The sequence below is a fragment of the Tyto alba genome, unplaced genomic scaffold (genome assembly GCF_018691265.1).
Source record: "Tyto alba isolate M040663 unplaced genomic scaffold, T.alba_DEE_v4.0 Super-Scaffold_6, whole genome shotgun sequence".
Lineage (NCBI taxonomy): Eukaryota > Metazoa > Chordata > Aves > Strigiformes > Tytonidae > Tyto > Tyto alba.
The window spans coordinates 40,063,771-40,135,859 of record NW_024881327.1 but is presented as its reverse complement, the minus strand read 5'-3'; the positions used below and the strand labels follow the sequence as shown (position 1 = coordinate 40,135,859).

The 72,089-nt window shown below is 40.4% G+C and overlaps 1 protein-coding gene across 1 annotated transcript; it reads right to left on the bottom strand.

Annotated features, from left to right (window-relative positions):
* Positions 1–14,168: 14,168 nt before the first annotated feature.
* Positions 14,169–51,452, bottom strand: BOD1L1 (biorientation of chromosomes in cell division 1 like 1). The gene is given in 27 exon segments (XM_042807725.1): positions 14,169–14,347; positions 15,508–15,651; positions 17,411–17,564; positions 18,011–18,095; positions 18,210–18,244; positions 21,639–21,684; positions 23,595–23,629; positions 23,710–23,785; positions 25,113–25,186; positions 26,155–26,239; positions 26,901–26,980; positions 28,020–28,107; positions 29,045–29,091; positions 31,679–31,748; positions 33,247–33,314; positions 35,379–36,417; positions 36,419–36,571; positions 36,573–41,516; positions 42,415–42,487; positions 43,121–43,265; positions 43,606–43,729; positions 44,827–44,996; positions 46,374–46,523; positions 47,012–47,632; positions 48,905–49,095; positions 50,369–50,493; positions 50,869–51,452. Coding segments are annotated over 27 exon segments (9,138 nt in total). The 5' UTR covers positions 51,076–51,452; the 3' UTR covers positions 14,169–14,238.
* Between the last annotated feature and the right edge of the window lie 20,637 nt (positions 51,453–72,089).

Below are 72,089 nucleotides of genomic sequence, written 5' to 3'. Positions count from 1 at the left end.
CAGAGTTAAATGCAAAAAAGGAGGAATAAGGATGGCTAATGAAAATGGGATCATAATTGCTCTAATCGTTATTTTCACAACTTCTCTTATCAACTTTACTTTTAGTGGATAGTAAGAGTAAATGTAAAGGCCCCTTAGCTTGTGTCTAGCCTGTTTAGGTGTCAGGACATCTATGTACTTTTGCCATCCACAGAAGTTCTTGGTCACGGCAAGAAGATTAAGAGAGAAAAATGGAGCTGAAGGAAGGACTTTTGAAGAAATAATAGGAGGAGAAGGGCAGAAGGAGAGGTCAGATCTGCCTGATCCAAGAGTATGCAACAAACTGGTAAGGGAAAGGAAAAGCAAAGAGGGAGAGGAAAGGAAGGGATAGGAAAGGAAGGGGGAACTGAGACCTGGGGGGGACCCTGTGACAGAACTAGAGAGTGTGCGATGGGAACACATGGACGCTGAGCAAACACAGAAGGACAGGTGAGATGAGAAATGAGGGTGGAGGGAATTAGATTGGCAAAGTGCTAGTAATAGGGGGCTGGAAAATGAAAGGAATGGGAAGCTCTGGGCAACGTACCTGTAGCTGGAATGGATAGCATCTATTAAATCTCCAAACCTAACTTGTTGTACTTGAGAAAATATGTTAAACGCATTGCTCCTCAAGAAGTTTGATGTGCCTGTAAACATAGACTCTGTTATATGGAATTTATATTGTATCTATAAACGTAACACTAGATGGGTTTAGGCCTATGCATGGTATGCCATATAGCATATTCATGAATACAGAGTAGGAAATATGTATTCCTGACAGAACTGGTGGCATCCTGCCTGCGCTGATCTGTTCAGTGCAGCAGCTCAGGAGAAGCTGGTGGACGAGCAGGTCAGCATGTCCAGGCAGCAGTGGCCCCAGGACCGTCATCTGCCAGCCCCTCCTTGCTCCTCTGTCGTGCCCTTATAGGCCTGGCCCGAAGTCCCCCCAGGCTGTGGGTCCAGCTGTGGGTGGGTGCCTGTGAGTGCAGGGTGCACGCTGGGCTACCTGGCAGGCACCAGTTGCCATCTAGTGGCTATTTTAGGACTATCTGTGCGTGGAAAACATATATTTTTTTTTTTTTTCCCAACCAACCTGCAACCCAGCAATTTCTTTTCTAGAGAAGATTCGCACCATTTGACCCCCAAAACCTCCTGAGCGACTTGCACAGAAACAAAAGATTTGATGCACGTAACAGAGAAGGAGCTTCCCTTTCTGCAGCCTGCACCGAGTCCGGCCTTGCTTTGCAATCAGGCAAGTTATTTCCCTGCTTTCTACGTGTGGATTTTGACGGAGGAGAAGGCTAAGAAAGTCTCAAAACCAGCCGAGTGAGACCTCAGCCATGCTGGGAAAAGGCTGGCTCCCTTACTGGCAAAACGGCAATGCTTCCAAGGGGTTCAGCAGCACCAGGATTTTCACCTCTCACTTGTAACGATTATGGCCTCTAACAGATTATTGGAATATGCTGAAAGTTTTTCTCATTATGTTTTAGTATATTCACCCTTGCCAGATCCCAACCAGACCAAGACACGATATCCTAGCTGTTGGGCAAACATAGAGAAAATATTGGTCCAATGGATATGTTGCACTTTGGCTCCACACCATCTCTCTCCCCTGGTCAATGAAAATTGAAAAGCTGGTGCAGATGGACTATTTCAAGCCTGATGCCCTTGAGCTAAAACAAAAGTAATTGGACCTTTTCCCCTTTTTTAAAAGCTGCCAGTCACTTTCCCATTCTTTCTTTTGTGTTTTTTTTTTTTTTTTTTCTTTTTTTCTTCTTTTCTCAGAAGAAAAGAGGTGATAAAAGCTGAGAAAATTTGAGAAAGGTGTGAAAAGAGGGAGAGGATTGAAGGAATGAGATCTGGGAAGGATGCCCTGTATTCAGTGGTGTCTTTGAACAATTCAATTATCTCAAGAAATCTAATGGACAAGTCCCAGGAGAAGAGTTAGGTGAATTTAGAAAAGTGAAACAATAAAAAAACCCCAACATTTTATTTTCTTGAAAGGAAGACAGCTATGAAGGAATAGAATAATTTTCTTCCTCTGTCTTAATGTGCCTCAGTACAACACATCCCCACATCCAGTACTGTGGTAGCGTTTGCTTGCCTTTGTGTTCACTTATGATGGATTCCATTTTGGATTATTGCCACTGTGGTATATAATCATAGTAGCAAATATTATCCAATTGTACATTAAGTACTTAGCACTTACACTCTGATCCTACTGCTGTTTTCAGAAGCAATACTTCCTCAATTCTGAAAAGACAATAAAATTGTACTAACATCTATTATGAAGTTATAACGGTAACTGGACAGTGTTTTGTTCGTGCAAGAAAAATGAAGCTAGCAATATGTCTGTAACAGTAAAGCTTTGTGAATGTGTTATATGGCACAGCTGCCTTTCTCCTTTCTTGGCTACACTTGAAGAGGCTCCTTGGTCTTTTAGCTCCAGGCTAAGGCAAACTATTGTATACCTGCAAAGCTTGACTACAGGGCAAAAATCCCAAGCCTTCGTATGAAAAATATAGTCAGCAAAAACATAAAATCATAGATCTCTTAACAGTGGAAAAAATAACCTCTTTTTTTTTTTTTTTTTTTTTTTTTTAAATTTTTAATGCAGAACACTGTCCTTGTTTCATATGTTTATTTCAAAACAGAATAAAACTTTGCTTTATTCTTTCTAAATTGATACTTTTATGCTGTTCCTCCTTTTCTTTTTCTTCTCTTTTTTTTTTTTTTTTTTTGGTGGGGAAAGAGGGAAAGAAAATATATGAGACACTGAAAGCTGAGAACAAAAACATTTTCAATTTTTGAAAACCGAAAAGTAACAAAAATAGATTAAGCAAAATGATAGTCTTCAAGAGGGTAGCACCCTGCTGTAAGGAGATACGGTCTTATAGGAAATAAAAAGCATAAATTGCAACTGAGAATTTCAGGTGAGAAAAAAAGTTTTAAATCTAATCAGCAGCAAGGGTTAGGTGACATGGGGGAGTGCCACAGCTGGAGATCTGTAGGGTCTGGTTAGACATCTCACATGTTTGGAATCGCCTGGACCAAGCTGCCTGCTGGATCAGCCAGCCTTTGCCTCCGCCCCCAACAGCGGCTCGCAGGCAGCTAACTCCCAGAGGTGCCAGTGCTGGACCCTTGTGGAGAAGTGAACCCAGTGGTGATGCCCGCCAGCCCCGTCGTTGAGTGCCAGCACACCAGCCACCGCGGGGAGTGGGGAGGGGGGCACCCTCCCAGCACCTCCCCCGGGCTCAGCAGCCCGCCAGGCACATCCCTGTGGCTTCTCCCATCGGCCTCCACACGCAGTGTCACCTCCACGTGCAGTGTCCAACACGCGCAGTGTCACCTCCACGCGCAGTGTCACCTCCACGTGCAGTGTCACCAACACGTGCAGTGTCACCTCCACGTGCAGTGTCACCTCCACACGCAGTGTCACCAACACGCGCAGTGTCACCTCCACGCACAGTGTCACCAACACGCGCAGTGTCACCTCCACACGCAGTGTCAGCAACAAGCGCAGTGTCACCTCCATGCGCAGTGTCACCAACACGCGCAGTGTCACCTCCACACGCAGTGTCACCAACACGCGCAGTGTCACCAACACGCGCAGTGTCACCTCCACACGCAGTGACACCTCCACGTGCAGTGTCACCTCCATGCGCAGTGTCACCTCCACACGCAGTGTCACCAACACGTGCAGTGACACCTCCACGTGCAGTGTCACCTCCACGTGCAGTGTCACCTCCACTCGCAGTGTCACCAACACGCGCAGTGTCACCTCCACTCGCAGTGTCACCAACACGCGCAGTGACAACTACACGCGCAGTGTCACCAACACGCGCAGTGTCACCTCCACACGCAGTGTCACCAACACGCGCAGTGTCACCAACACGCGCAGTGTCACCTCCACACGCAGTGTCACCAACAAGCGCAGTGTCACCAACACGCGCAGTGTCACCTCCACTCACAGTGTCACCAACACGCGCAGTGACAACTACACTCGCAGTGTCACCAACACGCGCAGTGTCACCAACACGCGCAGTGACACCAACACTCGCAGTGTCACCTCCACACGCAGTGTCACCAACACACGCAGTGTCACCAACACGCGCAGTGTCACCTCCACTCACAGTGTCACCAACACGTGCAGTGACAACTACACTCGCAGTGTCACCAACACGCGCAGTGTCACCAACACGCGCAGTGTCACCTCCACACGCAGTGACACCTCCACGCGCAGTGTCACCTCCACGTGCAGTGTCACCAACATGTGCAGTGTCACCTCCACGTGCAGTATCACCAACACGTGCAGTGTCACCAACACGCGCAGTGTCACCTCCACGTGCAGTGTCACCTCCACACGCAGTGTCACCAACACGCGCAGTGTCACCTCCACGCACAGTGTCACCAACACGCGCAGTGTCACCTCCACACGCAGTGTCACCAACACGCGCAGTGTCACCTCCACTCACAGTGTCACCAACACGTGCAGTGACAACTACACTCGCAGTGTCACCAACATGCGCAGTGTCACCTCCACACGCAGTGTCACCAACACGCGCAGTGTCACCAACACGCGCAGTGACACCAACACGCGCAGTGTCACCTCCACACGCAGTGACACCTCCACGCGCAGTGTCACTTCCACGTGCAGTGTCACCAACATGTGCAGTGTCACCTCCACGTGCAGTGTCACCTCCACGTGCAGTGTCACCAACACGTGCAGTATCACCAACACGTGCAGTGTCACCAACACGCGCAGTGACACCAACATGCGCAGTGTCACCAACACGCGCAGTGTCACCTCCACGTGCAGTGTCACCTCCATGCGCAGTGTCACCAACACGCGCAGTGTCACCTCCACACGCAGTGTCACCAACACGCGCAGTGTCACCAACACGCGCAGTGTCACCTCCACACGCAGTGACACCTCCACGTGCAGTGTCACCTCCACGCGCAGTGTCACCAACACACGCAGTGTCACCAACACGCGCAGTGTCACCTCCACACGCAGTGTCACCTCCACGCGCAGTGTCACCAACACGGGCAGTGTCACCTCCACACGCAGTGTCACCAACACGCGCAGTGACAACTACACTCGCAGTGACACCAACACGCGCAGTGTCACCTCCACTCACAGTGTCACCAACACGCGCAGTGACAACTACACTCGCAGTGTCACCAACACGCGCAGTGTCACCTCCACTCACAGTGTCACCAACACGCACAGTGTCACCAACACGCGCAGTGTCACCTCCACACGCAGTGTCAGCAACAAGCGCAGTGTCACCTCCATGCGCAGTGTCACCAACATGCGCAGTGTCACCTCCACACGCAGTGTCACCAACACGTGCAGTGTCACCTCCATGCGCAGTGTCACCTCCACACGCAGTGTCACCAACACGTGCAGTGACACCTCCACGTGCAGTGTCACCAACACGTGCAGTGTCACCTCCACTCGCAGTGTCACCTCCACGCGCAGTGTCACCTCCACTCGCAGTGTCACCAACACGCGCAGTGTCACCTCCACGCGCAGTGTCACCAACACGCGCAGTGTCACCTCCACGCGCAGTGTCACCTCCACGCGCAGTGTCACCTCCACACGCAGTGTCACCAACACGTGCAGTGACACCTCCACGTGCAGTGTCACCAACACGTGCAGTGTCACCTCCACGCGCAGTGTCACCAACACGGGCAGTGTCACCTCCACACGCAGTGTCACCAACAAGCACAGTGACACCAACACACGCAGTGTCACCTCCACTCACAGTGTCACCAACACGCGCAGTGACAACTACACTCGCAGTGTCACCAACACGCGCAGTGTCACCAACACGCGCAGTGACACCAACACGCGCAGTGTCACCTCCACACGCAGTGACACCTCCACGCGCAGTGTCACCTCCACGTGCAGTGTCACCAACATGTGCAGTGTCACCTCCACGTGCAGTGTCACCTCCACGGGCAGTGTCACCTCCATGCGCAGTGTCACCAACACACGCAGTGTCACCAACACGCGCAGTGACACCCAGCCCCACTCTGATCCAGGACAGGAGCTCACCGGGAGCGTGCCCAGGAGTGCGGGACTCCTGGTTTACTTTGGTTAAAGATTCCCCAAAAGTGTATTTCCTGTGCTTGAGGGTTGAATAGAGTTCTAAGTTCAAAATTAGTTAAAAGAAGTTTTATCATCAGTTTAATTTTTTTTTTTTTTAAGTGGCTTTATATTGCCTATTTACTTAGCCTGAAAAATCCTGGCTGAATAGAGTTAAATAAGCACTATATTACCGAGCAATTCTTAGCTCTTGTTTATATAAAAAGAGCAGAGTGAGCCTATCATTGTCAGAAAGGAAAGTCACATTCCAGATCTCTGCTTGCTTTGGGCACTAAAGCAGGAATGACTATTTAATTTTAACATTTTAAAATTTATATACTGGAACCGGTGCTAGAATATCATGAATGTGATCACTGAGCATTTTTTCTCTTATGTACTCCTCTTTATCCATTCATCTTAATGTATGCTGACTTATATAAATGGTTGTATAGCATGTGTGATGTTACAATGAAATCTAGAAAAGGAAGGGACACCATTTGAAGGTTAAGTTGCCCATCTGATAATAAGACTGATAGCTTTGATATTCCTCTGTTATTCTTGATTACATCCTTGAGTACATGCACAGAGGCACAGCCAGTGCCTGTGCTGTCTGGCTGTGTGATCAGCAAAGGAACTGTGTTTAAAAATACAGCCCAATTTTGGTCCATTCATGTGGTTTGCTAGTGAGGGAGGGTCCAAATTACGCTGAAATAGGTGGTAGAGTTGTTTATACTTTAGCTCTATTCCCACTGGCTGATTAAGCCGGGTAAGAGCTGCACTTTGTGTGTGGCTGAGCTGGAGCCATGTATAGACATTGTCCTTCCCTGAGGAAAAGCCCCAAACGGAGCTTGCTGTGGCTGCAGCAGGTATGTAATCTCCAAACTGAATTTACGACTGACAGAAAGGTTTCTATTTCCCCAGTACAAACCGTATTTATTTTCAATGTATTTGGTAACATTAGAGATCAGGGCTCTTTGAGAGCTTTTTTACATTACAGAGCACCTTAGCTTGCTGATAAGAGATGTTGATGGTGAAGCCATAGATGCACAACCACAATGCACCTGCATCTTACATTCACTGCTAACTCTCAGCAGAGCTACGTTAGTGGCTGTGAATGCTCAATAAATAAAAGCTAAGCTAAGCTAACAGCAAGCACAGGGGTGACATTGTAGCCACCAGTCCCAGCAGAGTACATCTAATAATTTTTCAGTACTTGGTTTTCACCTCTACTTTCTACTCTATGTCTGCTCTACTTATCATATCCTACATAGCATATTTTTTTACACTGTACTAATAAAGATCTAGATCTCACTGCTAGCAGGGTTCAGTAAAATAACCCAGTCTGTCCTCCTGCACAGTTTAGGTTACTGGTTTCCTCTCTCATCATTTCTACATCACATCCACACTGACACTGCAAGTTTCACAAGTGGTGGTTGTGAGATGTTGAAAAAAGTAGTACCTCAAACATCTCGTAACATCTCCCCCCGCTGCTCCCACCTTGACTTTCAAGTGCCAGTATATCTCACTGTCAACCCAAAACAAATACACAAAATAAACAATAAAACCTCGATGTGGGTGATGCTGTTTGTTTGTTTTGTTTTGTTTTGTTTTGTTTTGTTTTGTTTTGTTTTGTTTTGTTTTGTTGTTTTGTTCTGTGAAGTTTTTTTTTTTAATAATCTTCACTTCAGCTGTTTCCAATGTGGGAAAACTGAGGTGCCTTGACCTACATTGTATCTCTAGAAAGCAGCAAAGGAAGAATTTCCACAATGCTGAGAGCACAGAGGAACAAGTGCTCTGTGATTTTAAGAGGATTTACATTAATAATAATTAATATTGTGATATCATCCTTGGAGGCAGATACCCACTGGGTGCCACACCACCTCAGCAGGAATCCTGCACAGCGCCCGGGGAAGCAGCCAGGCTAACCAGGTGCCTGGTGAGGTGTCCGAGCTGGACAAACAACCCTTCAAAGTCTGTTTTAACACCTAACTTGAAGGTGGAAGGGGACATCTTGTCCTGTTCAGAATCCACAGACATGAAGCCTACCTTGGAATTAAAAGCCTAAGCATTTATTTTTGACAAACACTGAATGAGACCGTGGTACACACAAGCCCCTAACATCTCTGTCTGCAGAGTAGAACACACCTGGAATGTGGACGGTGAGACCCGGTCCCTAGCTCCTGCTTCAGCAAGCAGGACATGTCACAGGATGTGAAATATCTTAATGGGTGAGAATGTAGTACCCACCTCCTGACAGCCTACAGCCTTGCGTTCCTGAAACGTGTGGGTTCAGGTCCCCCCATGCTCTAACCAGAAGCCTTCTTTCTTTGTGTCTTTGGAAGAAAGGCCAACAAAGGTGAAACCTAAGCAGAGGGTAGATACTGTGTTCCAGCACTACATGCTTGTCCTTGAGGAGCTAGTTCTAGGTGTTTCCCACAGGCCAGTGCTGCAGCTTCCAGGACAGCTTGCTCAGCTTTGTGGATTGCACCTGAGGATCTAAATCTCCTAAAACAGGAGGCTTTGATGCTTCATTTGGATTCATAACTTCTTCAGGGAGCCAGCTGGCTTAGATTCAGATGTTTCGACATTAGATCCAGTCTAATCTTTGAGTACAACCCCAACCTTTACATCAGTTTTACAAATGGGGCTTCAGTTCCTAAAGAACCCTGAAAAATCTTGTCCCATGTCAGAATTTCAAGCATCCCGCTAGGGAAGAACCCATCGCACCCTGCAAGTCATTTCAGTGCTAAACTACCTGCACTGCTGGGAAGTGACACAGCACATTACTGCCAGTCTAAATTTATCTGGCTTCAGCTTTCAAAAACTGCATGATCTTTCCTTAGTACGTGGTAGACAGCAAGGATCCCGGACTGGTTGGATACTCCACGCTTCTTGCAAGAAGCCTCCTTGTTTTGTCATTAGGAAAAGGCAAAACCCACGAATTAGCTCACTGTCTGTTTATACACCAATTACTTGATACAGAAGTACCACAGATGCATGTGAGAGCTAACAGTGTACCTGGATGATGGACTGAAGTGAACCTAAATTCACGGTACAATGGCAGGGTGATTCCACATCCCCTTTCTGCCACATCTTTGTGTGGGCAGCAGCATTTGCACAGCCCCATCAACAGCTGGTTTAGTAAACTGGCCACATTAAAAACTAATCTGCAGTTTTGTTTTGAAGAGGAAATCTCAGGCTTCTCGGTCCAGCAGTCTGTGACTGTCCAACCCAACACTGCCGTGGAGGAAGGCACTGGCCAAGGGACAGAAGAAGAGGGAAGGTGAAAGGTGCCTTGCAGTCGCAGTCAGACCATGAAACCCCACCCTAGGCTAATTAGTTGCACAGTCGATGCCAAAAAATCTATTCCTGCCCTACTAAGTTACGGCCATTTCAAACCATATTTTTCTTCCCTGGTTGTTTGGCAAGAGTGTTATGTTCCTAGCTTTAAATATAGCTATCTAGGGACTCCTAGAGAAACATTTATTTTTATTATGTTTTTCTTTTGGACTTTATTCACAAAGCCAGCAAGGATAAGAGCTAAAAAGCTGAGATTTCAAAGAGGAAGGGGGTTTAAATCAGAAATAGCCTTTCAAGGAATTTTGGTGAAACATCAGAATTTGGAAACAAAGACTAGAATGCAGATGGAATTTCCTTGGTGTTTAAAGTTTCATGTTTTAGTAGAAAAAATCACCCTGCTTGAAATAGACCCAGGATTTTTGAGAAGCTGATGGAAGTAATGGAGTGTGACGTACATCGCTGAGACAAGGAATCTACTGGAAGAAGCAAGCACAATATCTTTAAGAAGTTGCCAAAACCTGCAGAAGGCTGACACAGGCAATTTCCTCTGAACTGAAACTACAAGCAAACGAAACAGATAGAAGGCTATTGAAGTCATAAAGATAAGAGTCTTCTGAGCTGGTATGTGAAATGACCGAGCAGGCAATGTTGAGAATACCTAAGTTATCAAGAGCTTGGCGTAAGCGTATGCTATATGAATGTGCAGTCACCTTTGTTAGGACGTTAACATTAAATCTTAAAACTGAAAACATTTCCCATGTTACTTTAATGGGAAGAGAACAAAAATCTACCAGTTCAATTCACTCTTTACAATATAAACAGGTACAGCTCCAAGGAAATCAAACGCTGCTTTGGAAGGACATGTAGAAGTCACTCAGTGTATCCCAGCTCCACTCCAGTGTATCTATTCCCTTCAGACCAGTGACTCGTGGCATCACAGAGGTCCCACTACCTCTTCCAAAAGCAAGGAGTGACAAGAGCCTGTGGTGGCAAACAGTGTTTTCCCAGTGCAGAACTTGATGCAGGTATCAGACTGACCACTTTTAGTGCTGACACCTAAGCCTATATCGGACTTGCATCACGGTGGATGTCACTTGATAGTCACCATGACCAGGAGCATTTGCTGCTCTTGGTTGCCAAGTTTTATGTGACAAATTTTTGCTGAGTTTCTGTATAGATGAAGCCAGCTCAGGACAGTATGCGGCCTCTGAGGGATCAGGGCCAGAGGTTGCTCTATACATGTGATGCTCTCAGAGCATAGGCTGAGAGGGAAGAAACAGTGGATGTGTGTATTTGGGATATACACTGTGTACTTAAAAAAAACAACCCACAACCAACTGAGTAGATGTGTTACTAGAGAGGCTGTTGGAATAGAAAACTGAGGCATTCAGAGATCTGCCAGCATCAGCAAAAACTTTGCCCCAGCTGCTGAGCGCACCTACTGACTTTGGATCAGATTCTAGAGGGAAATTTCACCAGTTGCAAGGGTCACAAGCTTGCCAGACCCCATCAAAAATTGAAAACTTCAAATGAACTTTTACTGATGACCCATTAGTTGGTTTAAAAAACACCACCACAAAAAAAACAACCAACCAAAATCCATTTTTGTGATTTAAAATCTATATCATAGATAACCCCATAGCATTTTAGGTTGAAGAAAGTAAAGAGACATAAATAACCTTTAAGTAGAACACACTAGAAGATATGAAGAGATACTGACAACTAGCCAACAGTCAGCTGGTTAACACCCAGCAGCTGAGGCATGGTAAGCAGAATTCAAGTTCTTGTTCTGTAAAACTCAGCAGGGGTGGACTTGAACTCCATCGTCCACCAGGACATCTCTGATTCACTCAGTATTTTAACATTCAGAGAAATGAGGCAGTTCCAGAAGGACCTGGAAAGAAAAAACATCCACTGTAACATTAAAAAAAGCCCCAACACGTGGCTTAGAAATTTATTTGGGTTGCAGGGTAACCATGTTCTCACACTAAAGGTGGCAACAAACTGCCTCGAGCATCACTCCATAAAACACTTTCAGGACATTGTCCCATCACGATGCAGAACAGTATTTTTTCCCCTGAACTCTCTAAATTTGCAGGGGGTAGGAAAGTGTAGTTTTATACATGTGTCATGGTTCAAGATGTACTGAACGCCTAACTCCTGAACAAGATGGATGTGCCTCCTGCTGCACCAAAGGGAAAAACTGGCTCCTCTGCCCCTCCTGCCCCTTTCCTTGTGCTCAGGAAGGGCTCTGGGAGACAGCGTATGAAAAACTTGGAAACTAAATATTCAGTGCCCATGTTATGCTTAAATACAGCAGACTACTACTGTACCTGTAAAGTATAATAGTGATTTAGACGACAGGCACTTGAAACAACTAAGCAAAGAAAAAAAAATTCCAAACATGGATTGACAGTGATATGGCCTGCCAGAACCATCTATTTTGTTGAAAAGGAGAAAGGTGCTATTCTTGTACCATCATGCAGTGAGTGAAATATGCTTAAGTTAAAATAGTTTGTGGAATTGGCACTCTCCCCCCACCGTCTTTAAGTAAAAATTGCTCTCTTGGTGAAAAATACTTCCTTTAATGCCTTCACATATTATGGAATAACTTAATGAATGACCAGATACATTCCGTAGACAAAAGGATTTTCCTAAATGTCATCTACTGCTAAAGGGAAAGACAGTAGAAGACCTCTCTAAGCAGGTTAACTCTGAGAGATTGTCCATGATCTTCAGGGTTCTATTTCTCTACTGAGATCATTAGACAACAGAGGATCCAGAAGATCTGAGACTTAGGAGTACCTCTGTCAATCATTATAATCCATCAGAAAAGATGCGCCTGTGAAATAAGCAAATATAAACTGTGTTGTGGCAGCAAAGAGAAGAATAGTGCCATGGGGGCTTCCTCAGGAGCCTCCTGAGCAATCTCACTACTGAGTTGAGTTCAGGTGTAAGGAAACAAAACTGGAACAGATGCAGGGAAGGACTCCAAACGTCAAAAGTCTAGAAAGCACTGACTGAAGAACAAACAGTTCAGCTTGTTAAGCCTTACTGAAGAGAGGCTGAAAAGCAATCTGTAATTTTGGTCTATGAATATTGCAAGGGGCAAAGTGGAAAAAAAAAAAAGAAAAAAGGAAAAGATTCAACTTATCCTACAACTGCAACTGTAGAAGTACATAAATGTTGGTGTTAGTAATATATAGGTGCATGTCAGCAGTATGTTAGGGAGGTATCTATTTGTACGGTACCAGAGTTAAGGTAGGAATCAAAAGGTGTTGATTTCTAGAGCAAAGAAGTTTTCTTTCCTTAGACTCAAGTTTGGTTAGGAGAAAAATTATGTGTGAGCCTGCTTTTACAGAGCACTAAGCCTGACAAATGGTTAGGTCCTTTCGCTGCTGATTATATACCTAAACTATAAGCATTTGTAAACATTTAAAGACACTAATGGGGAAAGCTTATAGATCAGGCTCCAGTCAAATACGTTTGTAAAAAGTTCCACAGCAATACAATTAAAGAATAATAAGATATGGCAACTCAGACTTTTGGCAAACATTTTATAATTTTTATATAAAAATCTCAGTAAGAAACCAAGCAGAATATCTGACAGAAACATCTGCCTTACAACAAGTTCAAAAAAAACCTCACAAAAGAAAAAGAGAAAAAAAGAAAAAAAGTAATATTCCAACCCCCCCCCCCCCCCAAATCCTTTTTAATTATAAACCAGAATATCAACAAAACACTTAAAATAATCTCAGATTGTTTGGCAACTCATCACATCATAACAAGAGACACATTTGATCATAAGAAAAGTTTAACTTTATATACAACTTCACTTGAACATTTGCTCTTACCAGAGTTAATATACACTAAAAAAAGATTCTGGCAATAACACCAGGTTCTATTTTTAATACCTGTGTATAAAATGTAACATAAAATGCTGAAGCTCTATAGTTAGAAGTGACATTTGATTTCAATGGGTCCCTCTCTGTCAAAAAGACAAATACTGAAAGAACAGGTGTTTAATTGCAAAATAAAACTCTTTCATTTCAGAGTAGTGTTGGCTGACTGTGAATAAATCTAACCTAATACTATTTATTTCTTGAGGTTGGTAGTAAATTCACAAGTGAAAATATAATCTAGTAAGATTACATTTTAAATTTTATATTTTGTCACAAATGTGAACAGAAAGGAGCCGAGTCCCTTTCACTATGCTAAACTAGTTTCATGCATGCAAGAAAAATACTTTACCAACTGTTTGAACATATTTTAGAGAACTTCAGGTTTTAGACAGCCCTGGTGGAGCAGAGGGGAAGTTTCCTACCGACATCTGCATAGAATGTAAAATATATAATTAAAAAAACCTAAGGTATATACTAAAGTTTACAGACCAATGCTTTCCATATAATAAATAAAATGTCCATCATTGATTAGATTCATACACAGAGTAAAATACAACCTATTTTTACAAGTTTATATACAAAGTGTATTAGTAGGCCCAGGGGTGCCTCATGGGTTGGAAGCATCTGCATTAGCACGTCACATTAGGAAACCCCAACTTTCCAAGTCAGTGATAAAATATATAACTACTTTGTTTTTCATTCAGATACAAAGTAAACTTATTTTTCATCTGAAATAAATGTACATAATATTCTGTATAAACAATAGTTTATAAAGCTGTTTAAAATGTAACTTAAAGTACTGCATTGATTAACTTAGAGCTCTGAAACAAGCACGTGCAAATCCCTTTGCTTTAAAAAAAATAGAAGCACAGATGTTTTTTTTTTTGTTTTGACTCTTCCATGAACAGTACTAGCTGGTAAAGATTATCGTTTTGCCTTCTTTACTGGTGTATCCTCTGCTTTCTGCTGGCCTTTTCTCCGTATCACTGTTGGGCTGTCGTCCCTTTTACGCTTGGTAGACTGCACCTTTAACCTGAAAAGCATTATTAAAAATTATTTTAACAATGGTAGTGTCTATAAAACAAAAAGGGTGGTCAGGCACAATCCTGTTTAGAGGGTGGAACTTAACTGTCCATCTCTGATGAACTACCAGGATATATTACTTAGAAGCTTACTACTAAAATATTATAGACCTGCACAGACCACAGGGAGGCCTTGCACCCTCCCATCCCATCTTTGCAGGGTACTGCACACTAATCCTGTATGTGGAGAGTGCTCCAGATGTAGGATTTGGGGCTAGAGCTCTCCTCCTTCTTCCTCTTTTATTTTGGAAAGACTTGTAGATTATAACAGAATAGAATGCACTACATTACCTTGTACCCTGACTCACAAAGGCAGAATAGTAGCAAGAGTGGCTTAAAGTCCCACATACACAAGAGGGAGTAAAGGGCAGACATCATGTACCCTTATCTCTATTTAAGCACCCACCACATTTCAGATGCAACAAGTTGTAAGTCTGGCTTAAACTCTTGGCTATCCATAACCACGCGAAGAAATTAACATGAGGTGAACGGTGACAGCTGGCCAGTGCCTGATACACATGTTCCTGAGGTTCAGAGTTGATGACAAGTAAATGTATTCAGCATATAACCCATTTTACAGGTGAACTACAAGAAGAATAGCAACTGTACATCATATTTGTTACTCCTTTGGGATTTTACACTGTGGTTTCAGCTTTAAAAATTAAAAAGTGTACCACAGAAGGAGGGAAAGGGAAATATTTTCAAAACTTGATATAAAGACTCTCGGAGTTTCTTCTCTTTTATCAGCTAATCTGAGAAAGAACTTTGAAGCATCAGAATCATGTCATCATATATTGCTTTAACCGGAAATACAGCTGCTCTTCCCCCATTCAGGAAAGAATCAGAGCTCAAGTTAAAATACTGCAGATTCTCCCAAGAGGTTTCTGAGGACAGAAAGAAAAAAATTCTAGTCTTCCAAATGTTAAAGAAAGGAAGAAAAAGAAAAACATAAACAGAAGAAAATCCTTTAAAAGCTTTTATATATCACAACAGAACAGAGTGAAGCTAGACTGCTGTTCAGATTTTGAAACAGGGTATTACATACAAGGAAAGGATCAATCTAGTGGCTTCCAGAACAAATAATAGAAGTAGATTCAACTTTAATACTTACTGGGTCAATGGAGGAGATTTATTAATTTTTGTATCACTTGGAGATCTTTTTTTTGCTGCTAGGTTCTGTCGTTTTCTAGGAGAAACAGAACTTGGACTGCTGCCTTTAGAAGTTGCACGTGTGGTTGGCTTGCTGGGCTGCTTTCTGTAATACAAAAGAATCATGAATGTATATATAACAAAATACTTTTACCAAGTCACTTTCTCCTTGCATTTCAAGTGCAGAAAATTAAGACTGCACAGTATTTGCAATAGGTCAAAGTTGCCAAAATAAACAGTGAAAAAAATGATTTCCATGCAACACACAAACTACAATTCCAAGCTGTGTATTATCATATCAAATGTAGAACCAAAAGGTTACTTTACTGACAATATTTAGTATTTAACTAAAAATTATTAGTTCCAAATCTGCAGTAATGCTGGTACATGTGTCCATGTTTAAAAAACCAGCTTGTAAGTACCAGCAGAAAAACAAAGGCAGCAAAGGCAAACAGGCTGCAGAAGAGAATTTGCTTATCTAGTGTAAAGAAAGAACTATTAGCTTCAGTATCTACCAGTTCAGAAACATGAAAAACTGAAATTAATCATCAGTAGCTATAGTTTAGAAAACAGGTTACTTAAATCTGAAAAGCTGATAATCTAACAATGCCGAAGACAAAGAAGCAGCCCCTTCTACGGAATTATTCCCAAATGCTACTTATAAAATGCAGACTGTTTTCAGCACCTTAAGATAGAGATGCTTTGTTACAGTCAGATCTAGAAAGAAAGCATTGGAAATCTGAGACAAAACACACACACACATATCTATAAACAAAAAAGTAGACGTTTCCACAAGCAATCAGAATGAAAACACTAATATCTAAACTTTCATTACAATTTTAGTGTTAACAGTTATGTGAGACTAAAGGAAGTCCCTTTGCACTTACCAAAACCAAAGACGTTTTTTGCAAAGTGGTAGTGATAAACCTTCACAGTTTTTATTTAAATGAAGACTACATAACTACTTTCTCATTCAGCTCTGAAATCATGAATTCAAGAGCATACTGTGAACAGTGCTTCAAATAAACCCCAAAGGCTAACATATAATACAATATCCTTAGGAATGAAGTAAATACAGTGAATTTACAGAAATCTTACCATGAATATAAAAACAAAGCCTGGACTCCAATTCTGTTCTGGAAGGCAGCAACATAAATTAAACCTTCCCAAAGCTGCTATCTTTCTTTGTTTCCACAACAAAGTCAAGAGGATGAGCTCTGCTATAATTCAATTTCCCTAAAAAAAGGCAGACCTGTGCTAAGGGAGGTGAAGAAGGGCCTCCTGAAAACAGAACTCTTGCTATCACACTAGTCTTTTGCAGTAAGATTGCTTTCTGAGCTTGCAGATCACCATACTAGAGATTAAAGCCTCCAATGCTGCAGATTCAGGTTTTTAACTCCAGTAATATTGGGAAAAAGGAATGGACATGGAAAAATAAATTTTCACCCTGTTCCAACTCCAAATACCAAATGGCAAATTGCACAGTCAAGTCAGAGGTCCCTTTTTACCTGTTAGAACTAAGTGCCCTTAGACCCAACTTCTGAGACATCACTAGGATAAAGACTGCCAACAGGATCAATTCTTACCTTCTGACATTCAAGTATGCCTTTTGAGACCCTAACAGTTTCCCCACCTCCCCTTCTGCCCCTTGATCTGTAGAAGAGTGATACTGGAATTAGAACCAAAATTATTTGGGAAACTGTCATTGATGTAAAACCAAACTGAACCAAACAAAAAAACCCCACAAAACAAAAAACCAAAATGAACACAAGAAAAACCAACACAGGCAACGAAAAGCCCCAAACAAACCCCACAACTGAGACCAATGTAGAAAAAAAGCCTGCTGTTGGTGTCTCTGCAGTTACCTTTGAGCCTCTAATCTTGTGGCTGACCTAGTTGTGGCCCCGGAATGTACTTCATCATCTTCCTCACCATCATCTTCTTCACCTTCCTCCTGCTCTTTTAGTTCATCTTCAGAAGAGGTTAATTTCCGACGTTTTCTTTCTGGCTCCAATGTTTCTGTCCATGTAAAATTTTACACATGTGCTATAATTTTCCAAAAGCCCTCCAAAAGGATATGGACACTTAGTTTAGAAAAGGTATTCTATTCACAAATACCATCTTAAGTAAGTAATTTTCCATTTCCTTTATGCCTCAACATTTTTAATTCACACTTGTTTGACTTAATCTTGCTAACACATTCACCACAGTTTACTTATGCAGCTCATAGCCAGAATTCATAGAAAATTCATGAGGCTTTATAGAAGCATCTGGGATGTAGCAATTCTGACATGAGATTACAGCAATTTACACATATTTACATAATATTTACACTAGCTGTAACTCAATGATTTTCCCTCAAGAAAGGAAAATTGAATAAAGCTTATCTTGTTGCTATTAGCAAAGAGAAAGGCACAGTAATATCTTCTCTTTCTGTTAGAAGTAGCACGGTTTCATGTTTTTACCAGTTTCCTCTGATTGAACCAGAGAACGCCTGGGCTTTCTTCCCCTTTTACGTGCAATCATTTCTGCTTTCTCAGCTTCATCTTCCTGAAAAAATAAAATGGAAACAAGTAAGACAAGAACAATATAATTTAAATAGAAGACAGACGTTTTTCACTGCATACTGTGTATAAGCTTACAAATTAAAAAGGTTGCACTTACATTTGTTGTTTCTTTCTTATTTGATATGTCTGTACCTAAAAAGAAAGGGAAGAACAAAACTTAATCCTGAACTTCAAATCTTTTGCCAATCAGTTTAAAAAGGAGTTCTTTCAAACTCTGTCAACTTTGCATAAATATCACAGAAGCTCAGAAAACATTTAAAGTCTCTCTAATTTAGAATATGGCTTAATTGTATTTTGTTATATACAGAGACTGGGACAATGATTAAATTTTTTTCTGTAAATAGTAAGGTTTTATATGACTGACATTATTTATTGCTTTGTTGCATATGCTGTTTTGTTTTCATGGAAAAGCAAAAGTTACTTAGCCCTTTTAACTACGGCCAACCAATTACAGAATCACAGAAAAATTTAGCTTGGAAGGGGCCTCTGGAGGTCATCTAGTCCAACCTCCTGTTCAAAGCATGGCTAAATTAATTGATCTGGTCATACTGCACAAGATCTTGTTCAATCCAACTTTGAAAGTTTCCAAGAACAGGGTCCCTCTAGGCAATCTGTTCTAGTGTTCAACTATGCCCATGGTGAAGCACCAAGACAGCTGTAGCTCAAAAAGACAATATCTGAAACCTGTCTAAAACTTGGTATGCAAATTATGCGACTTTTTCTGCTGAAGTACTTCTTTCTTTCAATTCAATACTTCTTACAGACTAGCCCGTGCACGTTAAAATACGTTTATAACCCTACAACCCATGTCTTAACCTGGCCTCTCTCCGTGGTAGATGCCATTACCACTTCTACCCTGACTAACTCTATGATAAGAAAGAGATTATTTTACAAAGCTTTTGAGATTTGTCAAATGGAATTATCTGCAACACTGCAGGGATAAAAATCCTTAGCAATAGAAAGAGACAAGCAACCTAAACAAAAGCAAAGTTTTATACCTTATTTCCCTGTCATAAAATTGCTGCCTATTTTGTTTTCTGAAAGCAACATAATAGATAACACAAACTCTAAACCCATTACCAATTAGCCTGATAGAACAAACAGAAGAATGTCAACGCAATGGTTCAAAAATAAATCTGAGTAGAAACATATTCTAAAATTCACATACAAGTCTTTTGGAGTTCCTTTATTAAGGTTATGGGAAAAACACTTTTACACAAAAGCAAATGAAATAAAACGCAAAGATGTTTAACTATTCAATAAAGAAATGCAATAAAACATAGGACTGTCCACTGAATTAAGTATTTCACACAAAATAAGTCTAACATAACCAACGTTTATTAATTTGGTTGTGTTCAAAAGATAGATATTTCAGAATTCTGGTATGTTTTGGCAAATCTGTAGCAAAATTGGTTTTGATTGAAGAATACTCCATATAAGTACAAGACATGCCTCTCAACAGACACAACCCTCTCTTTAGGATGTGAAAATGTAGCACTTTTGCCTCAAGTATAAAAATAATAACCTATAGTATTTTAAAATCTTACTAACTTTACAGCAGCAGCTACTGATAAGTGAAAAATAATTTCAGTTTCAAGTTCAGTGTCAGTGTTACAGGAGGATGCTGCCTTCAGAAACTGGATGTCTCTTAACTGCATGAGTTGCACTGACCGAAAAGGAACTCTCTGCTTCCCACTCTATAGGTGAGTTGACCTGGGTTCAGCTGGGATAATTAATTTGCAGAAGAAGCTGGGAAGGGGCGCAGCCCAGAGAGCTGACCTGAACTAGCCAAGGGGGATGTTGGATACCATAGGACATCGTGCTCAGTATGTACCTGGGGGAGCTGGCAAGGGAAGGAGGGATCATGGCTCAGGAATGGGCTGAGAGCTGCGTTCCAGGTCATAAGCAATTGCATTGTGCATCACTCGCTTTATCTATTCTTTTATTCTTATTACTTCTGTCCTTGTGTTGTCCCATTAAACTGTTCTTATCCCAACCCACAAGTTCTTATGTTTTCGTTCTGCTTCTCTTCCCCACAGCAGCCCGGGGCGGGAGGGAGCGAGCAGCCCCATGGCGCTTCGCTGCCAGCTGGGCCTAAGCCACAGCACAGGTTTGTCTCTACCACAACCCCTTGTGCAGAACACCCCAAAATTACCAGAGTAAGTGAACTGCACAGAGGAATTCCACTTCATTTTCTTTTCACTGCCAGAGGTTTTTCAAATCCTTTTATCACATGAATGCTAAGATACGATGAAAAGTTTAACAGGATTTTTCATCCACATTCTACACTCTTAATATCACTGTGATATCATCAGCCTTTTATGGGGAAAATGAAATGTTACTTAACACACTAAATTAAGCTTTAAGTACACAGTCAGGTGTCTGTTCTTTTGACTAAAAAGCAAACCAGAATGCACTTTCACACCTTCCTCACATTCTTGTCTTTTCTCTTTGCACTTGATAGAAACCAAGTACCACACAACCAGCTAACCCTCCAGAGACAATTTTGAAGCATATGGATTAAATCTGACATTTAGCAAATGTGGAGAAAATAGGAAATATTCCATATGTGCAGTGTAGCCAGATTAATACCTCTGTAGAAATCTAAGCTTTTGGAAACTCCAAAAGATTTGTTTTGAAGACTTGTTTTCTCAGATTTGTTGCATGACCATTTGTATTTGTTTACAAAACATTGTTTAACCTGCCTTTCAGGTTCATCTGCTTCCTGAATGGATTTTAAAATCCATTCAATGAATGGCCATAATTAAAACGACATTTAAACAACCATTGCAGTTTCAACCAGACTCCATACATGCAAAAAATGAACTACGCCATCTAAAATTCACCGAAGTTTGACCTGCTACAAATCACAGATGTTTGAACAGGAAAGAGAAATAGAAAAGTATCTCACTTTATTTAACTTTAGTTTGAAGCACTAGAAGTATATTTCTGAGTAAAGTTAAGCAATCATCTTTCAAAGATCTTGCAACAGTTGTGAAAGGGGAAAGAAATACCCCCCCAAGCTACCCCTATGCTCTTTAGACACATATCCACAGATAATCCAATTAATTGAACAAAATTTTAATTTTTTTTCTATGTTTAATTTTAAAACAGTTAATATAATAAGTGTGATTGATAGTTGCTGTACGGAAGAAAATAAGCAGAAATGGAAACCAGTCATTAAAAACCAGTTTGATGAGGTACCTATCCGCCTCTGAAGCTCTGTCATGTGCATATCCACACAAACAAATTATTTGGTATATTTTGCAATGCATTATTCAGGACTTAGCAGTGCTGCTGCATCTTCGAAATAAGTTCTTATCAAGCTGCTCTTTTTTAAAATTAAAAACTCAGTAGGAATTAGGGACAAGTCTTCACTGCTCTGTTTACTCAGATGTTTTCACACGTTGATAATACTGACTGCCAGGGATGATGTTTAGGAAGGACCCATATGATTTTCTTGAAAACCCTCTTTTATCTAGTCCATCTTTTGTTTTATTTATTGAAGTAGACATAATTTGCTTACCTGTTTGAGGTGTCTTCCCTCTATTTGCAAAGATAGGAAACTGCAGCTGAAATAAAAAAAAAGTGTTTTTTTTTAATTTAAAGAATTCAACAAATCTAGGATTGTATTACATAAACACAGAAACTTGCTCCCATTTATAGCAGAACATATCTGCAAATGTAGAAAGCATGAACATTCTAATGAGTATACAGAGAGTTTTCATCGAGTTTCTTAACAGTAGCATGCATTTTTTCCATTTATGGTATTTGAAATGAGTCAAATCAGCCCACAAACAAAAGAAATCATAGCAGTTTCAGTAACTTAATTGAAAGTAAGGTCACTTCAATAAAAGACACAAAGTTAAAAGCAGCTTCAGTCAAATACATTTCTGAAAACGTAATTATCAGCAATACAAAAAAGTTTAGTGCAGTCACTTTATGTAATCACGCAGACAGATTTGCATAATTATGAATCACTAGAATTTCGTATTTACTCGGGATGCAGAAAGAGCTATGTATAATTACATAATCTCCTATGATGACTATCCAAAAAATCCAGTTGCTTTCATCACTGAATGAGTACACTAAGATGCCTATGCATCCTTTGAAGTAGCAACATGTTCTCAAAGCAGCCAAGGGAAAACTATCATGAAAAAATAATGTCTCACCTTAGAAAGCCATTATCTCAGATGGAGGGCAGGTATCGCTCCTCCTGAAGCCAGCCTGTTAGTTGGCTGACACACCAATTAGTTATCACTAAGAGGTACAAGACCTTTAAAATAGTTGAACTACAACAAGATGATTCTGTTCCAATACTGAGGGTGCCAAGGTATATCTACTTCTGAAGGGGATTTTAAAATTAGTTTTAATTCTTATTTAAAAAAAAAAAAAACCCAAAACAAAAACCCCTGAAAAAAAAATAAAGAAACACCAAAATCCGTACCAGTTCAATTTACATTTCATTAAATTAATATGTGGATGGGTGGGGGGAGTGAAGGAAATCAATTAGGAATGATTAGGAATTCTGAAACAAAACTCAACCAGACCTGTCCGAAATGCTGTGGGAACAGAACAAGCAGGGACCAGAACTCCTGCTATCTACAGCTTAGGTAAACTGCTGACTGCCACCCATGCCAGCTGGTGCCTCACCAGGCAAGCAGGTAAAACCCACAAGTTTCTATACAACTTTGTTTTTAAAATCATCTCTTTCCTTTGTAATAACATGATCCTGACATACAGGAATTCCCAGGAGAGGAGCCTTCTACCAGAATAAATCCAACTAGTTGTACTCCACAAATACGCCTGGTTCATTACTACCCTGTGCTGTAATCCAAGTGGATTGCAGAAACACACCCAATAGAATATTTTCTTTGCAGTGAACATACTTTATGGGGGTTAAGGTATCAAAATATTGATGAGCTTTAAAAGACAGAGGTATGTTTCATGAGCTCTTACATTACTAACCACCATGTCGCTACCTTTTGAATTGAATGTATTATCTATATTACAATGTGTACAACTGCATTACACAATACTTTATTTTACAGATATAGAGACTTACTAAAAGCTATTATTATGATAGGTTCAGTAGAGAAAAAAAATCTCAAGTTTTTGAAACAAAATCACCCATGATCTTTAGGACAAAATTATTCTCAGCACAAATTAAGACACGTGCACACAATCAGACTTTCACCCTGCATACATGTATATTGATTGCTAGCCAGTGCAACTCTTAGACTTGTATTAAGCATGTTGTACTAGGTTTGATCCTGTTATTTGCTGTGTCCTGACTTAATAGTACATTTTACTTACAAAGTTCAGTTATATCAGGAGATACTATTAATATTTGTTTGCTTAGACTGAACTAAATTATCAAGTTTTCCATAAGATGTTTCCAAAATAGCATTAACTGTTAAACAGATAACTGGCTCTTGAATTACCGTGTTTAAATGCACCCAAACAAAATAAAGGCACTTACATTCCCAGTGCTCATATCAGCTTTTGACTCCCCACCTGAGGGAAGAAATATGAATTCAGAACTTGAATGTCAATATTTTCCTTGTTTTTCCACACAGGTATTATGAACTACTTACCACCAGGCTGTACAGCTTCAAGAGGGTATTTACGAGGCCTTCCCCTTTTCCGTTTCACTATCACAGGCTGATTTTCCTATTAAAAGTAAAGGACAAAAATATTTTAGTCACATTTAGCATTTAAACAGTATCATACAAAGATTGCTGCTTACTTCATAATGTGATAGTGGCAGAAGTAGTGCTCGCCAGTTTAAAAATACAGACAAGGCAGGTTTCATAAGACGACACTACTTGTTATGAAATCCATTGATACAGATGGAAAGAAACAAGACAGCTCCCAATTCTACAAAATTTTCTGTGGCTGGCCTCAGGCACAAAGCATGCCTGAGAACACAGTGCCTTCTGCCTCCTTCCCCACCACAACTCTGTCACTTGGTCTCACAAATGCTGCTGGCTTACTCTATATACCCTACCACATCTTTTCAGTCTTATGAGAACTCCAAACTTTTTATCTTGTAAGCCCCTTTTCGCAATGCCATATAGCACAGGCTTGTAACAGCTCAGCAAGTGTTATCAGTCAATATCTTAGTTAACGCAATACACAGATTGGTGACATTCTCTACATAAACAGGGCCTTTAGTAAAAAAAGGCCCCTTGCTCTGAAGTTTAAGCTTTGAAAGACAACTTTAAGTAATGAATACAGTCAGATGTTCAGCTCAAAGATCCCCAATCTCAGATCACAAAATCCCCCAGACTTTATTCTATTTACAAGGGAAGAAGGTTAAGTGTCTCAACCAGCATTTACTGAAGTCTAGTGATGTCTCCCCTCCCTCTTGCAGTGAATCTTAGTGACTCAAGTCTTGACTGAATAAACGTAACAATTATTTCTTTAAATTTTCTTACACTTCCAAACTAGAGGCAAAAGCAGCAAATGACAAAATCCAACGTCTTTCTGAGAATTCTAAGGGCCAGCAACAATTTTGATCTCTACGGTTCAGACACTTGTTTACAACCACCACTGCAGAATATAAGAAGTGTATGCATAAGAGATGACACGAAGAGTTCTAAAACTGTTTAGTGATAATAATTTTGTAAAGCCAAGTCATATTTGCTAGCGACTAAACTGCCCACATCTCGATTACAAGTTTTTCGGAAAACATGATTTCCATACAACTCTATGGACTTGCTTTCTATACAACGTATAAGTACTATTAAATGCAGGAAGGGAGTTACTTCTACTTCAATAATCAGCCACTGATGTCTCATGGTCTGTGAGTTTACACTTTGTGGCACAGAACTACACGAGTCTTTGGTACTTTACAGTATCAAACACAAATTTTCACAGCTATTTCTGTGTTGAAGTCAAAGTTTTAATGGCTGTCAATAAAATACAAAGACAAAGTACTTATTTTCAGGGTGAACCTGCATAATCTCAGTTAGTCAACATCAATAAGACCACTCACCTCTGGAGAATTTTCACTTGATTCTAGACCGTGCTTTTCCTTTTCAGACATTTCCTGTTCAATGGTAAATTCATCTTCATGTGTACAAAAAAAAAAAAAAAAAAAAGACAGAAACTGTACCCCTTTGTTTTATTAGGCAAAGAAAAAGGTAAAAGCCACAACCTCTGCACTAAAAACATCTACATTCTGCAGCCCAAAATTCCCCCCAAACACCCATCACAAACTAGCACTATTTGCCTTGTAGCAACAATACACTTGTCTGCCAGAATGCTTCCCTAACACTAGATGAGTTAGGCAGGTCTTCTAATTTAAGGCAAAAACAAAAGCTCAAGAGTGTGACCCACTGTAAAATGGTAAGATAAATACGAGCCACTATTCAGTTTTCTCCCACATTCCACTAAACAGGAGGCTGAGGATACAAGCTCATTGCAGAACAGTTTCAGACTTGTCAGCATGCTCACTGGAGAGATGAAACTATTAATAGGTCAAGCTAACATTAGGGAAGATACACTGTTCACACAGAGACAGACTGAAGTTACATCAATGCTAATATTAATAATATGGAAACACCATCTTTTATTATTTATTTTAATGCAATTAATAACTCAACTATGACAGTGAAATTTGCATTCTCTTTCCTAGCTGGTTTCTCTACATAAACAAACAGGACTGATTTTGACAGTGAATATATCATGTTTGTTTTCATGGAAGGACACCTCTTACTTGTGGTCAGAGCTAGAAGCTCTTGTCACATACCTCGATCATACTTTTTCCTATCCACCCATTTATTTGCAATCAGCTTTCCTACCTGCAATATATATTGAAGCAATAATGGAGTGGATGGGCAATAGCACAGCAGAAACATCAAATCTGCTCTCACCATTAAAAGAACTAAGATTAATGCATTATTTGATAGCAGTAACAGAACAGACAGCAATCAAATGGGATCAAGTTCCTAATTTCTCGCAAAATCATTCAAATGATAAGAAAATAGCATTCAGTATGGGTTCAGAAAATTGCCCGGAACAGGCAGTTTCATTACCTTTTTCTTCCATAGCACTTTTAGAAGGTGTATGCTTTACATCCATTTCTTTGGACACTTCTGCTGTCTCACCTAAAATAACTTCCTACATTATTTTGAAACAACAAAGAAAAGAGCATCTTACTACAAATTAAAGATCGTTGTCGGTTACTTATACTAAAAAAAAGACCACACCTCAATACACATGTGAGTAGTTATTTTATCCATCAAGATTTTGTAATGTCTCTTGACACTAAGAAGCTTCACCAAAATCAGTGGGTGAGATAGTCCCAAATATTCTGCAAGTACTCTTAAAAGGAACATCTATTTTCTTCTAAACTCCTGTTTTTGACTTAAAAGGGATCAGTACGAACCCAGAACTCAGGTAAAGTCCAGTACCCTCTTGCAGAATTCAGATCAGTATGACCATGAAGACGCTGAACTGACCAGCCAGCCAGGATCCAGCAATGCTCCATGCTATCCCAAGCGCCTAACTATTGTGCAGATTGGTCCACCACACCTCAAACAGATTCAGGTGCTGTGCCCAACAACACAGACCCCTGACTTTTTTTTTTTTTTTTTAATTGTCTCCACTTTGAAAGTGAGTATCATTCTATAGTCAGTTGTTGTGTATTCAAGACACTGCAAAATTAGTTTACAGTTAATAATGAAAATACCTCCCACAATAAACTGCTATAGAAATAAAAATTTAGGCTTCCATCTTACATTACGATTGCAGAACATTAAAAAAATGTTATTGAAAATACCTTGATGTTATCAGCTTTTGTTTTGGAACACTGACTTTGTCCATCACCTTTTCTCACATCCTGAGCAATCAGCTGGTTGCCTGCAAAAACAAACAGTTCAAGTGTTAAAAAAGTGCCTTCTGTATTTGCCAGATTTTGATGCCACTTTTATATCATCTCATTATTAGTGGTATTCAAAGGATTTTGAAAAGAATCATCTTATTTACAAAAATGTGAACAGAAAATCATGCTAACCCCTCATCGAAAAGGGAAGACATAACAATTACAAAAAAGAATTCCATGTTTCTTGTATGTTATGGGTGGGGATTAGTTTTTTGTTTGCTTTTAAAGATAAGCTCAAAACTGAAATTTGACAGGTACCACATCGAGAAATAGAACATCACCTTAACGTCAGCTCACCCAGAGACAGAGAAAGTAGTTAATGCTATGTGGGACACTAGAATGAATACAGCATGGGTTTTAATTACTCCATCAATTCAGAATCCTTAGAAGCAGAATAAAAACTGTTATAAAAATGATATTATCCTAATGTTTTTGTCTTTAATTGTTCTGATGCTGAAAAGACAAAAGCAGTTGAGGGCAAAGCTTGAACAGATATTACAGTCAGGTCTCATCATTATTATGTCAACAAAATGTCTAACTTAGAAGTAAGTTAACCTTTATCTAACTTAACTTGCTTCAAGACATATAAAAGGTTACACTAAAACTTAGTTCTTTCCAACCTAAAAGAAGGAAGCATCCTGCCTCACAAAGTCTACTGAATAGCTAGATTTCTCCCTGATGACCACCTTTCCTCAGCTTTATATTCCTTCTCTGTTTTATTTAAAAAGGATAAAATCTGTAATTATTTTAAAGACTGAACAAATAAAGTTTGGTCACTTATGACCAAAAATGTTTCTATTACTACTCTTCCATGCAGTATTAAATTTGTTACCATATTTTTATCAAATATATTAACTGTAATAGTAAAAGTTGTTTTGGGAAGAACAATTGCTTTGGAGTTTGGAATTCCCCATATTCCATTCTTTCTTCTAAAATACCATTTTATGGCCTAATCACAGTACAATGTTTTGCAGCAGAAAAGCTTTACACAAATTCATGTAGTTCTGTGTCACTTACAGTTTTCTTTATCCATTGTTCCTGCAGATTTACACTGTATTCCTCTAGACCTATGTTCTTCAGACATTTGGGTATCCAGGTTTTCCACCTACACATAAAACAAACAAAATAACTCCTTACCTTATTTTTTTCCATGAAGTTTATAAACACAGAAGGGAGAAAGTTTTTCCTACTTGATACTTTCAAGTACAACGTGCATTAAAATGGAAAGTAGCAGTATTACAAAAGCAATTTATTCCCAGACCTCAAGTAATGTTACTACTATAGGAAAGCACTATGAAAGACCTTCTGACTCATACTATTTTCAGAATTTCTAATTGATATTTTTAATGAAAAAAGTCTCAGTTTTAATTAAGCACCCTACTGTGTGCTTTAAAAGCAGTTTAAAATGGCAATTCACACAAAGTATTTCTGGATTTAAAAGGACGCTCTCTTATATGCAGAAGCAGAAGAAGTATCTCACTAGCACCAGAAACATAACCAAATAGCATTACAATATAGCAATAAGTAAATTTACAACTCGGGTTTAAGAAACCACAAACACGTTTTTTTAAGCTTGTTATCTGTGTTAAATGTCTTGTTTCTGATCCATAAGAAACACTTTACCTCTGCAACTTTCCCAGTCATCCCTTTTATACTTATAAGCTACAAGTTCTTATGAAATCACAGTAGACTACATTAAAATAACAGGTTTCTAGTCCTGATCAAAAGCCCCCAAAATAATCCCTATTTTTGTATTCTATTCTCAAGGAGGACAATCAAGCTTCTCTTTTCTGCCAGTCAACAACAGTCTTGAAATACTCAGACCATGGAACAACAATACAATAAGATTTATTTACTGGCAAATTTGAGAGAATAATTAGACATCAACCTACACAGCTGCACAGTCTCAGTATACATAGGCTCTATATATACAAAAAAAGTATTTTCCTTTAGAGACTATTTAATGTAAATAGAAGTAAATGCAAGTAAAAAAAAAAAAGCAGTACAGAATTAGAGAGTAAATTTAAAAAACAAGAACTTACATGAAAAGTTTCTTTTCCTGAAGCAATATTCCTTTGCAGCAAATCTACTAAAAAATAATTACAAAAATAATCAGAAAAGTTAAGCAAGAGAGAAGTGTCATAGTATCCTCTACTTCACCTCTCTGTAAGGATTCCAGAATACCTGAAACTATGAAAGACTTACTTTGAGTGTTAGAGATAAGAGGTATCCAACATTCTCTTTAACAATATTCAAACAACAAAATAAAGAATATGGATTTCTAAAGCATAGGATAATTGAGAATAATTTTATGGCTAAAATATAGGCAATCATGGGGCTATCATCTTTGAAATATATGGTAACTTTGCCATTTCAAATATAGTTCTAACATTTGAATGAATCAGAATTTTATCTATCACAACCCTAGATGCTGGATCATGGGATGAAGAAAAATGCAATGAAAACTATGCTATAACATTATGTTCCCAGAGGACTAAAGTTTGCCTAATTGTACTAATGAGACCTGTAGCTGATACAATGCATGTAAGGAAATTGTCCAATAGCTAGACTCTACTGTACTCTAACTCTGCTTAGCCTGCCAGATCACAAAAATGTGGAAAATAATTACGAATTATGGAAGCTGATGAGTGCTCTGCACTTTTGAAAAATATCCGTAACTTTCAGAGCCATTTCACATAGATACATAAAGAGGATCATACAGAAGCTGCTCCAGCGAGTGTTCTACAAAACCCTTAAAGTTTGATTCATAAAGGCACCGAATTAAAAAAAAGCCACTAAAACATTCTAAGCAGTATTACTTTCAGCTACAATAAGAACATAAACCTATCGTCCTATAAACTCACACTATTCTACATCGAATTTGGTATAATTTGTAGCTCATTTCTTAAATCTACATGTTTTAGCAACAATTTTTCCACAGCTACACTGTTTAGTTGCAACAGTATCTTTCAATTTTTAAAGCAGTGTCAAATGAAGAGCTAGATCCTACCCACTCAAACAGCAATGATTTGTTTACATTCCAAGGAATCTTGGACCACTAAACTACTGTGTCTGCTGTTCATACTCATGACAGGACACACATTTGTCTTTTAAACAACTTCCTTTTACGTACGTTGAGCTGTATGTATATATGCATGTATATATATATATAAAGAGAGATTATTGTGTGGTGGGGGAGAAAAAAAAAAATTGTCTACCAAGAGCTACAAAGCATTATTCTTCAGAGCATGTCATATCCAACATGATTTACACAACAAATGGATTTTTGTTAAACATTTTACATGGAACAAGATTATCACAGCTAGTTCAATCTGCACATTTTAAAATTTAAGTACTGTCTGTCTAGGTGACTTAGTGATGTGAAGTTGCACAGTTTTTCAGGCACTTCAAAGAAACCTCAGTACAGGAAGACTGGTTCAAGTTTTGGATCTGCTGTCCCGAAGACCACATTCTTCCAACCCCTTCTCAGGGTTTACATTTTCTTTCTTGTGAACAGAGTACGTCTCCTATCATATAGATGAATATATACCACCATTAAACCAGGTATGTGAATTTGACCAGTTCCAAGAATAAAAAGAAATCCTATATCTCACCTTATTCCTAATTTTTCTCTTCTATTTGGTAAATAGTTATTTTGGTATGCATGTCTAAAAATTTAGAAGTGAGCTTAACAGTGTGTCCTTTCATAGCATTTAGGCTTTCAGCTACAACTTTTCATAACAGAAAATGCATCTTTAACCTCTTTGGACTCTATATGCAGCAATATCACGGGTACCTCTTGGAAGTCACGTTAGTTTTGCTTCTTACTCCATTAACTGGGGATTAACTCTCATCTGGTGGTGTTGTAAACATCTTTGTAATGCATCTGGAGCTCAAAATCCATCAAGATGGAAACAAAGTAGGGTTTTGTTTCTGCTTTAATAGGAAAGCCAAACAATTGCCACACTTTTTAAAATAAAGTGGTTTTGGGAAACAGGGATTTTTTTTTTTTTCCTTCCTCTTACAGAATATTAATTCAATACATGGGAAAAGAACTACTGAGCACAGATCCAAGTTGACTAATTGAGATTTCTAGCTAGGTGACTACCTACTTATAAGTGCTTTTCAAATTTCAGTGGATTGCCAGAAATATTTTAATCTTCTGGAGAGCAAGAAAAAAACAAACAAACAAACAAAAAAACCCCAAAAAAACCAAAAAAACCCAACCACCCTTCTGTACAGTCTCTGTGACTTAAGTCATATAGTAGTTACTCTTGTCATATCCTCAGACAGCCTGTCACAACACCCGAAACAAGGACATTCTAAGTTCATAAGGAAGAAATCCCTTCTTTGGGGAAGTTTCTGTACCTTTCCTGGGCAAACATTTTTCTCTGTTTATTGATTTTAAATAGAATGTTAGCAGTCTACTTTTTAAAAATCCTAAATGCTTTACACCTTTCCTTCAGCATATCATTTTGTAAGAAAAGTCTGACCCTCCCTCTTTCCCCACAAACCAAATGCAAAGCCACATGAGCTCCTAGAAACATTTCAAGAAGATTTCTGCAGGCTTTGCTTCAATCTCTCTATGCACAGTATATATCAATTCTACAACCCTCCTATCATAAGTAGTAGTCAAATCAGTATGAAAAGTAAGCTGCAATCAGTATAAAAGTCACCTTTTTGAAACTCTTTAGTATGAAGATCCACATATTCCTCTTCGCTTCTTGGACTTTCAGGCTGTTGTGGCTAAGCACAAAACCAAAAGAAAAAAAAAATATTGCATACATCCAGAACAAGTATGTCTCACTCCCCCCCCTCATGTTGTGATGAACATTGTCTTATCATGATCTCCAGAAGTCTTCAAAAGCTTTCTTAAGACAGCAGTACAAATGTTAAGGAACACCATCAGAGCTAAGGCATGTTACTGGTGAACAGTACAGTGCCTAACCTTGACCTTAGAGTTAACACTGGTACCAGAGATTAGTTTAAAACAGGAGATCTCAAAAGAAATCTCAGGAAGTCAATGTGCAATGTCTACTCTAACAGGAGTTCCAAACACCAGCAATATTCTAGAAATGTTTACATATACAGAAAACTATGTATCTGCAATGTATAACAAGGTATAGTGAATTCTTTTCAACTTGTGTTGGTTTTGTGTCTTTTGTTTTGTTTTGGTTTTAATTCAAATTGCAGTTCAGCTATATGTTACTGATGCATAGATAATGCTGTATGGAGCTAAGTGTACTTAAGCCAGATCTGGACATTGTAAACTCAGATACAGTGCCACGTGAACATGGCTATACTGACTCTAGGACCATCTTATGCTGGCAAACAGTACAGCTGCTTGCAGGTGGAACTCAAATCAGTAAATCCCACCAGACTGAAGCTGACTTGGATTTTCTAAAGTGCATCCCAGACATAAAAACCTTGTTCAGAAATACCCAGCTGGTCTGCCCTGGAGCTGCAGCCAGTAGTCCTGTGCAGATCCACCCTTTCATAGAGTCTCTAAACCATGTTCTCCCTCTAAATACTTATTATGAAAACTTGGCAAGATATAAATATATGAATCCAGTCCTGCACCTGAATGAAGAAATAACCCATCTGGGAACCCTGTTTAGTACAGATCACAGCACAGATGCAGAGACAGACAGGCTCAACTTTGGTCTTACATAAGCTACGTGTGACCACGAGCCCCAATACCCTGAGTTATCCAGGATGCCCTACTCTTCTGTTACAGCAGATAACGGGGCTGTAGTTATCACAGTACAGAACAGCAGCAAGTGTTCCTCAAACACACAGAGAGTGGGTGAGCCTGAAGACTGGCAAGGAAGTGATACAACGAAATGAACAGCAGTATGTGTTTACTATCTCAAAGCACCAAACTAACAATTGCCAACTGTAAGAGTTAAGGCATGTATGACTATTTTACAAGTACCATCACAAGCAACATGCATACAGTATGACCAATTCTAAAAAAAGCAAACTTGGATGTCATGGTCACAGAAGGAGCATGGCTGAGGAAGGGAATTGGTTCTACCACAGAATAACATGGACAGCCCACAATTTAAATGCCAGCTGCTTAGAAAAGTACAGCTTAATAATCTAAAAAAATGACCCTTCAAAAGCTCTGAAATTCAAATATCATTTTTGCTGCACAAAAGTCAAAAAGTATAGTAAGAAACCCTCGTAAGATGTATAATTATACAAGAAACAGTATAGTCAAAATTTTAAAAACAATAAATACCTCGTCAGTTCTCAAGTTACTTTCAAATTCTAGTTCTTCTGCCAACTTTGGTAAAGCTGCATTATTGCCTAATGAAATACAAATATGTTAAAATTATTAGATTACATTATGCCGTTTTTATCTCATGCTACAGTAGGATGTTATTTCTCAGTACCACCTCATGAACACAGCACATTAATTTAATCCCTTCCTGTAGGCAAAGGAAACAATAGCAAGTCTGTCCGCAGCAAACCAGCTGAAAAAAACCTAACCTGGCATCTGCAAGAACACAAGTACTTCTATGTTTTCCTTAAATACAAAAGGATTGGAAAATATGGGCTATGACTTTGGCTTTTTTTTCTTGCTTTTCATCTTAACAAAAAACAAACCCACCAATAGATTTTTCAGACAAAATTCCAAATAGCAAATTACCTCTGTATTAATGAATGCAGACGTAAGAGTTAATGCTACTACTTTTCTTTAAGTGACAATTAGATTTAAATCCATAAATTCTAGAACCATAACCACTGAAATTACCTCATTTCCATAAAGACTGAAAGCTCAGTACTTCCTGTGTCAATGTAACTTCAGAAAATCTTAAAACCCCACCCATTTAATTCCCCATGGGAACAGCTGTACACATGTAACACCTGAAAAACAAGCCATGCAGACAGCATTTTCATACGACTTCTATAGCCCTTTTGGACATCTATTTCAGAAGCCTGTTTATACAGCTTTTCTTAAACAAAAATAGCTACAACACGATAATTCATCAATGATGCCTGTAAAGATATTAAATTGTGGTTGCGGTCCACAGAATAAGACTACCATTAACCACTGGTACTTACAGAGGCTACATCAGTGGACAACAAGGATTGAGCAAAGCACCAAGGCAGAAATACCTTTGTGTAACAGTTTACATTTTCATGGCTCATGTTTGTCTCTTATATAAATACTGAATAACATTTTTCAAGTTTACTAGATCGGCATCGTTCCTTGACAAATTCCCAAGATCCCAAAATCTGCAGAGCGAGCTTTCTCACCCCAAATATTGATAAAATTAGAGAATAAAGCCAACCTTTGAGAAACTGGATCTAAATTCACAATATATAATGTTTTTTGAAGTAACAGCACAGACAGACATGAGAAGGAAAAGGTTTTAAAACTAGTATTTGATTGGCATCATTCCACTTCCTTTGGTATAAAGAAAGATAAGCAGATTTCTCTACTGTTTTTCTACAGTTTAATTTCTCCAAAATTTATAATGAAGTAATAATCTTGACTTCATTATTGCATCTACAGAATTTATTAATTTTCATGAACTTGGTGCTTCAACTACTCCAGAGGATCAAAGAGGACAAAGGCTGAAAATAGCAGCATGTTCATTACATGGTATTTTAAGAACTAGCAAACATGCAAGTTCATTTCAAATGTTAGCTTCCAGAAAAATGCATCTGAAAATAAAATATGATTTCCTTCATGTCATATACTAACATCACTCTTCTATTTGAAAATGGACACCTATCATCATTACTCACTTAAAATATTTATTTAGGATGACTGTCTGATTCCTTTGTAACACAAAGGAGGACTGTTTCAAGCATATTCACAACACAAAATTCAGCATAGGAGAATGAATCTGCATATGACCATTAAATAACCATCCAGAGAAAATCTGCAGTTATGATTAAGGATGGTCACTCTTAACCTTCAAAATTACTAAGTTACTCTTTTAAAATGTTGAACATATGTCCAAATGAGATGCATCTTCTTTCCCATAAAAGTATTTCTGAATTTTAAAACTTTAATAACAAAACCCACCTGTACCTCCACAATAATTACCCCTTGCAAACCACTTCAAATATTAGCTCACAATTTTAAATTGATGTATTTTAATAACGTTTTTACACTCTAATAACATTTAATTCTGTGTTCAGTTATTCCTATACTCAAATAATTACCTGTTTAATAATATATTTAAGAATTGGTGACAAATATTTTAATACTTATTTTGCAACCAACAAAGAACTCAGGTATATTGTAAGTTATTTCTATCTATAATGGTAAAATGCATCTATTTAAGACTGCTTATAAACTGAAGAGTTGGAAAAAAAAAAAAAAAACAAAACAGAAAACCCCCCAGAAATCCTCACCTGAATTAAAGTTTGAGTCACTTTTTTGAAAAGTAACTTCAATTCCAATATCATCTATTTTGACCAAGTTCGTTTTGTCATCACTGCTGTATAGCTCTTCTACATGCAACAACGGGAAGTCACTTTTTTCCCCTAATTCTGCTTCTACTGTCACTTCACCATGGTTGGTATTCACAGTTCCTTCATTTGTAGAAACTAATGAGCAAGCCTGCGCCCTAGGCAGGGGAGTCCTTATTTCAGACAAGTTACTTTCTAAAAGCAAGTTTGAGTTCAATTTATAGTTTACATTCCTTAGAGTTTCACTCTCTACTGCTGCTTCTGAAATCATACAAGACAGTTCTGATGTAACATCCTCATGCAAAGCATCTTCAGCCTGCTCATCATCCTCAGTTGCCTCTGAGGAAGGACTTGGACTCACAGCAGCCTCTGTACTAATCTCCACACAAAGGGCTTCATCTACGCTCATGAGGTTCACTGAATTTTCATCTGTTTCTGCGATGTCACTGTCCACTGTGATCTGAGATGCTGCTGATTCTCTCCTCACACCAATCTCATGGGTCTCATTCTCTCTATCAATGACAAGCAAAGAATTACTTTTTTCTGGGCCTGCAGTCGACAGGATGCATTCAATCTGGTCAGCAGTATTAAAAATTTCCTCACTTTTGTCTTTTACTTCCGTACTCTCAGCAGTAAGTTGACTTTCTTCTATGACTGCAAAGGTGAAGAGACTATCACATTCTTCCATTGCGCTCAGAGTGATCACTGCCCCCTCCTCCTTATCTCCTATACTTGAAGCAGCGTGTTGATCTTCACTGTTGGTGGCAACCCTCAGCACAGGAGCTCCACATTCTCCCACAAAAATCACAGAACCTTTGCTTTTTGCATCTGCGTTGAAAGCAGCTAGTTCAAACTGCTCGTCTACAGTTGCAGTGGTCTCCACAATCTTACATTCCTCTGATGCATTTGGAGAAATAATGGCATCTTCATCTCCTTCTGCTACAATGAGCTGACTTTCAGCTTGCGGTGCTGCACTGATCAGGAACTATCTCACATTCTTCTGTCATGCTTGTAGTGATCATAGCAGCTTCATATCTTCCTTCTGTTTCTGAAGCAGTGAGTTTGTTTTCGTCTTGCATAGCTACACTAGACATAGGAGCTTCAAAACACTCTGCTGTACTTGTAGAGATCATTACCTGTTTCATTTTTTGACTCTGTGTCTGGCACGTGTTGAACTGTCTCTTCCGTGACTCCACCTGACATTAAGATTACTTGTTCTTCCACAACACTTGTGGAAATCATAGCACACTCATCTTTTTCTTCCTTACTGCTAGCAGTTGGGTGAGTTTCATCATCATCATCATCTCCTCCAGCACTGGATTCACTAGGCATGGGAACCTCATATATTTCCATATCTATAGAAACCATAGCATTCTCATTTATTTCATCTGTTTTCACAGAGTGGAGCTGACCATCATATTCAATAGCTGCACTTGACATAGGAGCCTCAAATTCTTCCACAATACTGGTGGAAATCATAGTGCACTCATCTTTCTCTTGTTTACTGCTAAAAGTATGCACACACTCTTTAAACTCTGTAGCTGTACTGGGCATAGGCACCTCTGTGTCTTCAGTGTCTATTAAAATCATAGATCTTTCCCCACTTTCATTTGCTCTTGCAACAGCAAGTGGACCTTCCTCAGCATCTATGGCTGAATGTAAGGGAGCATCACTTTCTTCCACTGTACTGGTAGAGATGATATCCCCTTTTGCTTTTTCTTCTCTGTCAGCCAGAATAAGACAATTTTCATCTTTCTTTGGAACTGCACTACTTATAGAGGCATCAAGTTCTCTGCTGTCAAAGGAAGTCATGGCAGTCTCACGTTCATCTTCAGCACCAGACTGACTCTTGTCTTGCACTGCCATAGCACTAGTCATGGGACCCTCACATTCCCCAGCACCTAAGGGAATCAAGGTACCTTCATGCTTTCCTACATGTGCAGTCAAGCCACTCTCATCTGCAGCACTTGCACTGGTTACACTGCTTTCAACAATCCCTTTATCATTTTTGCAGTTTGTGCCACAATTAGCTTCTTTCTCTACACTCGTCATGCTGTCGACAGTAAGCTTATTTGTATTTGTGCCAGCCACTCCTGACTCAGCTTCCATTTGTTCAGCAACTATGCAGATAATTGAACTTTCGCCTTCCTCTGCACCTATACAAATCAGTGCATTTTCACTTTCCATTCCTGTACAAGTAGAAGCATGCTCATTTTCTTCATTTCCTCTTCCTGTACTGGTCACGATGCCCTCACCTTCTTCATCCTCTTCTTTCGAGCCTGTACTAGTCACGAAACCTTCATCATCACACAGACCTATGCTGACCGTAGTGATATTGGCTTCCTCTTTTGCCCCTGTACTGTCCATTAAACTTTCACATTTTTCAGCTTCTAAACAAACTGCAAACCCTTCGTTGCTGTCTTCTAGACCTGTGCAGACTACTGAAATTTCGGCATCATCTTCTGGAGTTATGCCTGTGCTGGTCACTGCACTTTCACCATTTACAGTATCTTCGGATTTGTCACCACTAGTTCCAGTTGTGGCACTGTTGTTTGTGACCATTGCAATACATGCACCAGTTACACTGCTTTCTCCTTGGGTGTCTGCACCAGTCACTGAGCAGATGACAAAGTTATGACCCCTTTCTTCTGCACCTGTGCAAGTCACAGTACCTTCGTGTTCTTTTACCTGGCCAGCTCTCACACTGCTCCTAAACTCACCTGAAATGTCACCACTTGTTGACCCTTCACCTGTTTCTGTCCCTGCACTAGTTACAGCTCCATCGCTCTCCACTTCACCTAAGCAGGACACCGAACTTTCAAATTTGCCTGTATCTACACAAGTTGAGGTCTTTCGCTTTTCTTCAGAGCCTGCACTAGTCACAGCATCATCTTTTTCTTCTGCCCCAGCACTATTTACACTGCCTTCAATTTCTACTCCACTTGCATTGACTGAACCCTTACCACTTTCTTCTGCATCAACCATGGTACAGTCACTATTTTCTTCTCCTTCTGTACTTGTTAGGAAACTTTCACTTTCTGCTAATCCTTCAGTGACAACACTGCCACCACCTTCCTCAGCTGCTGCAACAGTACACTCACCAATATCTGCTCCTGTGACAAAACTGGTGCCCTCGCTACTTTTTACCCACATACCCGTTGTGAAACCTTCATCAGCTTCTATGCTTGTGCAGATTACCATCACCTCACTTTCTTCTTCTGAGCAAGTGGTTGTGGCATCACTCTCCTTTTCAGAATGTGATGCGCTCTCAGCTCTTTCTTCCCCTGTACTAGTGGCCATTACGGTACTCTCAATTAACTTTTCTGTGCTAGTTCCTATCACAGTGGCTGCAGTTGTTTGTAGGCTGCTGTACAAACCATGTTTACTACTTCCTGAACTGGTACCTACTGCATTGCTTTCATTTTTATCTTCCATGACCATCACACCATTCCCTTCTTGCCTGCTGGCTCTAACAGAGCCTTTGACTGTTTCTTCAGAACCTCTTTCAGGCACTAACACAGAGGAAGATTGTATCATATCATCAACATCATGCACCTCGCTCTTTTCCACATTATCCATTGTGCTTTTTTCTCCTTTTGTGGAGAGATCTGTATTGAAGCACTCTCTCTCTTTTCTTTTTAGAAGTTCTTTTGTTGTTACATCTCCGCAATCTTCAGTTATGTCAGTCACCAAGTTTTCCTCTTTTATTTTCAATTCACTTCCCTGAGGGCTTTCTAACTTTGCTGCTTCATCGTAATCTTCTTGACTAGGTAATCCAGCTGTACTGTCTTCCACTGCCTGTTCATCAGGCTGGGGCACCTCACCATCTTTTTCTATACTGTTTGTCATAGTGGTGGTGTGACCATCATCTTTCGTAACAGAACTCAGCACTGCACTATCCTGTTGTTCCATGCATACAACCTGTGTTGAATCATTCTTCAAAACGGAAGTACCTTCAAATAAATAAGTGCTACCTGAATTATGGCAATCTTTAGACATACTACCCAAGGAATCTGTAAAATCTGAGATATCCATATCTGTGGACTTTGCATCAGCAGTATCTTCTCTGGAAGAATTAATTGGTAAAGGAACATCATCTGAATTAGAATTTATCACAGTTTTTAAATTCTTTGGTCTTCTGGTATCTTCTGAAGCTTGATCCTTACTGGGAACATTCAGTAAGATTCTACCACTTCTTTCATAAACAACGCTCATTTTATAAGCCCCTTGTTTATTGGGTCCTTCATCCATGGAAGCTTGTTTGGACAAAGTGTCTAAGGCACCAACTTGATTAGAGATATCTTGTTTAACAGTATTTTCAGCTGCAGGCAGAGACTCTGATTCACAGCCTTCAGGATCTGACAAGCTGTGTTTCAATTCCTTATTTGAAATAGAGAGAGATATTTTTTCTTTTGCTGCATACTTGGCATCTGTGGCTTGGAGTGAGTTTTGAATGTTTTTTCCTTCGATGTTAGATGCTTCCTGTACTTTTGTTTGTTTCAAATCAAGTTCCATCAGCTCTTCCTCATGACCAGAATGTAAGTCATCATTATTCATACTTGACTTTTGAGGGGTTGGAGCATGGCTGCTTTCAGGTGTGCTAGCTGATTGCTTTTCCTCTCCAAGTAGATCTTGGTTTGATATACTGACTTTTCTGTTTTCACAGGGTACCTTCTTACTTTGTTTTTTATCCATTGCCACTGTGATGCTCAACACTTTTTCATGCCCACTATCTGCTTCTTTAATATCTTTATCTTCCAATTTGATACTCTCTTCCTTCTTCTTTATTTCCTTGTTGCTGTGCTTAAAGTTTTTGCTTTTGTGCCCTTCAGCAGAGAACCTTCTTTCTAGTTTGGAATTGCTTAAATCTTTATCACCTCTATATTTCTCTTTTACAGATCCTCTTTCTCCAGAATGTGACTTAACTCTGTGACTAAAGTCTTTCTGTGATCCCTGAGTTGATTGCATGCCACTTACAAGCTCAAATTCAGCACCACTCTCCTCAAAAACTTTGTCTTCATTCTTGGATTTGTGTTGCTTATCTGAATCATTCTCTTCCATGCTCTTATCTTTGTCTAGTTTCTGACCAGCCTCTTGCTTTGTTAAATTTTCCTGTAATTCTGTTTCAGATGCTTTGACTTGTTTACTATGACCCTTTGACTTAGATTTTAACAAAATCTTGTCTTCCATGAGGCTCTTAGATCTTCGTCTATCTTTATGAACACTATCTTCTTGTTTCAAATTACAATCAGAGTTAGTTGATTCTATTTCATGTTTATCTTCCGAGTAGCTTTCACTTCTTCTGTGTGATGCAGAAGCAAGTTGCTTTGAGGCACTTAGGGAATCCTTTTGTGGCCTAGAATCACTCAAGGACCTTTTGGACTTGTATTCTGCTCTTGATTTTTCCGTTGAGAGATGTCGGTCTTTTTTATTTTCCTTACGTGACAATTCTTCAGTTTTCACAGTTGATTCAGAAATATTTTTTCCATCTTTTCCTGTTACTGATATTTTTCGTTCACTTCGGTGTTTACTCTTTCTTTCAGATTTGTCATCTGAAGAAACCTTTATTTGTTGATTATGTTTCTGACTACCATCTTCTCCTTTCAAACTTCTCTCAAGTGAATGGAGTTCAACGTCTTCACTTGATCTGTGAATACTGTCTCCTTTATATTTGTGCTTTGAAGTAAGTTTGTCTTCTAAAGCAGTTCTTTCCTTTTCGTTTTTATCTCTGTAAGACTTGGCTTCTTTTTTGGGGACATTTCTCATATGCTGAATTTCCGTGTCACTATCTTTCTTGGGGTGCTTTTCATTTTTAAACACAGATTTCTGTTTCTGTAGTTCTTCAGTATTGACTTCTGCTCTATCCAGCTGTCTTTTTGCTTCCTTTGTTTCACTGTCCTGCTGGGCTCCTTCAGCCTGAAAAGAGGTGGAGGTTTTTCTTTTATGTTCTTTTTCTGGTTTAGAATCACTTTTGCTTTCCTCAGTTGAATGCACTGATTCAGAAAGTCTTCTAAGCTGTTTAGAGATTTCACTTTTCCCATGATTATGCTTCAATTCTTTGGAAGAATTTTTTTCACAAGTCTACAAAATAAAGTTTTTATACATATAAGCAAATGTTACACAGTTCCTTCACTATGTGACTGAACAGAATTGATAAGAGCAAACTCTCCATAAAAACAATACATCAGAGGATAAGCTTAACACTGTAATAAAAATTCACCTAAAACACAGTCAGTAAGAAAATGAAACTTGTTATCTTAATTTCAACTACCTGCCACTGTAGAAAAATCCAAAGAAATAGAACTTAACCTTAACCAGTCTGTCTGAACTTGCGTATGTTTTCTTTATAGATTTATTTTTCTTATAAAATTATTTAAATGGATTTTTAAATGGACAATCACAATTTAAAGTACTCCATAAGTTACTTTAAACAGCCATTATGCTATTTAAAAAACAAACAAAACAAAACCACAAAACTAGGCAACACCCCAAAACCCACAAAAGATAAATCTAGACTTCCATTTGAACTTCCAACTACCACATTTTTTTTTTGTTAATAACGTTGTTGGTAAAAACTTGTACCATAAATATTCTCTTTCCCTTAGTGTTTGGACTACATTCGGTTTTCCTTTAACTTCCCAGTGAGAAATTCAAATAGATCAAGCTTCTCAGGTCTTTTCATATAAGAGACGCTTTGATCATTTTAAAAACCCAACATGCTTTACCAAATAGTTTAAACTGTATCTTGTGTTGTACTGCAACATGCATCAGCACTGAATACAGAGATTGTATATTCTAGCGGCTACTAGAATTCAGAAAACATTACTACAGCCATGTCAGATCACCAACACAACTAAAAGAACCATCAGGAAAAAACTAATTCATAAGAACGAATGCAGTAGCATGCAGTTTGAACATATGAACAAACACTATTATAATTAAAAAAGAAGGTGACAGGGATTATATGTGAGACACATACTTCATTTGTCTTTTGCATTTCTTTAGAATCCTCTTCAGATGGTTCATACTTCTTTCTGCAGCCATCTTCATGCCTGAAACATGTATTTGGACAATTAGGGAAAAAAAAAAAAAAAAACATTGGTAGCAGCCCAACATTAGTTTGTAAACTTTCTGCTTTTAAAGCTGAAGAGAGAATTCACACTAAAAATACTGAAATAGAACGTGATCACACAACTTTTGATTAGCCAATTTGTCCAAGCTTTTTTGTCTTGGAAAATTATGTGTGCCACCTTCAAAGATATACTTTGGACATCAATGCTTTAAAACAGAGAATATTAGTACTACAGTTGTCCCTGTAAAATGAGTAAGAGGTCTCCCTGATCCATATAGACTTGTATGTAGACAGATAGGCACATGTGTAAATAACTATGTAAAACACCAAGCCAAGTTGACTGACATACTACATGCATAAACATACAAAAGCTCTCCATTCTCATGCCTTTATTACCATTCTGTGTGCAAAAAGCCACATAAAGGCCGCTACTGCAGTCCAAGCTGCAATATATTTAAGCTGCTGTAATTTAATTTTCTGCATGAAATTCATGCTTATAATATTCTAAGAGAAAATTGTTAAAATGGGTAAGGCTAACTGCCAAGGGAATCTTTTAAATCTGCAGAAATGAATATTCAAAAACTTAATTCCTTCTGAGCAAATATATGAGTACCTTGAATCTCTTTTTCTTTTTCTGCTCAAGGCGACTTTTTTTTCTAAAAATTTCTGTTCTTTAAGCACATCCTTAATGCTGGTGCCAGTAGCTTTTGACTCAAGATTTTTTGATGAAGGTTCCTCTAAATTCAAGCCACTTTTTCCTAAAATAATACACAAATTGTGAAATACATAAGCATGTCATTATATTATTGTTTCAGCTATTAATGTGACTGAAAGCAGTAGGAAGAATACTGACGTGTAGCAGTGTATAAAGATATTCATTGCATTTAAGTAATGATATATAAAATGATATATGAAAAAGGCATGGAATTTTGTATTAATAATTTGCATTATACATTTTTCTGTTACATCACTGTTAAAATGTTGGGGTTCTAAGGGAAATTACTGGAGATCTATTATCAATATTTTAAGCTGAATGTTTTCTTCCAAAGTCAGTGAGAGAGAGCAGGGCACCAGGGGCTAATGTTATACTTCTCATACCTTTAGCATTTTGATTCCCAGTTTTTAGGGATTTTGTTTTTTCTGCAGCCTTCTGTTTACGTTTTTCTTCAAGTCTCTCTCTGTTAATTCGTCGTCTTAGGAGTCTCTCTTCTTTTTCTTTGGCCTGAAGATACAAAAACAGGAAAACAATTTATCATTAGGTCAAATAGTATTTGACTACAAACGTATGTCTAAAACCCACAGAAAACAGAACACTGTAGCTTGAGGCAAACTAAAAAAATAAATACTCCTTTTAAATCATTTTATGAAAGTTACTGGAATCCTCTAATACTTCTGTGAAGTGAAACTAGCTGAGTTTGAGAGTTTCACTGTCACCTAACACCACAGACTGAGACCATGAGACCTCTCAAAGAATGTATCTGATTTTTTATATATATATATATGTGTGTAAAAATATGTACATATAATATATATATATAGCGCATATATATATAAAAAATACATATAACTTAAAAACATGCATTTAGCCAAAGGAAAAAAGATCTAAAAGAACTGCTGCTACCCATTCTGTCTGCTGGTCCTTCTTCCACAGGACACAGTGAACATGCTTAAACTTCTCTTTCTATCCTTACCAACAGCAGACATCCTACAAACTACTGATTTCACGGACATCAAGAACTACATTTGTAAAGAGATGATGTAATGAAGTAGCCTGCAGGAATCAACACAAGCCCAAACTACACAAAACCTCATTGAAGGCAGGCTGCAGGTAGATATGGGCTACTTTTTCCAGCCAAATTGTCATTATATACATTAATTCTACTGAACACCAGGTTTTTCATATGTGCAGCAATTCTTACTCTCCCTATCAAATCACTGAGTTGAGAAAGAATCCACCTATTGGCCTGATCCTGTGAAGACACTGCATTTAATTAGTTAATCCCCTGTCAACACCAAAAGACTGTTCATTTTAGAGCAGAGGGAAAAAAATGAAAAAGTGTGTCACTGCTTTCACCACTAGCAGCCTTCAAACTATAACCAGCAGAGTGCTTTGCTGGAGAGCAGATCATGCAGTATTAGTGGAAGTCTGAAGGAGAGGCAGTTGTAACACAACAGGAAGACAAAGAAAATAAAAGAAGTGACACAACCAGAAACTGACACTCCCACTCACTCACAAACCACCATAAAATAAGAAGTGGAATTTCTGTACTGACAAGTTTAAGGAGCCAGAACGTGAGCAGTAACAAAATCCACACTTACGATAGACTGACGGCGCTGTTCTACAGTTCGTTCGTCATCAGAATCACTGAAGTATTTGGAGTACAAGAAAGGCTTGCGAACATAAGCATGACGCACAGGCTTGGCTTTCCCATCACTCAGCTCATTAGCATGAGGCTTTGTCTTACTTTGACTGTTTTTCTCCTCTTCATCTGAAGAAGGTTAGTAAAGTGTAGAGATATATCGATAAATTAGGGCAGTGCTTTCAACATAACTTTTGAGGAGGCAAAACAACTCAAAATGTAGTAACAATTATTAATTCTGAAAACATAAACAGTTAAAAAAATTTAAACCCATTAACACGGAAGTATCACTAGATTATGAAAACCTGAAAGGTATATTCATGTGTTTGTGCACACCATTCAGCCAAAAAGTTGCAAGATACAAACCCCAGGATAAAGTGGGATACAACAATTGGGCTTACTCTCTTGCCTGTAATCCTGTTGCCTTTTTACACACAGTATTTAGTAGTTACCACCACCAAGAAGTCAGAACATAATTTCTGCTATGTATTAAATTAAGCTTCTTCCCTACATCAAAAAAATTTGTACAGTATTTGCGTAAGTAAAAACTAGATAGGGCAACTGAAATATATGCACAAAACACACTGTTATTTATACTCGTGTAAGTATTTTTCAAGTAAAAGTAAATCTATTTCAATTTTTTCAGGATTAATAGAAAAAAAGCAAAACCATTTGTGCTCCATACTGACAAATTATTTGTATCCCTGAAATATACTTAAGGCTTGTTTTCACTTCACAGATACTTAGACATAACTGTACACAAACCATCATGCTTAAAGGTAACACCAAAGCCACAGAATATGCAAGTAATTCAGTACTACTAAATAATATTCTTAGAGCAGAAAAGATAAGCTCACAGCACACTAGAGAACTTATTCAGGTACTAAGGCACTCTGTATTAGGAAGTAGAAAGTCTTAAAAACTGCAAAAGACACATATCTGCAGAAATCAGTCTGAGGTCTGCTCTAGACAAGGAAAACACAAAAAGGTAACCCAATCAGAGAAAAGATTTGGCATTTCCAAACCCTTAAAGCTAGATCCACTCCTGTTCCTTCTACTGTGACCAGGTAGAATCTAGAAATTCCTACAATCCTAAAGCTCTAAAATCAACCTGATCCGCAAAGTCAGATACAACCACTACCCCAGAGTCCCAAACGAATCACTCCAATATTGTATCAAATTCATGTCAGAAGGGAGGAGAAAAAAAAGAAACCATAGGAAAGTTACATATCCATCATCATTACGTGTTTTTGTTGTCTATGAAATACTATAGTACAAGTAAGATTTACAATGTTTAGAATATACTGAGCTATTAAAAAAAAAATTTGAAGTATGTCCACTACTCATCTTTCATAACCGCACAAATACTATCCATTTCACATTCAAATTATTTCTCATAAAGAAGTACAATAAAACATACTGCAAAACTTGAAATTTATGAATGTGATGCTCTCAACTAAAGTGATTCATATTCTTTCTTGCTACTTAACAATCTAATTATTTTACCATCTGATGTGATCTCCCCCTCTTCAGTACTGTCAGAAATTATAGTCTCCTCTTCACTCTCCTCTTCAAAGGAAGAAAGGTCACTGGTATGGACAGAGCTGACAGTGATGTCACTGAGCACATCCATATCTGAATCTACTGACGTATTTTCTTGTAAAGGAAAAAATAGAAAGAAAGGGCTATAATGCAGCACACTGTATTTAAGAAACTTTTCTTATCAAAACAGTGATTTTGCCACTGAAAAAAAAAATTATCTTAAGAACAAGAAATAGGAAAAATATAATAAATTTGTGACACTTTAATGAAATGTTATTAGGTTAACTCTGCTTTACTCAAAACAAAAATCACCCTGAGGTACAACTAGAAACTTTAAAATGCAAACTGGAATAACTGAGAGAACTTGCCATAGTAAGGAAGATGACCAATCACACACTTGAGGAATCAAAGCTCATTTGATTCCTAACACAGGTACCTCAGTTAAAGGAGACGAACCAAGACCTACCTGTGTCTAGCTAGACAAACTTGCCAGAACTAGCAGACAACTTACATTCCAAATATACTTCTGATTCAACTCCTGAGTACACTTAAAAAACACCCTCATATCCATATTTTAAGGAATAGCATTGCCCACACCATACCTTCTTTAGTTTCTTTAGTGCTTTCAGTTGTTTTATGTTTATTGCTATTTTTTTCTGGAACTAACTGTTTGCCTGGTTCTGACTCTTTTGTTTGCTTTTCTTCTTTTGACTTTGCAGTATCATCACTTTTCTTTGAGTGGTCAGACTTCTTGTCAAGTTTTTCCTTCTTTTCTTTTCTTCTTTCACCTTTTTCACTGCTGTCTGGTTTCTTCTCACATTTATCTAATAATTTACTCTTTTGATCTTCACTTTCCTGCTGAATTTCTTTACTTGCAAAAGTCAAATTATTAGTATCCTTTGCTGAACTTTTTATTTCTTCACTTTGGCAGGGAAGCTCATTTAAATCTTCACCCTTTGCAAATGTTTCAGCCCCTTCTCCAGAAGGATCACAAATTGTTTTCTCTCTGTCTGATAAGTCCTCTGCACTTCTCTCTCTGTCAGTGCTACCATCCACACTCTGCTGAGATGAGAGTCTTTTTGCGATTTTGTCATTGTTCTTGGGATTTGAGTTCTCTGTTGAAGCCCTGGCAGCACTTGCTTCTTGGTTAAGAGAAGTTATTGTTTCCAAAATGGACATTGCATCACTAGCTACATTGCCACTAGAAGCTGTAGCAGAGACACCTTGAATAGTAAGAAATAAAATAGTTTTAGTTCATCTCAGTTTCTGTAATTCCGTTCAGACAGAACCTTACGCAAGTGACAGAAAAAAAAAAAAATTACTCTATTTAAAACAAACAAAATTGACTAAAAGGTTTGACTAATCTTGTATTTAGAGATTTTGGTTTAAAAAAAAAAAAAAAAAAGAAGAAAACGAAAAAAATAAAACCCAAGAAGTTACATTCCTACAACACTTATGATCTGACTACCAGAGATCCATTTTGCTCTGTGACGTACCGCTGTTCCCAAGATCAGGTAAAGAAAGCAGGGGTTGTCTATGGCAAGGATGTTGTGAACACAATCCTTGTTCAACTTTACCATCATCCCCAGTGGGATGATATTTCTGGAGAAGCACAACACAAAATACTGCAGCTAAAAGCCTGGATTTCATACCTCTAGTATCACCGTAAATGATGTGGAAAATGGACTCGGCATATTGATTATACAACAATAGGACTATGAGAAATACCTTATCACTTTCCCATCCTCTTAGAAGCAACTCTGAAGATGGATGAGAAAGGGTTAATTAGACTAGCACTAAGAGCTGCAGCTGGCTGGTTAACCCACTTACTTTAAAGGAAGTGGGCCTCACAGGAAAAGGGCTAGGATTTAAATAAAGGGTCTGGTTACAAATAGATGGACTGCTGTGGAGTCGCTTAGGAAGGGAAAGAATGGACAATTACCTGCAGGAGTGTTTGGAAGTTGATACCAGGCAACATAAACAAAAATCTTAAAGAAAAAGTGCTGTGTTTATAAACAAACTAAAGATTGGCCAATTTACAACAGAACTTAAATTCCTGAGAGGACCTCAGCCATTCAGATTTTACTGCGCACAGCAACTGCATTAAGACAGGTAACTGTCTCCTGGGTAATTTTTTTCCAGTCTAATAGTGCATAAAAAATTGGAATCATTCTTCTCTAACAGCTAGCTATGTCTTATCTGATCCTGTAATACACAGGGGGGGGCGCAAACCCTGAGACCAACTTTGTCCCCTACAGTAAAGGGATTCCTTGTAATCTCAGGCAGAAGTGAGAGTGACATGGTGGTACATGGTGACATCCCTCTTGCCTTTTACCTTTACAGATACAGTAAGAGACAAGTAGTATGGTACACTGCCCAGAGCTCAGCTTGTGGATATTGATGCTAACAATTTTGTGGTAGCAGCAACCCTAGTCAATGTTTCTGCTGTCAAGAACAACATATTTTTGTTAATAGACTGGTCAGAGAAATGGTACCTTGTACTGTCACAGAAGCATCTGTTTTCTCTTCACTTGGAGCTGTACTGGGGCCTGCCTCCTCCTTATGATTCAATGTAGCTAAAAATTCATGGACAGCTTTTTCCACCTGAGGTCTGAATGTGTGGTTGATCTTTGGATCCACAACCTGAGAAATAATTCTGTCAATTCCAGATTCCAACATTCCAGACCTGGAACAAAGTTACATGAATACTTAATAAGAAAAATGTCTTTTCAAGAACATCTTGATGAAATATACTCATTTCGATGTGACATGAACATTCCTTAGAACCTCAAATGAAGCATTAACATTTTCTGAGCATCACTGCAGCTATGTATTTAGCCAGCTGCCTGCATGTCAACAGCTCGCTCTGTGCCTTATCAACTAAGAAAAAAAAGTGCTAGAGAAACAGTGCAATCCAACTGCGTGGAATTAACAAAACAAACAGCCTGTTGTTATGCCATTACTGGTTATGTCTACAAATGTTATCTAACTGTAAAAGTGACATTTGTGGAAAAAAATATGAAGAAACCTTATGTTATCAATTCCCACGGCATAAACCAGATGAATTCTAGAAGGCACGAGGGACAAACAACTACTAGACCAGTCATCACCACCCTAAGTTACTTTCTGCCCAATACAGTGTGACACCTCAAAATTCTTCAGCTTTATAGAACACCCTTACTATATCCGCGGGTTCTCTCTAGACTTCTGTAATCTTTTGTGGAACATCTGTTGCCTACTGTCCTCATTGTCTCCTTAAAAAGAACTAAAAGAACCTCAAACCATCACCACTCCCCTCCCCCCAAGCAAAACAGCTCCTCAGTACAAGTTATCAATGGCACCACTACAACATAAATAAATTTGTTCCTAAATCCCTTGTTTGACCCAACTCAGTGACCAAATTCATGCTAATCTGAAGAAACTTCCTAGCATTTCTTATGACTCTAAGTTCTAAGAAGAAAAACTACTAGAGCCCTCGTGAAATAATGTAACGTCAGGTAAGTGTCTGACATAACAGCAGCTCTGAAAAACTTCTTCAGCCTAGCGAGATTTACATCCAGTTTTTTGTTTTGTGACTTTAGCTTTGTACTCCGCAGAGCTTGGTTTGCCAAATCCTTTTAATTTTCCTTAGCTCAAAACTTGATGGCAAAAGCAATTATATTACTACATCTCTTAAAGGAAACAGTAAAGACAGACTTTAGCTAGGGCATTACATCCCAAGTCAGACACAAGCTTTCCACCACTGCATCAACTTGGATTACACAAAATAATATTTGCAGTTTAATTCTGATTAATGCTGATGGCTATTTGAAATAATACCACGTTTTAAACGCTAAAAAACCCCCAACTACTTCCGAAGTTTCTCTGAAGAAAGTAGATGCTTCACAATTGACCCAGAGCCTCCGTCACCCGTCATGGTCCATGAGCATGTTCAGAGAAGACCCAGAGCTGTCACTTACTTGAGAACCTGCTGCCTAATGTTATTTCTCAGCTGGTTCTTGTTGAGATGAGGACTCCAGGTATGAGTTGCCAAATGATTGGAAACAAAGTTGTCAACGCGCTGTCTCAAATTCTGGTAGGCAGGCTAAAAGGCAACAACAGAGACGCTGGACAGGAGGGTTTTGCTAAGCAGCTATCCTCCCGGAGGCCGGGCTGGAAGAGCTGGGAGCCCCACCGCACCCCCCAAACCCACCCCCTCCCTCGCAGCGACCACGGAGTGCTAAACGCGCCCGGGCCGCTAGAAACACTCCACAAAACCAGGCGGTTGTGCCGCCGGCCGGCCCACGCTCCCCTCCGAGCGCAGGGGCTCCAGCTCTGCCGCCGGGGCCGCGGGCCCAGCCGGGGCCCCGGGCGGCGGGGCCCACTCGCCCCGTTAATCCGCAGCCACCCCCGGGCCGGGCCCAGCCCGCCCGAGCCGTGCCGGAGCCCGGGGGGAGCCGCGGGACCCGCCCGCCCCCACCTTGGTGTCCACGTCGGCCAGGCAGTCGCGGCGGAACTGGTCGAAGAGCCCCTGACTCTTGAGGTGGTTGACGATCATGGAGACTAGCTCGGGCTCGGCCGCGCCGCTCCCCACGGCGGCGCCGGCCCCCGGCAGCGGCGGCTGCTGCTGAGGGGGCGGCGGAGGGGGTGGCGGCGGCGGGGGCTGCGGCTGGGGGTTGCTGGCCATGGGGGCGGCGGGGCGGCGCGGGGCGCAGCTGCCGGCTCTGCCGGCCGGACCCCGGGACCGGGCTGGCTCCCAAGCAGCGGCCGCGGCAGCGCTGACCCCGGAAGCGAAAGGGAACGGAGGGAGGAAGCGGCGGGCGGCGCGGAGGGGAGCAGGGACGCCGCCGCCGCCAGCGGCGCCATCGGCGCGAGGCGAGCACTGGCGGAGCCGCGCGCAGCAGCCGCGGGCCCTTTAAGGGGACGGAGGGGGGCGGGGCCGCTCGCGGCCCGCTCCAGTGGGGCCCCGATCCGCCGGCGACGGCGGCGGCGGCGGGCAGGGGGGGTTTGGGGGGGTGGGGGGGGGGGGGCGAGGGGAGCGGCCGCGGCGGCCCTCAGCCCCCCGCCCGCCTTCGCCGGCAGCCCCCTCCCCCCCGCACCTGGCGGCCGCGGCGGGGCCCTGGGGCAGCGCGGGGGAGCCCGCCGCCCCGGCCGCCCGCCGCCCGGCCCCGCGCTGCTGCCGCGCTCCTCGGCTGCGCCCTCGCGGCCCCGCCCCGCGCCCCGCCCCTTCCTGCGCTGGCCGCCATCATGGTGGGGGCAGCGCCGCGCGCTTCCTCCCCGAGGCGCGGGGCGTGGCCTCCGCGCGAGGGGGCGGGGCCTTCGCCCGGGGCGGTGGGGCCCAGGCCGCGGCCTGTCAGCCGAGGCGCGGCGTGGCGCGGCGGGCTGTGTCGGAGCGGGGCCGCGGGGAGCGGGGCCGGTGGTCTGCCCTCAGGGCACCCGGGTTGGTGGCTGCTAACGGACGCTTCCCCCCTCCTCCGGCTCCGGGGAGGCTGCTGGCGTCGCCCCACGGGTAACGGGAGGCTCAGGGCTTTGCGTGGCATCCTGTATCTTGCGTTTCCTCAGCCTCTTGGGGTGTCCGTGAGAGGCCTGCGTGGGGCAGCTGGGAAGTGACACTTAAAATAATTGAGTTTAAGCATGTTTCTTCAGATTTCAGTGTATTTCCACGTACTGTTCTAATACAAATGTTTCCAGGCCATCTCGTGTTTGCCACTTAATTTGTTACGCCTTCTTTCAGTTATCTGCCTCAGTGTTGTGGTCACAGCTGTTTAATAGGTTGTCCTGAGGCTTTGTTAGCGGCTCTGACTGCTCTTAGCACTCCTCTGAGTATTTTGTTTCCACAGTCTTCAAAGTCATATTCAGTGCAGACTGCGGGCTGGTGACTCCCAGGCTGACCTGGTATGACTAAAACAGGACCCCGGTGGCAATAAACAAAATCGGAAAATAGAGGATTTAATTTAGTCATACTTGGGACAATAACAGAGGGACAGTGCCGTCCTACTGAGTATCGTTTGGCTCTCCAGTTTCTTGCCCAGGTGTTCGAGCTCCTGTCTTAACCAAGGAAGAAAGGAACTATAAAAATGCACTGGAAAATAGGCAGAGTGACTGGTTTATAGCAAAAGAAAAGGGACTTGGCAGTAATAGTGTTTGGTTACACAAATTTTGTGTAATGAGTGAAGATCTTGTCCAGTTACAAATCTTAGGAATCACCTGCTGCAGTAATCAAAAATCAGTTTGATTGTAAAGGCAAGAACGTCAGGATTGTTATTACAGACTTAAAAGCAGGTCGGAAGTGTAAAGCTTGGTTTTCCTACTGTAAATTAAGTACTCCTAGACTATTTAGAACTCCACAGAAGGAAACAAATCTGACAAGTATTTAAAAGTATTGTGAGGTTTTTATCTCTGGATACCGGAGTAATTTAAAAAATCTGGCATCAACTTGTGTAGTTTCATATCTTCTACATGGACATCTAGAACGATTAAAGCACAAAAGTTTAAGAAGGATGGGGAATTAGCAGCTTGGAGCCTGGTACAACCCCTACTGGTATATCCAAATGTGTGGCCTACTGACTGTTAAATCTCAATAAAGAAAAGTTTCTTCACTGCTGACTAAAGATCATGTAGCAGTAAGCAAGAAAGGGCAGAACTGAAGGGTGTAATTTTAGTAAATGCGTCTAATAACTTTAGAAATAGTGGGTGACTTACTGTGATAATGAAAATTTCAGACTTTACAGGGAAGTTAATATTTTCAGAATTTTGTGTTACACAAAGGCACTGCAACTTTCTGGGGTTTTTTTGTTTGTTTGTTTTGTTTGTGTTTTTTTGTTTTGTTTTGTTTTGTTTTGTTTTGGTTCCACCCCATCAAGGGTGGTGCTTAAAATAAGGAGAAAGCCCACTTATTTTAACAGCATGTGCAAGATACGTGCCTCACAGAACGGTATACAATTCACACGCAAGATGTCACAGACAACCTGGAATATCTGTGGCCTTTGTCTGAGACTATGTCAATAAATGCACTGTGAAGAATACATATTAGGGAGCAGGAATCCATTAATGAGATTTGGGAATTAAAGGGCTATCAGGGATCAGTTATGCCCAGCGGTCTGAAACTATTATAACAAGCAGTCCATATTATAATTAGTTGAATAACTGAATGTAAAAGATTGTACACAATTCAGAAATATGCTCTGAATTGTGTACTATCCCATGTTTCATGCAACTTACTGAGTGTTGCAGCCTTATCGAATGTCTTATTTATCAAATAAAGTATCTTTATCCTAAATGTGGGAGGAAAATGGCTTTTTTGTTGTCTGGCTCCAACTCTACATCGTCCTATGAGAAGATTCTGCAAAGGAAACTGGAAGCCTTCTGAAAACCTGAATTTGTATTACACCAAAATCAGCCCTTTGTTGTCTGTTTTAAGGATGCTCTGCAGTCTTACATTAGCTGAGATATGGTTACATGATGTTTTGTATGATAATAAAAGCATACATTGTTTGTTGGTTAAACTGTAGTATAACCATAGAAAGAATTATGAATGTATGACTAAATATTAAGCCATCTTGCTGTTTTCAGTGAGCTCACAAATGAACTTAAATATGTAAGTGTAATTGTTTCAACTGTTCCAGAGCTATTCAGTACTTGTTTATTTGTACTCAATATTTATCTTTGTAGTTTAGCTATTACTGTAATTTGATGTAGTCACTTAGTAATGCCTGATATCCAGTGCTAGTAAAATGTTTTTTATTTCTGAGATAAAATATTGAAAAAGATGTTTTATGATTAACAGGAACAGTTTTGAATGAATATAAAGGAGGTTTTTTTTTTTTTTTTGTTTTTTTTTTTTTTTTCCCCAGTATTTTGATGTTCTGAGTTGAGTAATCTTTTTGTTTACTTTCATAGTTCTGGTTAATTTCCCTAACCTGTATTTCTGTTATCGCCTGAATTTGCATACGCTTCATATCTTCCCCTGGGCTTGGAGTAATTCTTTTTCTGGACAGTTGTAAGAGTACCTCTCCTTAACTTTTGCTTTTTCCATATTCACCTCATTCCTCATTTTTCACTAATGTAAACAGTTGAATTACATGTAGTGTCTGTTTGGCTGATGTCTCACACATTTTCTGTATATTGAATTACAATTTTTTCTAAAATATTTTGAAGTATTTCTGGTGTTGACATCTGTGATCCCTAATCACAGTATGAGAATCTTAATTTTATACTCTGGGTTCTGAATCTGGACGTTTTAGTGAAATGTTTTTGTTTTAAACCGCATTACCATTATTTGTCCATTTTTTTTTCATATCCTGCACCCTGCAGTCCCTGTTGTGGGTATTTACAAACTGGTAACGACTACAACAATGACAGTTGCTTTTGCATTTTCTTTTAGGGAAACAGCCTCATTTTTATGTATTTTGGCATCTATATCTTATGAAAAGTCTCAGCAAGTATCTTAATATCTTCTTACTTAATAAAGCAGATAACAGATATTTCTTAGTACTTAAAATTCAGGCAACATTTAAATTGCTGAAGAAATACTGAGATACGAGACGAAGAAAAAGGAGGTGCATATGATACTGTGGGAACAAAAGTTTATATGGCTGCAAGAGGAGACTGGACAAGTACATGAAAATGTGACAAATCACAAAATTCAGGGAAAGTGCTTGTGGCTCGGAATGTACCGGCACTGTGTGCTGCTGTGGGCTGAGAGAGTATTTCATTCTCTTTCTAGCTCAAGGCTTGCTTTCGGTCTCCCCTGAATCGGACACGGCGCTGTAAGGCTGGACAGACCCATTTCAGCCATTGGTGTTATGGCAGCAAGACACTCAGCTTGTGATCTCAAATTATCATCTTTTTGTCTCAGGTTAATGCTGAGTAACGGGACATAAATAGAGTAATTATACTTCCTCTGAAGCTGAAAATCTGGTCCTAAATAGTAATAATATGTTGAATTTGGAAATACTGTTAGTAATGTAAATAAAAATAAAGCACCTGCAATAGCTCTTTCTTTTTTAGACAGTTTTGCAGAAATCCTGTTCTGTGAATGCCTACTACAAGGATCAAATTCAGAGGGGCCAACATGCCCAACTGATTTCATGGGTGTTAGTAAAGTTAAACTTTCTTGAAGCCAGTTCATAACATAGCTGATAAAAGTGGTCAGAGAGCTTGGCAGACTAGCTGATGTTTTCTGTTGCACAGGAGTGAAATACGAACCTGAACAAGTTTGGTTTTGATAAGAGATGCCATCCCTCGGTGATGAACTCTGTGTTGCAAAGTTCTGTGCTCTCTAAAGATAAAGTGTTGCTGGCATTGTTGCGTTACAGGGCTGAAAAGCTTACTAGGACAGTGCTCCTCTTAAATCTCCGTAGTCTTTTACAAACAAGGGTACATGGAAAGGAGAACTGTGTAGAAGCAATTTGAGTTTTCTAAAAAAAAGTGAAGACTTTTCACCAGGAGTGACTGAAATGCCTGAGCAGATTCTTGGATAGTAAAAACTTTAAAGCTGCCCAACACCAGCTAGAGATCTGTCCTGGCTGAATTGCTCACTTCTTCCTCTGTGTTACCACTGCTGCTTCATTCTCTGATGCTTATTTTCTCTGGTGTGTAGCTTATGTGTTTATTGTGGCACAATAAAAGCCAGAACTGTTGGTGGTGAATTGATTTGTTATATAAATGTGCATCTCCTGATGAATATTTCGCATTTGCTTCTTCCTGTGCATAAACAGTATATTTATGATGGTCTCCAGTTAAAATCTCAGATTTTCTGATTTGTGCTGATACAGGATTTATTTCAAAAGAAAGGCAAAATTGTTATGCCTAGGAGCAACAACAGTAATCACAATCTAGTCCATTCTGTTTTGAAACAGCAGAGAAATGGTGCCAGCATGGCTGAGGTTTTATGCTTCGTCAATAACAGCAAATGTGTCTTCAGCTGAGCTGGAGCATGAAGTGCACTAGTTGCAAGACTAAAATGTAGCCAGGACACGGACAATACCTTCAGCTGTGATGTGATCAGTGATGTTCATATCCTTACATGACAATAGTCGCGCTGGGTGAAATGCTTTTGGAGTTCCAAGACTGGAGGCTATGATTTTGTCATCTTTTTGGGGTAAATAAAGAACATTTGGATAAACTGTTGTTTAATAAAGTATGCTTGAAGTGCTCTTTTTGGCTTTACAACCATGTTTCTTTCCAGGGGTTAGTAATGTTTTTATTTGCTCAAGCATGTATATATAGACATGTATTTTTTCATTTGCCACTGGCAAGTAGGCCCTATGTAAAGGTGAAACTTGGTGGCTTAGGTATATTATCCGTGGAACAGCAAATGTGTTTTGATCCAGTAGGAGTCTGCCTGTCCTAAGTGTTTTCCACAGGCAACCCTTTGGCATGCAAAAGACTTGGCAGAAATTAAAACACTGACTGGACAACATGTTTTAAAGTGATGAAAGGAAAGCTTTTATTTAAACTACCCTGTCATGACCTTGTGCTGACAGCTCTAGAACTTCTCAGTCACTTCTGAAAAGATTCCTCGAGCAAAACTAAAACCACTGTGAGATTCTGGTTCTCCCCCTGCAGCTGAGCAGGGTGGTGACTGTCAGTGATGCTTTAGTTCAATGGAGACAGCATGTGGTGGCTCCTCAAAGTGGCTAGTCAAATAGATGGACTGAAGTGCTCTTTAAAAATACTGAGGTTTTCACGTTCAGTAGCTCATACTAATGGTTGTATTTGCTGGGAAGGTTGTCTGGTTAAAGTTTGAAAAAAACTTGTAAAGTCTTTTAAGTCACATTTCAACTAACTGCATTTTCTAATACTTTTTCATTGTTGTGCAGGTAAATGAGCTAATATTTTTTTATCTAGCTTTAGCATGTAAATGCAATTTAAAATTACAATTCTGAGTGCAACTTTATCTGAAATAGGATTATTTTTTCTAGTTTGAGAACTTCAGTGTGACTCCCAGTTTGCACGTGATGCTTTTAAAGTATATTATTTTGATGGTACAGCTTTTCCCTTTTTTTCTCATTTTATATCGCTGCCAAGGCCAACGAATGAGCTCCTGGATCCCCAAATTTTGTGAGAAGATGAGTAGAGCCTACTTAGCGGATAACATTTGAAAGCAAAAAAAAGGTTTACTGTCACAAGTAGCTTTAATACACAAACTTGTTTGTTAGTTTGTTTGTTTTCTGTAACCAAAAAGGAATCTTCAGTGTCAGATGGAGCCTTGACCTGCCTGTGAGAGGAAAGCCCATCTCTGTGGGCATGGCTGCAACTCATGGTACGGCTCTTTGTGCTGCACTCTTCCATGGTAATGAGGGAAGGGAGGGAAGTACTAAAGCTTTCTTACCTCTTCACAAACAATCCACAGCTAATTGGTGCAATATGGTTGGGATTGTTATTGGCATCTAAGGGACTGGACATCTAATTCCCCCTAACATGATTGATGATCTCAGCATATCTTTTTTCTTTTTTGAAATGTACGTTCCTGCCTGCTGGAGAAATGCCACTTTATTTGTCCATTCAGATGAAAAATGTTAGAATAAGTGACTGTGCTCCCTTTAATAGACTTTTTACTTTGCTGTTTGTTTTTGACTGGAAAATACATGGTTTTGCTATTTGTGTACAGAGAGTTGGAGAAAAACTTAATGGAGGCTTGTTCTCCAGAGAGAGCACAAGAGATTAGATACTCTTTCTACACTCTTTCACTGTTGCCTAAATGTAATTTTAATGGTAAGGTAAAATGGTACGGCTTAAACATGAAAGCCGAGTGAGTGGATACACGAAAGCACGACACCTTTTATATCAGTGTTCTTTGCTGACTGCAGCAAGGTGAAATCAAGGTGGAGGCACTGCTTAAATGGGATGTATGAAGCCTAAAGTAGAGCTGATGGACTGAATTTTGCTTTAATTTATACCTAGTGTGGTTCTATTGAAGTCAGCAGGGAGATGGATCAAAGCAAGACTTTGCTGCTAAATAATAGGGTGCTCAAAATTGCTCATGCCATCATTTTTACAACCTTGGTTTTAATCCTCAAGTAAAAATGAGAGTTATTGTATCTAATACAAAAATAGTATTTTCTGTGGAAAACTTTGAAAACGTTGTTTAGGAAAATAAAATTAAAAAAAAAAAAAATTTGGGCTTTTGACTAGTTCTTTTGTGTTTGGGGTGCCACATGTTCAGAGGAAAAGGCATGGTGAGTCACCTTTCCACAGCATTCTTTTAGGAGAGCTGGGGTGGAGGGAGGGAGGGAGCAAGATGGGTCATTTTGTTGCTGTTGACCTGCTTTCTGTGCTTGGTTCCCTGTACTGCTGGGCAATTAAGAGAGCTCTATCTAAAGTCATTGGTAAGGCAGGAGTGTGCAGAGAAAGGGCTGGTGCGAAGGAGATGCAGGTGAAACACACCACCCTGCTGGGAGTGGCTGCAAATCGCAGCTGTGGGTTGAGGCGCTCAAGGGTGTTCCCCCACTCCCATTCCACTGCAGATCCCACTGGATAACCCAGCAGCATGCCTGGTATCCTCGCCTGGCTGTTCATTGAGTGGTGAGAGAGGAGGAAGGTGTTGCCCTCCTGAGGCTGGTCCCACTGTAAATTCAAGTGGTATGCCTGAGCAGGACCCCAGGGACTTCCTACCTACACAGAGGAGTACCCCCAACTATTGCACTTCAATGCCAAGGACAGCCCTTGGGGCTCATTCTGAAGAAGGCAGAATGTGGGAGAACGAACGCCATCAGTGAAACAGCTAAAATAATAATTCTTGCTCAAAATCTTTCCTCCTCACCTATTGATTTGCACAAAGATGAGAGGAGTTTAATGTCTTTAAGATTTGTGCTTTTCTGCCAGATTTCATTAAGATTGGCCAACCGTTGCAAAAGTTATGGGGCAAGAGTTGGAGAAAGACTGACAAATAGCAAAATTATTGTTTCCTGGGGAAAAAAAAAATAATAGAAGCCTGGATCCACTAGGATATATTGTATATGGAGATAACCAGCTCTGAATGTATTCAGAGACTAGCTGCTTTCTGAATAGGAACTGATGTAGGAGTCAGACGAGGGGAAACAATCCCAGATTAGTGTGCCTGCTCACTCACTCTGGGAAGTGTGAGAAATGCAAACTTTTCTATTTCATTTGTTTAACCAGAGGAAAATAGAAAGTCAGGGAAAAGTATTAACAGTATTACCAGTGCTAACCCAAACATTCAGGCATCTCGAGTTCGATCCTACAGTAGGAAGAGAGCATTTTTAAAATTTATTCTCATGAATGTGAATGAGAGTAAGAAATGTGGATGTATTGGTGTTTTTTAGCTTTTATTTGCTCCTAGCAAGATTTGAAACCTCCTTGAAATGACGAAGTGTGATTGCTCCAGCAATGGGATTAGTAAAAACCATTGAACATTTGTGCTCAGTAAAAAGGAGCTATTGAGGCTGTAAAGGAGGAAAGCAACTTTGCAAGAGCCCTTTTCTCCTGTTTTAAGAGTATGCTGGCGGGAAGGAGGATGGGTGGCTGGAGCACAGCACTGCTGTCACACAGCTGCTGGATCCAGCCAGCTTGTCTGCAGCCCCTTCTGAGCACAGAGCGCAAGACTGCTTTGTCTGCAGCCTCTTTTGCAGACATTGCCTCAGGTATCATGAACCCGTCCTTTTTCTATTTTACTCCATGGTCTTTATTGCTGTGTGTCAATGATCATCACCTGACTGGCTCTGTTAATGTCATACAGCTTGTTTTGTAAAAGTCATTCTTAAAGAGAGCAGCGTTGCACTTCAGTGGATTTATTTTGTAGTTAGAAATGTCTTAAAGCTATCTCTGTTTGCCACAGGCTCTTTTAACCAGCTGTATGGTACGCTTTACATAATGGCAGTTCTAATTTCTTTCTCATTATACATGGACTTAAAAGGTGTATTCTTCCCTTTTATCAGTCAGGTGCTGGGAAAATTTTGGGCAATGCCCCTCTCATGTATGTTGTGTGATGGTGGAGCAACAAAAAGAAACCTGATCATCCAAAGTACCTGCTTGCTCAGGGTTCTCTGAAACGTCTTAGGAGTTCAAACTTCAAGAAAGGCAGGTTTAGAGAAACAATGAAAGGCTTAGAGTATTACAATACAAACTGTATGCTGGTAATCCTCTGCTCTCCTCCACCCCCCAAGTTCTACTTTATCCTCTGTCCTAAGGACTCTTGAGCAAGAACCCACTCTCCATCTCCCTGTCTTTTGACACTGCAGTAACACCACTGTTTCCGGCTAGTGCCAGTAGATGGTTTTATAGAGGGAAGGAAATGCTTCTGCTTGTGGCAGGGGTCAAGGTGTTTTTTGGCCTGCTGAAAACATGTGTCAGGTTCAGAGACTGGTAGCTGGGGTGCTGAGCTTGGGAAACAAGGACAACTCTCCTTGGCCCTCAGAGTGCTGCCTCCAAGTGACACACACAGTGGGATCTTTTGCAGTGCTTATCACTGATAACAAAATATTCCAATCCTGCCAAGGCTTCCAATCCATGCAAGATGCAGAAGGTAAATGTGGGGGGACTGGGAGAAAGAAGAACTGACCACTGTAGGAGAAGACCAGGTTTGAGACCATCTAAAGAACCTGAAGGTGCACAAGTCCATAGGATCTGATGAGATGCATCTACAGGTCCTGAGGGAACTGACAGATGAAGTGGCTAACCCACTATCCATCATATTTGAAAAGTCATGGCAGTCTGGTGAAGTTCCCACTGACTGGAAAAAGAGGAACCATAACCCCTGTTTTTAAAAAGGGAAAAAAAGAAGACCCAGGGCCAGTCAGTCTCACCTCTGCCTAGCAGGATCATGGAGCAGGTTCTCCTGGAAACTATGCTAGGGCACATGGAAGAGGACGTAATTGGTGACAGCCAACATGGATTCACTAAGGGCGAATCATGCCTGACAAATCTGATGGCCTTCTATGACAGCGTTACAGCTTGGGTGGATAAGGGTAGAGCAACTGATGCCATCTACCTGGACTCGTGCAAAACTTTTGACACTGTTCCACATGGCATCCTTGTCTCTAAATTGGAGAGACGTGGATTTGATGGATGGTCCACTCCATGGATAAGGAATTGGCTGGAATGGTCACACTCAAACAGTTGCGGTCAATGGCTCAATGTCTGAGTGGAGAGCAGTGACAAGTGGTGTTCCTCAGAGGTCAGTGTTGGGACCGGTGCTGTTTAACAGCTTTGCTGGCAACATGGACAGCGGGATTGAGTGCACGCTCAGCAAGTTTGCCAATGACACCAAGCTGTGTGGTGCAGTCAACACGCTGGAGGGAAGTGATGCCATCCAGAGGGACCCTTACGGGCTTGAGAGGTGGGCCTGTGCAAACCTCATGAAATTCAAGAACACCAAGTGCAAGGTCCTGCACACAGGTCAGGGCAATCAAAAGCAGAAATACAAGCTAGGCAATGAGGGGGTTGAGAGCAGCCCTGTGGAGGAAGACTTGTGGTTATTAGCAGGTGAGAAACTTGAATATGAGCGAGCAGTGTACACTTGCAGCCCAGAAACCCAACTGTATCCTGAGCTGCATCTAGAGAAATGAGGCCAGAAAGCTGAGGGTGATGATTCTCCCCCTCTACTCCTCTCTCATGAGACCCCACCTGGAGTACTGTGTCCAGCTCTGAGGCCCCCAGTATCAGAAGGACACCAGCCTGCTTGAGTAGGTCCAGAGGAGGCCACGAAGATGGTCAAGGGGCTGGAGCACCTCCCCTATGAAGACAAGCTGAGAGTTGGGGCTGTTCAGCCTGGAGAAGAGAAGGCTCTGGGGAGACCTTATTGCAGTCTTCCAGTACTTAAAGGAGGCCTACAGGAAAGATGATGAGGGACTCTTTATCAGGGAGTGTTGTGACAGGGTGAGGGGTAAAAATTTTAAGCTGAAAGAGGGTAGGTTTAGGCAAGATATAAGGAAGAAGTTATTTCCTGTGAGGGTGGTAAGGCACTGGCACAGGTTTCCCAGAGAAGTTGTGTCTGCTCACTCCGTGAAAGGGTTCAAGGCCAGGTTGGACGGGGCTTTGAGCAACCTGGTCTAGTGGAAGGTGTCCCTGCCCATGGCAGGGGGGTTGCAATTGGATGATCTTTAAAGGTTCCTTCCAACACAAACCATTCTATGATGCTGTGAAGGTTGCTGGCATCAAAGCAAATGATCTAAAGTGGTTACAGTTTTGTCAGTCTGAACATCGACTATAGCTGGAAATTTATTTCTTTGATTCTCCATAATCCTGAAGTCCTTTCCCAGAACTGTTTGATTTGTCTTGTGAGCAAACAGCCTGAAGTTTTGCAGAGTTTTGATTGTATCTACTTCTGTCCATTAATGAAAAAAGCACCAGCTTCCAACTCTCCCTCCACTGAGACAGGATGAATAATTGCCAACATTGGGCAAGGATACTTTAGTCTATTTTTTCTTTCTTTCTAAAGTAAGAAGGAGGGAGACCATGAAGCTGTGTGAACATTGAGAGTGCTAAAGGGGAAAGTTGCTTCTCAGGACTGGTGCTACAAAGTCCTGCCTCCAAGCAAGTCTGTTAGATTGTCCCACTGTCTGTCTATTCATATGAAGAGAACAACTCTGTATCCTGGTCTGTGTCTTCTGGCATGATCTTGGGAGGTATTTTTTTCCAGCATTGTTTACTAAGTGATTGTTAAAATCAGCTTTATTTAAAAGCTAATACAAAGATCTCCCTGTCAAGATCTGGAATTTTTTTTTTGTCATTTAAAATATCCTTCTGTACTTGCTTGTTTCAGCCAAATTCATGATTTACTACTTGTTGAAAAGGGTCTGAAGAGACAAGATTATCACAGATACAATGCACACACACTCCCCATAAACTATAATCCTATACAGCCTAACAGAACTTTCTTTGCAAGCCTGCAATAAAATATCTCAAGAAAGCAAGGGAGTCAGGAGAGAGATACATGAACTTTTGGAACTCAATAAAGGCTGGTAATAGTGAAAGTTTGTGAAAACCACTGTTCCTGAAAAATGTCTATAGCACAAGATTATGCCTTGATTTTTCCTGCCATGGTTCCATTAATTATACCGGTAAAGTACTGCATGTAAATTGGAGTGGAATTTTACCGTATATATAGCAGAGGAGGGAAGGACAGAGTTGCCATATGCCAAATTTCTCACTTTGCCTGAAGGGCAGATTAAAATAATTTACTATACAAGTAATCCAAACCTCTGGGGCAGGTGAAAGTATTTCTAGATTCTCCTGGGATGTATATTATAGATTACTCCTCTGATACTAAACCACTCACAGTAAATGGGGGAGTGGGGGGTGTCCCACATCTGTTTCCTCTATAGAGCTATTCTCATATTCTCTTCCTCTCACAAAATAACAAAAAGAGAGTCTTCTAAGAATTTCAAGCTTCCTTCCTTCCTCCCTCCCTCCCTTCCTCCCTTCCTCCCTTCCTTCCTTCCTTCCTCCCTCCCTCCCTTCCTCCCTTCCTTCCTCCCTCCCTTCCTCCCTTCCTCCCTCCTTCCCTCCCTTGCTTCCTCCCTTCCTCCTTTCCTCCCTTCCTCCCTTCCTCCCTTTCTTCCTCCCTCCCTCTATCTTCACCCCTCTATCTTTTTTCACTCCAGATTAAGTGCAGTTAGAACTTTCCTCTCACAATTACATTTTATCGAAATACTGCTCTGTCTAATTGTGATGCTATTTGAGATGGCCATTTGCACTAGCATATAAGCAAGCTAGGAAAATGTAAATAGTGCATTAAATGAACAGGGATTTTGGATAATTTAAAAATATTAATGTTATGCTTTTTTGTATCATTTTGCTCATGGGCATACAAAGGAAACTTGTGGATACTAAATTATTCCATATACTCATCTAGACTTATTCTTCCATTCTTCAAACCAGCTCCCCACAGACACATTTGTATAAACAGAAGCATGCTAATTAAAATTGCCAGGGAGACATGATCTATTTAAAGTCTCAAAGCACAATTTTACTTTGAGGCTTCATATTGTGATAGTGTAAAAGAGCAAAGTTTCTCTTCGAGGTTTAAATATAATGAAGTGAAATTTTTTGTGAAGTATATGCTATTTGGCTGCATGCTGTTCTTATCTCTGCTAACATGCACCTGATTTCCTTTTCTATCTTGCCTTTGTTCATTGTTAAATCTCCAGTGGTCTTTCATGTTTTTTAAAGGACTGAAAAACTCATTAAAACTTTGCAATTGTTTATTTCCTTGTGCTTTCTCATTTAACCCTCCTTTCACAGTTCCCTCAGTTTGACATAATGTAACAAAATTTAAACAGTTCAGATACTCTGCTGTCTATACTGATAGTACTTACATGTCTGTTTGTTTAAACTCTATTTCTTCTGCCGATATAAAGGCTTAGATCTGATGTATTTTTTTTTTCAATCTAATATTTTAATTTTCCAAACAAGGACCATATAATTCAATTTGTTCTGGTCCATAACCCTGGTCATCATTTCTTTTTCCAGGATGACAGTTCCCATATGATTTTTCTCCTTATATCTTCTCCAATATGCTGTGTCAAAGTCTTCCTTTGGGGGGACACTTCTATAACTCAGTTGCTAAATATATTTGAGCCTAATTTCTTAGGTCTTCAGAGGAAGAAGCTCTCCAGTAGTTATGTAAAGAGGCATACTCCCTCCTGTAGCCTAAACATTTGAGCCAGAAAACTTAAATTTGCTGTTGAGGAAAGTGTTCCCACATTCCCTGTAACAAGAGGCAGGCAGTGATCCACAGAGCACATCGAACCTTCCCCAGCCCCAAATTCACCTTCACGACAAATCTCTCTGTGCAGTGGTGTGTGACTTACACATTTTGGCTAGACTCTCTGAAGCAGACAAAATTTTTAGGCCCTCATCAAAAACACATGTAACAGCCAATTTGGGATTTGTGTGCCACTTGCTGCAAAATGGCAATTCCAAGACAAACATCAACGGCTTGTTTAGTGGGTGATAAGTCCATTGGCTGGGCGGGCAGGAGGAAGCAAGAGAGTAGATGAATGACTGACTAACACATACCTATTCAAAATACGTGAATTAAAAGTCATGGACACAAGCTGGTGCTGGGAAACCTGCAGGTTCAGTACATATGCTTTCACCTGCATGTGTGGTTTTGGCTGGGATAGAGTTAATTTTCTTCATAGTAGCTAGTATGAGGCTATGTTTCGGATTTGTGCTGAGAACAGTGTTGATAATACAGGGATGTTTTAGTTATTGCTAGGCAGAGCTTACACAGCCTCAAGGCCTTTTATGCTTCTCACACTGCCCCAACAGCGAGGAGGCTGAGGGGGCACAAGAAGTTGGGGGGAGACACAGCTGGGACAGCTGACCCCAACTGACCAAAGGGATATGTCATACCATATGATGTACCATATGATTTGAGATGTGTGTTTTAGAGTAACTGATACTAACTTGATCCAATTTACCTTCTATGCAGTCTAAAAGCATTTTGCTGAAAAAAATTGTTCATAGCATCTACCTCTGCATTCCTGATTGAAGTGCAGGGCAAATCTATTGCTGTTGCTCCTGATTATTGGAGACCAGCCACAACTTTTTGATCCTGTAGTTCCATGATGTTCTGATTTAGGCACTGAAGATGGTTTAAGGCATTTAAGGAGTTCCTGCCAGCTCACATTACTTGTTGCTGCATCTGCTTCACTGTTTTACCTGCCATCACATAACTGCTAGTGGGTCTTTGATGTAGGCCAAATCTCTGATCTGGGACAGGCTAAAAAAGTTTCTCCACTCTCTGCAGAAAAGAAGCCTGGATCAATGTATTGATTCGGTTTACAATATGGATCTGCACCAGGCAAAACTGTGTTGTGCTACAGGCACAGGGGTAGGAGCTACGGCTGAGGTCTGGGAGACAAGAGGGAACACCTTAGGACAGTTAGGAGTTTGCCATAGTTCCTGCAACATGGTTTAATGCAGAGGTTACATGCTAATGACCCGGTACTAGTCCAGTCTCAAGGTCTTTTGGGGCTGTACAAAAGTAACGCCTCTCCAGACATGCTCAAATTTTATTTGTGTGGCTTTGGCTGTGTTCTAGGAGCCAGGCAAACTCATATGGCCCCAGTCCTGTGTCCAGTGGCCTCTTACAACTACCCCTGAGCACATCAGGTTGGATTTTCAGTTTTTTTGGAAACTGTGACATTTTACTTTCAATTCAGCCCTGAATGAAAAATACATTTCCAAAATCTGAACCTCCCTCCATGCTGAAATTTGTATTTTAGGGTTTATATTTTCACATGTCTCTAATAGTGCGTGCAATGCATGTCTTGTTGAAATAGACTATTGTGTTTCAGAAAGAGAGCAAAGCAAATATTTTCTTGATTATTTATCCTCTCTTGACAGTAAGAAAAAGAATTAGCAGCATAACATAATGACGCCTGATCTCCCTGATAAAATAAGAGGCACTTCTTGGATATAGTCTGATTTCCTCCAGATTTATCCAGAAGTGATTAGCTTTGGTGTTGAAGATGTGATCTCTGGTTTGAAGCTTCTTCTGTTGTTGAGGCATTCATAAGATCCCCATTCTCGGGTGCCAAAAAAGACTGTTGTGGTTTTAAACTAGCCAGCAGCCAAACACCACACAGCCACTCATTCACCCTCCTGCCCAGAGGGTTAGGGAAGAGAATTGGAAGGTTAATGGTAGGGAGACTCATAGGTTGAGTTAAAAACAGGTTAATAATTGAAATAAAATAAAACACTAATGACAATAATAGAAAGTACAAATGGGTAATGTACAATGGACAGTGTGATTGCTCAGCACTTGTTGACTGATACCCAGCCCGATACTGGAAGAGCCAAGATCCCAAAACCACAATCCTGGCCGACCCTCGACTATATACTGAGCATGATGTTATATGATATGGAATATTCCATTGGCCAGTTTGGGTCTGGTGCTCTGGCTCTGCTCTCTCCCAGCTTCTTGTACACCTGTGCCTGAGCCAGACATGAGAAGTTGGAAAGTCCTTGATCTCTCAGGAACAACTGAAAACATCAGTGTGTTATCAACATTTTTCTCATACCAAATCCCATACTGAATCTAAAACACAGCACTATTCTAGCTACTAAGAAGAAAAATTAACTCTATCCCAGCCAAATCTAGGACACTCTGTAGCTCATGAGAGGTGACAAGCTGCAGCCCCTCTCAGAGCACAAAGGGGGTTCCACTTTCCCCCCTCTTACACTCTATTATTTGAGAAATGCAGTCCAGTACAGGATTTGTGTTTCCAGGTGGCTACGGCCATGCCAGGTGCATTTGCAGCCGTCTTTCTGGTGTGGTGAGGAGCCTCCACTCTTGTCTGAGACAGAGCAGCAACATGTCCCTGGCTGCAGTCCAGTGCTGCCTCCTGTGTCCACCAGCCACCTCGTACAGGGCCCTCATGCCACTGTGGGATCTTGTTGATCAGATGTTCCCCCTCACTTGATCAATTGGTAGATGAAAAATTGGGCATGAGCCAGCAATGTGTACTCAGCCCAGAAAGCCAACCATACCCTGGGCTGTACTGAGAAGTGAGGCCAGCAGATCGAGGGAGGGGATCCTCCCCCTCTACTTCACTATCTTGAGACCCCACCTGGGGTCCTGTGTCCAGCTCTGGGTTCCCCAGTACAAGACAGACATGGACCTGGTAGAGGGGTCCAGAGAAGGGCCATGAAAATGGTCAGAGGGCTGGAACACCTCTTCTATGAAGAAAGGCTGAGAGAACTGGGGTTCAGCCTGGAGAAGAAAAGACTCTAGGGAGACCTCATTATCGCCTTTCAAAATATAAAGGGGACTTATAAGAAAGACAGAGAAAGACTTTTTACCAGACTTTTTCCTGTAGTGACAGGACAAGGTGCAAAGATTTTCAACTGAAAGAGGGTACGTTTAGACTGGATGTAAGGAAGAAATTTTTCCCTGTGAGGGCGGTGAGACACTGGCACAGGTTTCCCAGAGCAGCTGTGGCTGCCCCCTCCCTGGAAGGGTTTAAGGCCAGGCTGGACGGGGCTTTGAGCAACCTGGGCTGGGGGAAGGTGTCCCTGCCTGTGGCAGGGGGGTGGGAACTAGACGATCTTTAAAGGTTCTTTCCAACCCAAACCATTGCATGATTCTACAACTATGATAATATGAGCTCATCAGCTGAAGCCGACAGAACCGGAGTCCTGCCGGCTGGATAGGTTTCTTGTTCTGTCAGCTGTTTTCTTCCACAGATAAAGTAGACAGCTCCGGGGTTTTCTGAGTACACGTCTTGGTTTGGCTGGCGAGACAAGTTAAGAAGAAGGGTGGGATCCGGACTCTGCTGAAGTCAGCGGCAAAATCCCTGTTGATTTTGGCAGAACCTGGATTTCACTGCAAATGCTTCTTTTCCTCATCCCCGTTGCTACCCTCCGTTTGGTCAGTAGGTGGCAGTCTCTACTTTTCGTCTGAACTTCAGAAGTTCTGTGCGCACAACACAACCACTTTTTATTCAAATAGCTGTTTCTGCTTTGCGTCGGGTGTTCTGACTGGGAGCTATGCGAGATCTCATTCCAAATCTCTCTTAACATTTAAACGCTTACTTAGTCATCAAAGTATTTTTTAAAGCAGAACTTAGAAAGCCTATTGCTTTACAAGTCAGAGTTATTCCTTTCCAATTCCCAGCTCTCAATTACAGACAGGAACTCCCACAACTCAAAACTGAGCCGTATAAATTGAGTTGTGTGTATAATATCTTTTACTATGAAGCATTAATTAATATGCCAGTACTCAGACCTCATAAACTTGCATGTTCCAGCATCCGGACTTAATATCACTTAATAATATTTCAAATTAATCTTGTAAACAGATGATGGAATGAGAAAAAAATACAGGTATTTCCATGCCTCTTGTTAAGTCTTTGCCTTGCTTATTACGTCCAAGCAATCTAATGTCCTTTCCTTGTGGAACAATTGGCCAATAACATGCACAAGGTCAGCAAGCCCTTAAGATCTTTGCTGTGTAAGTGCCAGTCTTGCAAAGCAGGTCTATCTAAGGCTATTTCAGTACTGACATCCCCTCTCCTTGCCCTGTTCTGAGACCTCTTTTGCATACCAAAATGTACAGCAGTGCATGATTTCATATGAAAATGAATTAATACTGATTTTTTTGCCTAAGCTTTGTGGGAAATTGGAACTTTGAAATTGAGAGAGACATATATAAGCCTTTTAACAACAGGTATTTTGAGTTTAGCCTTGCTGACTGAGAGACACAAGCAAACTAAAATACCTTGCTGGTTGCTTGTCTATTGGCAGTAGCAGGAAAAAAATAGTTTCTTCTTTGTCTAACTGCCATTTGCTCTGGACTATTTTAATACCTAGAATCTGCTATTTAAATATGGTCTATATTCTGACAGCTTGAGGAAATTTGATGAGGATTATTAGGAAATTAAGTTAAGTTACAGCTAAGTTAAACAATTACACTAAGGGCATGCAGTCCACCAGAACAAATGAACCTTTACAGATTCATTATTTCTGTTGGTGGAAAGAAGAGTATGAAACATTATTTTTCTTCAGTTAAAGAAGTACAATGATGGTTTTGTGGAGTGTGTGTTGTTACAGCAACAGATGAAGAGACAAGTGCAGGTCATTATGTTTTCAAGCATAACCTCTCAGAGAGAGCTGCTATTTTTAAGAACCCCATCTACTTTGTTTATGACCTGCCTTGTCGCTCCGCCTATGCCCAGGTGTATTTATGCGCTGCTCGTGATGATACCCGAGCATCCGCTGACAGCTTGGGAAGCGCCGTCTGCTTCACTGCAGGCAGGCAGCTGGAAGTTTCACGCGGAGCGGAGTCACCCGGGGCTAGGGTGAAATAAGAGCATGGAGTTAGCCCCTGGCAGCCTGCAGACGCACTGGGCATCGCATTGCCCTTGAGTCCTCCTAGCTGTGCTGGGAGCTGCCTTGCAATTTCCACATTGTCCCTTAGGTAATTGTTCCAGGTGCTTGGATGCCATGGTGACGACTTCTGTCAAGACAGATAAGTAGGAGTGGTTGCTGATTTAAAACCAGTGGGATATTCAGGCCTGGAAAAATTGCTTTTCTGAGGCATCACTTGAACAACAGATGTTTTAAAATACCCATTTTGACTGGAGAGGTTTTGCAGTCTCCATCTTCAGAGGTTTTCAAGACCCAAATGGATAAAGCCCTGAGCAACCTAGCCTGTTGTCACAGCTGACCCAGCTTTGATAAGCAGGTTGGAATGGGGCCCTCTGGAGGTCCCTTCCACCCTGAGTGGTGGTGACAGTGCGCATGGACTGCTGCAATGCCTTGAGGCTTGAACCTCTTCAAGACCTGTTGTGCCTCTACAAGTCCTGGCCCTAAGAGATACACATCTGCGAGTACAATTCATTTCCAAGGTGTGCTTCAAACAAGAGTTAACCTTCAGTAGTTCTGTGAGCTGTGATTTTACATTACTGTTGGGAAACCATGGAAAAGGTAACCCTGGCTGAAGTCCCAGGGAGGCCTCTACAAGGGCTGAGATCAGGATTTGGTAATGCCACTGGAGAAGGAAGTGTTTTCCCACCTCAGATTCCCTTCCTGTTTTGTACTAGGGTGAAACAAGGACATTACAAAGGAAAGATAAAGAGAAAGACTGTATTTTTAGAGTCAAGAATAGACAAATGGGAAGGGCAATTATGGGACATATAAGAGACAAGGTTAACATCTCTGGGCCAATGAGGCATACCACAGATCTTTTGACTTTTAGGTATTCTGGGGTCACCTATATTTTTCTAGTGGTTACAGAAAGTTTTTACAGCTTCTGCAAGCTTCTTTGGGTTTCTCCCCCCCCAAACTATATAATACTACTAAAATTTTCCCTTGTTGATAATCTGGCTTTTTATCAGAACATACCTTTTATTGAATTCCATAACCTCAAGTGGTCGGGAAACACCAGCTCCTAATCATGAGCTGAAAGCATTAGACAACGTAGTTTGTTTCTTTTGGGAATGGCATTGTCTGAACTGAGTGGCTGATGTAGGTGGAAATCACAGTTCACTTGAACTAGCAACTCTGGTTATCAGAGAATGAAATCCAGAAACCACAGAGTCTAGCAGATTTTGCATTCAGTTGAATTAACATCCCTTAAACTCAAGGATTGCTCTATTTCTAGTTCGCCTACGGACATTTGATGCTGTAATCATTTCCTCTAGGAGTAAAAAGACAAAACATGTCTTTTCTTGTTGGAGTAATTTGCCTGTAATGCAAAGCCAAAACAACTGCCCTTGTCTTTTACATGTGGCTGGGTTTTTTTTTTTTTTTTTTTTTTTTTTTTTTTTCTGTTTGGGTTTTTTTGGTTGGTTACTTTTGGTGTTTTTTTTTTTGTTTGTTTTCTGTGGTTTTTTTTTGTTGTTATTGGTTTTGTTTTTAATATATTTTCCTTTTGAATGGACTCCTTGGTGCAATAACTTTCCTTCTGAAAGTTAAATAAAAACCTAAAAATAATTTAGTCATTTTTCCATCAATTTGTTCATGCAGTTTTTCTAAGTAGTAACTCAGATTAAAAATCTAACTAACTGCAGTGTTTCATTTTTGAGACAACATCAGATTCCACAGAGGTGTTTCAGGATGTTGTGACCTCCAACTAAATGTGCAATAAATGACCACAGATTTTTTTCTGATATTTGGACCTAAGAAAGGAAAACTAGGGTATAATAACACAGGCTCACGAAGAGTAGATTCTGCTGAACTTCTCTGATGTCACTCCTTGATAAGGGCAAACATTTGGTATGGTCC